The sequence below is a fragment of the Lactuca sativa genome, chromosome 5 (genome assembly GCF_002870075.4).
Source record: "Lactuca sativa cultivar Salinas chromosome 5, Lsat_Salinas_v11, whole genome shotgun sequence".
Taxonomy (NCBI): Eukaryota; Viridiplantae; Streptophyta; class Magnoliopsida; order Asterales; family Asteraceae; genus Lactuca; species Lactuca sativa.
Window position 1 is genome coordinate 255,266,566 of NC_056627.2, and position 72,089 is coordinate 255,338,654.

At 36.9% G+C, this 72,089-nt stretch overlaps 2 protein-coding genes across 2 annotated transcripts; one reads left to right on the top strand and one right to left on the bottom strand.

The window, feature by feature from the left end:
* Positions 1-18,474: 18,474 nt before the first annotated feature.
* Positions 18,475-20,085, top strand: LOC111913275 (uncharacterized). The gene is made up of 4 exons (XM_023908993.3): positions 18,475-18,632; positions 19,264-19,392; positions 19,512-19,678; positions 19,781-20,085. Exons 1-4 carry the CDS (start codon positions 18,611-18,613, stop codon positions 19,871-19,873), a joined length of 411 nt encoding a protein of 136 aa, XP_023764761.1. The 5' UTR covers positions 18,475-18,610; the 3' UTR covers positions 19,874-20,085.
* A 164-nt stretch (positions 20,086-20,249) lies between these two features.
* On the bottom strand, positions 20,250-26,462 carry LOC111913274 (gamma-glutamyl peptidase 5). The gene is made up of 4 exons (XM_023908992.3): positions 26,010-26,462; positions 21,101-21,256; positions 20,738-20,908; positions 20,250-20,610 (listed from the first exon to the last, which is right to left on the bottom strand). The coding sequence occupies exons 1-4, from the start codon at positions 26,307-26,309 to the stop codon at positions 20,512-20,514; spliced, it is 726 nt and encodes a 241-aa protein (XP_023764760.1). The 5' UTR covers positions 26,310-26,462; the 3' UTR covers positions 20,250-20,511.
* Between the last annotated feature and the right edge of the window lie 45,627 nt (positions 26,463-72,089).

The following is a 72,089-nucleotide window of genomic DNA, read 5'->3' on the forward strand; positions in this document are numbered from 1 at the left end:
TGACCTGATTATATAAAGAAACAATTAAGATACTTTGTATTAATAAGCGTTGCTTTTATACCTTGATTATATGAAGCAAATTTGAACATTTCATAATTATGAAATCTTTTGATTGCGGTGAGGAAAGGATGTGTTGGGTGCTCTAAAAAATTGTTCAAAAAATGGTGATGGTGGTTGTGGCATCAATGGATACTTCAACGACTGTAGGAGACGGGATTGAAGAGGGAAAGACGTATATCTGAGATAAATATGGACTTTCGGTCTTCGACTTCAAAGATGGAAGATAGAGGTTACAAAGTTGGATCTGGTGCTCACACGGTGGTTAGTCATGGTGATGGATGATGGTGATGACTCCGGTTGTATATGGTGTGATGAAGGAGACATAAGCTGAAGAGTTATGGTTTATGAGGTGTGTTTTTATGTTATCAATGAGGAGTCCATGAATCTTTTGCAAATCAACAATTCATATTAAACACTTGGCAATCCATGTAACTACCATGTAAGCAATCTGTGTCATTTTGTCTTTTAAGACAGTTATGTTGCACATTGTTGTATATTGTGCACATTAAATTGTATTTAAGAGCTTTTGCTTAAAAAGCATGTATTTTGTGCATGATAACTTGTATTTAAGAGTTTTCCCATAAATGCTTTATAAGTAGTAAAGATATTTTATTTTGGATCTGTTTTTACTTCAATTCAAAATATAATTAATTTCTAAAGATTTCTATATTTATACATTTCTTCTATAGGGTGTACTTATCTACCATGTATCTAAACTCTTGGCCTTTGTTCAAGTTTCTATTAATTGCATGAAATTCAAAATAGAATACCTCAAAGTTAGGATAAAGAGAATGGTAACACTCTTAACATCTTGTCACGTCAGATTTTGGAATGTCACTTCATTTTTGACCAATTAGTATATAATCTTAGCATTCGGTAAAGAGTGATAACACTCCTACCACTCCATTTTTTTTTCCTAATTTAATTAAATTATTTAATTTAATATAGAAACATTTTTGTGCATAAATATTACACATTTATTTTTTTAAACCACAAAAATTGATATAATATCAATTATAATTTTTAAAACACAAACATCTCATATTAAATTAAAAAAAAAAGTTACAATAAATTAAAACTTAAAATACCTAAAAACACGATTTAATAATTCAAACCACACCAAACACGACTTAACACCGACGGACACGAACCTAGAAACATGACTTATTACATAAAAAACACACTTCACGACTAAAATACATTTCATAAAAAAACACACTAAAGCAACGTGTCTTCCTCCGAATATCGGCCTTCTAATCACTACTAGAAAAACAGCCTTTTACGACACGCAATGCGTGTCGTAGAACACTCAGACGACGCGCAAATACGTGTCAAGGAAGACCCTGTCATAACGAGAGACGACACGCTTTTGCGCGTCGTCTATAGACGACGCGCATTTACGACGCACAGTTACAACACGCATTTACGACGCTCATTTACAACACACAATGCGTATCAAGGAAGGCCCTGTCATAAAGGAAGACGACACGCATTTGCATGTCGTAACCTTACGACGCACATTTAGGACACACATTGCGTATCATTATAGCCCCTGTCATAAATGAAGATGACACGCATTTGCGTGTCATAAACTTAGCAACCAAATAACGATACACATTTACGACGTGCACTTAAGATACACATTTACAGTGTGCATTTACGTATAATACATAAACAAATATAATACCAAACATTCAATTTCATCTAAACGTCAAATAATAAAAACATTGTACACCACAAGTCTAAAGACAATGTTACCTAACATTTCACTATTATATTGTTTGTGGATACAAAATATCACCGATAAATGAAGCCTATGACAAAAGTCGAGGTACCTAACATTTCACATGTATAGTTAAACAAGGTGCGTAACGACCACATCAAACAATAACTCTCTTGTTCTCCTGATGATGTCTTTTGATTACAAGCAGGAATAGTCTTTTCCTACGAACAAAACAACATTCTAATGTTTGTTACATTAGTGCAAGAAATAACAATGTACTTTCATATATTTGTTCGTATCATTAGTTCATTAATTACAATATTATAATTTTGTAGGTTTTTTAAAGTATGATCTCTTCATAAAAAAAACTATTGAAAGTAGGATGCTATAATAAACAAATAAATGAAAGTACCCTGCTATTTTTTGCATTTATCCCAGTTTACTCAATTACCTTCAATTATCTTGAGTTGCATCCTTTTTAACAATGTTCCATTTGGATTTTAAAGCTTGAATGCATAAAACATAAAGTGAATTTTAAGAAGTAACAACAGATATACATTTGTAAATTTGGTATTTGGATCTAGCAACAAAATGAATAATGTAGTTGGTGGTTACCTTTAGTTACTTGAGATTTGTGTAACGCGCCTACCTGTTTCACTTAATGCAACAGCAGTCATAACTTTCTTCCTGTATGAACCAACATCATTTCATGCCCATCTACATCTGCTCCTCTAAATCAACTTATCTTCACCATTGCTAACCCAAACAAACAAAGCCACAAACAACAATTAATTATAGAAACATAGATTCATAATTATAAAATAAATTAAAAAACTTTACTTGAAATCAGCACCATAAGAAGCACTAACAGCCATGACACGACTTGGATGGAAAATAATAGCAGAAACTACAAGATCACTTTAACCATCACATGTTCAAAAAATGTTATACTGGAAAAAAAAATCTATATACATATTAAATAAAAAGATTTTATAAACAACAAAAAAAGAACCTATGGGAACATATATAACAACAGACAAGGTAAAATCATTGTTGTGTGGCCCACATTCCCAAAACTTGTGTGTTACAAAACCTCCTATTCCTTGTTCATACATTCTGGTTTCAATAGTACCCATCACAGGGCCATGACACGAACAACAACAACTTCTAGACTATTAGCACCATGTCATTTGTTAGTATCTGCTATTTGTTCATGGTGTTTAGGCGAATGGTGGATGATTTTGTTTCCAGAATCCACTTTTCATAATTTTCAACCGAAGAAATTAGAATTTCATAAGAGAATATAAAAAGTAAAGTATATAAAAATAGAAATAGAAGACTATTGGTATCACCTCAGTTAGCATCTTTGCACAGAACTTTGGGTGGAGCATATCGAATGTGAAAACTCCCGGAACAAGTTCAGACATTATGTTTCTGATACTTTGATTTCTGCTGACATCATCATTAGCCATGAATGCGTTTATGAAAGAGGGCACAAAGAAGCTTGATGGATTCAGTTCATATAGTTCTCTATGAAGAGGCTGAAAACCAAGGAAAAGGAAATCAGTGATTGCTGATTATACAACATATAAAATATAAAATATATATCAAATATATTACCTGATAATTGTATATGATTCTTTCCCTGTATATGTTGTGCTTCTTAGCTTGTTGAAAGTGATGAAAAAAGATGGATTAGTTATTAAAATAGACTTTAACATATAAACTTCAAGTCATTTAAGACGATTAAGGAAGAATTTCTTACTGTATTTCATTCGTTATAATGGTCGATAATTAAAGAATTTTTCTATATAGGGAAGTATTATATTAATGATATGAATTCTAAATTATTGTAGGTTATTGAACTCATATGAAGAAAAAGGTGCTTAACAAATGTAATCCCTAGCCTTTTAACATAGACTTGAATACAATCACTCTATGCATAAACATTTTGTCAACTTTATGTGTAAAGCACTAATTATGTTTGCTTCCTAAACAGAAAAAACACAGGGAACATAGAAATCACGGGTACCATGAGTTCCTAATGCCCAAATGTTGACAATAAATTTGGTGCAACAGGTGACAGTGCAACCGCAATAATCCTCATTGCTTCTAATAATCACAAGGTTCTGTTCCACAAGAAAAAATAAGAATTCTAAATGTACAAATTCAACCCTTTTCATGAATTGTTTTTTGTCTTCAAAGCAATATTTTATCTTCGGTTGATGATATCTAACAATTGGAGTTAAAGTTGTAACATATTTTGCATTTAAATGGTTGGATATGAAGAGTTATAGAATGAAGTAACTTACAAAAAAATCATTTATTAGTAATAGCAAACTGTAACAAACTAATAATCACTTTAAATGAACATACATATAGTACTTAAGGAGTTAAGTCAATGGAGTACGAGCTCATGGGGTAATAACTTGAAAATTATATTCTGGAATCTTACCAGCTTCTCTACATTGTCCTTTAAGGCATTTCCTTCAGCTACAAACGTTATAAAGCTTCTGTATTGCTGGAATGATTTAGCAACACTGCCACCAAATAACTCTGTTTGACTTTTGAGTTTTGACGAGAATTTCAATTCAAAACCCCCCTTTGAAGGAATCTAGACCACTGCAACAGTTTGAATGTTTTGACAGAAGGGTCCTCTAGTAGCATAGAGGACCCTTCAGTGCTTTTGAAAAGCTAGTGTAGCGATGTGGAATCAGAGTTTGTTAATAACTGAGTTTTATAATGTCAATGAAGTTGGACCCGAGTGTATGCATTATTACTAATTTTATAACAACATAATGGTTTTTAAATTTCTTTCCCATACTATTTCAATTCATATATAGCTGCCAAAATCAAGAATAAAAAGTGAATACGAGAAGAGTACTATATATATATATATATATATATATATATATATATATATATATATATATATATATATATATATATATATATATATATATATATATATATATATATTGCTTATGAATTAATAATGGTTATTAATAACCACTCACAAATACTTTTTAATTCACAACAGATTGTTAGTCTTATAATTTTTAATGATTTCATTTTACAAAACTTAATTAGAAACCGGGTACCCGGTATCGGAACCGGTGCGGCGGTTCCGGTTCCAAAGTTTCAAGAACCGGCGGTTCCGGTTTCGGTTCCAGACAATTAGGCCGGGTACCCGCCTATGCTCATCCTACATCTTACAATCATATACGGAAATAAGAATTTGTTCGGCGACTCAATAGATATTTTATTACAAACAAGTAAAATATCATTAACCTTTAACTTCATATGTCTGGTTCCTTACAAGGCACAAAGCAGACATCAAGAAAAAAATGTTAACATCTTCCATCATTACTCTATCCACTTCACAGCTATGTCTAAACTGCAAAAATGATGAGAACTTACATTTTATCGAACATTTGGTAGGCATATGATCGAATCCACTTTGAATTTGTTTATTTGTAGCAATTTTAAACTGCAAAAACGATGAGAACTTACACTTTACCCCTTGATCCAAACAAACATGTTTTTTTTCATAGCACAGATCTTGTAGATATTTACCTGAACCAAAGAGATAAATATTGTTCCACAACCATTGGAGATTTTTATTTTATAAGACATGAACATATGCTATAATCTCAAACTCCACTTACAGTAATGACCAAACTGCCCTTGAGCCAACATCAATCACCTCTAACCCACATGCTGCCACGTCAGTAGCAACAAGAATTGGAGTCTTTCGACTCTTAAATGACCTCAATGCCAACTCCCTTTCCTATGAATAAAAAAACAAAAATTAGAAATTAACTTTTATTCATTTTTTTAACTTTAACTCTATTTTTTTTTTATCGGTTGTGTTTTGTCTCCATGAATTATAGTAGCGGGAAAACATTATATAAATTAAAAAACTATATATTAAAATGATTCAAATTAATAAAATAAAATTAAAAACCTGGATTTCTCTAGGAAAAGTGGCACTGAAAAGCATTGTTTGTCTTCCAGGAGGTGGAGGCATGTTTGTTTGTTCCACAATTTTTCTTATTTGAGGCTCAAATCCCATATCCAACATACGATCAGCTTCATCAAGAGCTAAATACCTTACCATTTGTAATGACACTTTTGCCCTTTCAAGTAAATCAACTAATCTTCCAGGTGTTGCCACAAGTAAATCAACTAGCTTCATCTTTCTTTCCCGTTCTTCTGTTTCTTTGCCTTGGTGCACAAGGTGCAGGGGAGTAAATCTACACATTTAAGATAATAAAAGTAGTGAAATTAGTATACTATAAATATGATCTTACCCATTACTATGAAAAATTATTTTATCTCTATCAATAAATATCAATATCAATACCTACATCTCACATGAATGGTGTAAAAGGAAGGGAAGAAGTAAGATGTAGGCAGCCCCTGGCCCCTGAGTGGATGATCTCTATAACCTATAGGATAATGATTTTGTCTTCTGTTAGATAATCAATAATAACTACAATCCCATATACATTAATACATGTATACTGAGTTTCTTGGACTTTGTTGCTCTTTCTATAAGAACTTTCATATCGGTACCATTAGTTTGAAACATAAACAAAAGTCTGCCTCAGTTTCACCTATTGTGTCTCTGTTAACTAAACTAATGCAACTGAAACACTTGTACACCTCAATGAGTGAAGATCACACATAGACATGACAACATCTACAAACACTCTATAAATATATGATCTCATGCATCACACTAAACTGGAAACAAGGTAAAATCAATTGAGTTCTTGTAGTCTAAAAATGATACTCAAACACCTTTGGAAAGATCTATATACAGTCATAGCAGGTACCTTGAGCTGTAAATTTCTCATCAACCAATGAGATGTCAACAAGCACCGATCCATTCTGTAGAAGGTTCCCAATTGATGAAGTTAGCATGAATGATTCTAAAGGCGATCGGTACCCAGGACTCCCACTCGGAGTAATCTTCAACAAACTGCCATTTTTATGGGAGCATTATTCATTTTTCATATACTTGTGTGTGTATGTGTTTCTGTGTAGATGAAATTGGAGAGAGAGAGAGAGAGGGAGGGAGAGAGAGAGGGGGGGAGAGAGAAGATTACCAGATGGGATGATTCTCAGCCTTAAAAAGGTTTCGTGCTCTGGTTCTTTTCTAAGAATATCAGCAGAATGAAAGAAAGTTAACTTCAGTAGATAACAGAATGAGTGTGGATGGGTCCGGTTTATCATCATCAAAAAGCTCTGATCTTTATGGTAGTATAGGACCTCCAGTCTCTTCTGAAAAAACCCTAAAAAGACAAATCACAATCGATCCAATAATCAGTGATTTTGACCAGGAGGGTTGTAATACTGATGATATAGAGGTGCAGAAAACAGCTTCAAAAGCGTCATCGTCTTCAGGGTGCAAAAACAGGAGAAGAAAAGTAGATAGACACCACCGATTGTGCTTGGACATATGATCATTTAGTAGGAGCATGGCTGATGGGGAAGGACCGGTGGTCAACAGCAAAAGTGAGGAACGAGATGTTTGATGAGACCGATAAGAAGGAGGTCAGGAGTAGCGGAGAAGCGGATTGGAGAGGAAAGAGATGGACCGAGATGGGAGAGTCGATTTAGAAGATGAATGATAGAAAAAAGGTAGAAGGCGGGTTTACAAAAATTTGGGGATTTCGTTTCCCGTCTAAACGCGCGTTTCATTAAAATTATAAAGCGATAGGTATATGTTTTTAATTTTTTTTTCTTTATACACTAATCTAAGGGCACGCAATAATGCGTGACATAAATTATTAAATTTTTTGAAGAGATGACACTATTTTAAGATCACTCTCTTTTGCGTAACATAAATCAATGTGTGTCGTGGTTTGCGCGTCGTTAAAGGTTGTTTTTCTAGTAGTGAATTCATATTCTAGTGGCATATTTGGATCAAGATTGTCTGCAACGTCCCAAAAATCCATACCAAAATTTTTTCTTTAAATCATTACCAAAGCCATATTCATAAAAACATATCATAAGTCATAACATAAATTCAGAGTATCATTTCCAAAACATATTTTCATTATCAGAGTAAAACATCCCAGGCTGACTAATCAATGGTGTGTGCCATGCGATCACCCCGAGCTCTTCCCTCCGCTACCGGAAGTACCTGAAACCAAAACTGAAAACCGTAAGCACGAAGCTTAGTGAGTTCCCCCAACCTACCACATACCCTGTATAAACACATACTGCACATACTGGGCCACGCCCGCTATTCCAGGCCTCGCCCGCTACAACGGCCCCTGCGCTCCAGGCCCCGCCTGGCTTCGAGCCTCGCTCGGATACAAATCTGTTTCTTTTAGGCCCCGCCTGTCTCTGGGCCCCATCCGCTAACCACATAATACAAAATAGCATATAACACATAATTGAACATACCCTACTGTATTCCTGTCCTAAGGCCTCGCATGTCTTGGGCCTCGCCCCTATCCTGTTACTAGCGAATCATGGAACCCCGTCCAAGCTCCTACTGTAAGTGAGATACGGACCCACGCCCACACTCACTCCATACCTATCTCGAGCCTTGCCCCTGCTCTGCTACTAATAAGATATGAAACACCGTCCATACTCTGCTATTGGTGAGATACGGGACCTCGCCCACACTCACCTCCCTACCAGGCACATACATGCATCACACAGACAACAAGTATACTCTATCATGCAAACCATTCCTTGGGTACCCGTCCGACATTAGACCTTGGTCCTGAATATCATACAAGCAAACAGTGCCTAGGGCTAACCCCCGGGTCTTCCTACTCATAACTACATGGGTCGGCATTGTGGCTGTAGACCCATTCACACAAAGGGAAACTCATCTGCACTGCTGAACTTTTGCTGATAACCCTCTGACTGTTGACCGACAATTCTCTGAACCGCTGCTCCACTAGCTCCCCGAGCTACCAATATCAATATACATAACACTTAGATCCAAACAGAACTCTAGAAGCCAACTAAGTCCACTTTTGTCAAAGTCAAAGTCTTGGTCAAAGTCAGACTTCTTGACTGACTCCATTCGCCGTCAACCTGTTGACTCGTCGAGTCCTTATACTCTAAAACTCTCACAATACACCTCAGCTCGCCGAGTCACCCCGCCGACTCGTCGAGTTCAACGATCTCTGAGTCCCATCCTGTCCAACTAACTGAGTCACTACTCAACTCACTGATCTAAGTCTTAACCAGAAAAGGTTGAGGTTCTGCGATCCAACTCGTCGAGTCCAAGAACAAACTCGCTGAGTCCACAACAATCTTCAACAGACTCGCCGAGTTGTTCTTCCAACTCGTCGAGTTCCTGCCTATCTTCATCCAACTCGTCGAGTCCACCCATGTGACTCACCGAGTAGCTTCAGTTCTTAATCCATACAGTGGCTTTTTGAGCCATGCAGGGGCTCCATCTTGTAGATCCACTCTTCCAAAGTCGATTCCTCACGTAAAGTTGCAAACTTTACGTGAAACCAAGGAGCTATAGGCTTAAAACACTCTAGGGCTAGGGTTTGGGGCAAACATGCTTTACCAACACACCAAAAACTGATACTTTATGGATCTTTGGGCCAAGACACACCTAGATCTGAAGTAGCAACCTCAGATCTGGACTTCTAACTCGAAAAGGCTCCTTATCATACCATAATGGCCCCAAAACATCATCCATGAGAAGATCTAGAAGCAACAAAGGCAAGGTGACCGATTTTTACCTTCAAACTGATGTTCACAACAAAAGGGTTGGATCCTCCAGCTCCTTAGTGGTCAAATCCTCCAAATCTTCCTCTTGAAAAAACCCCAAACTCACTTTCTTCCTTCTCTCACTCAACTTAGGGTTGGAATCGTGTATAACAACTTCTGGCCGACAAGGGGGACTAAGGAGAGGACATAAGGTCCTTTAAATAGGGTGCAAACCCTCAGATTAGGGCTTTCCTCGATCAGACTAGACTCGTCGAGTCCACTTGCCTACTTGTCGAGTCGGTCACTTATTCCATAACCCGGATCCCGCTCCGACTCGTCGAGTTCACCTATGGACTCGACGAGTTGACCCCTTGACTTAGGGTTTTTCCTTTCTTCTCTTGGTCTTTCTGATTCTGGGTGTTACAATTCTCCCCCAATTAAACTAAACTTCGTCCTCGAAGTTTCTCTACAACCAATCGCCCTGCAGTCTTCTTTCAACACCCTGCTTAAAATCTAATACCAGCTGCCTACCTCCGCTGACCTTTCGCCTGGTCATTCTGACGACCATTGATCCTTGCGGATAGTATTCTCGGGTTCACCCTAACCCTATCCATCTTGGGAACACAACTTACTCAACTGACAATCCTTCCGGTACTCCCTGAGTACTTATGTTGTACATCCTAGGGGGTTCACCCCACCCCCTTTTTCCTTGTGCGTTTTCTGGCCTTCCCAAGGCAACGTTCCATAACCAACTACCTCCCCTATCACTGTGAAGGACTTATCCTTCACCAAATCCATTACTCCCGCTACTTCCAATGCGGGTATTACTGCCAGTACTCACTGGATACTTCTTACTACTATAACTTAGTGCTCAGCACCCATCACAGCGAATGGTTCAGATAATCCTTCGAGTAAAAGATTCATCCCTACAACGGTTAGACGCAGAAAAGAGCTACGAAACAGGGTCAAGCCCTTCCCTTTGAGATTATCCATCTCTACTGTGAGATGCATAGCACTCCTCGGTCAACTAGCTGTTTTATACCATAATCTTCTTACCATTACTGCCACTGACTGAAAATTCTCTTGTCCCTTATCCGCCTTCTGGATGAACCGAGACCACCTTGGTCTCTACTAATCTATTAACATCTGGATTACCGGTCTCTAGTCCCATCACAATCTCTTAGTCGCTCCCAACGACTTCCGAAGAAACTTCGGCTACCTTATACTGCTCCATCTACTCTGCCACTCTGGCGCTACAAGTCCTAAGATTCTTGATCCCCTAACTTGACCCTAAGGTCCTTACCAGGTTGTAATGCCCGTGTTTCCGGGCTTGTCATTAAAAGCAATGTAATAGTCTATGTTAACCTTTGTAACCCATCTAGAAATAATAAAGATGTATTATTTGAGTATTATGTGTTTTGTGCTTAATTATGTGTCTTAATTTAATTAATAATAAAAATAAGCGTCAAAATGAAATATTAGATAAAGCCGATATTTATGGATAATGTTGTATTAGTTGAGACGAGGTAAAAAATGTAGAAATCCGAGTTATAACGAAGAAGTTATGATTTGTCGAAGTTTCGCGACAAAACCAGTGTGGCACAGCGTGACGTAAATAGTGAATTTACGAAGGAGTGATATTTGGCCTTAGTGATCAACACGAAAGACGAAGATAATGTTGAACCGAGAGTGTGCATAAAAAGAATGCCCAAATCTGACTTCGTATGAGGAAATTATGATTTTTCGAAGTTTCAGCTTAGCAGTAGACAACCCAAAAGTTCGAATTGAGATCGAGCGACTTTTAGCCGAAACTTTCTAAACGAAAATCGAAGATCTCGTCGCTGGTAGTGCAACGATAGAAAGAGGGACGAAAACGGACGTCAGATGAAGAAGTTATGAATTTCTAATGAAATTTTCTGTCCCGGCCTACTAAAAAAAAGTCAAAATTAGCCGACGGAGTCTAAACGAAAGTTGTAGAGCGTAGTCTCACTTTCGCGTGGATATAAAGAACGTCGAAACCAGAGTTCGTATGAAGAAGATATGAATTTTTGAAATTTATTAAATAATTAAAATATAAATTTAATTATTAAACCCGATATTATCCGAAGGGGAGTCACCGGACTTATCCGGGTTACGCCCAGCGTACAACGAAGCGTGACCAGCCTCGCACTTGAGTACTCCGAAGACGTAAGCAGTGACGTTTTTGGTCGCGTACGCACAACGTACTCCGAAGTTACGCCCAACGTAACCCCGAAGCTCAGCCCCTATAAATAGCATGCGAGGGCAGCCGATCTTTTTGCTCTTTTTCTCTTCTCTTTCTCCCATTTTGCATCGTTTTGCGTGCCAGAAATATCCCGAAGCCCCGGTATTAATCCCAAGCCCCGAAGCAAGTTTCGAAGCCCCGAAGTTCCCGAGAAGTGAGATTTCCGAGCCGAAACTCTGCCCGCGAGAAGCCAATTTTTGTGAAGATCTTCCAGATCTACCGAAGAATACTACTTCTACAAGTCGTAGTGCTGTCTGATCATCTTCTGATCAGGTGAGTGTGTAGTTACCTTCTTCTAACGCATAATTATGAAGTATTTTATACGAAATACGTGTTATGTGTATATTTTGTTGTTATATGTGTGAATGTATATTCATTTTCTTCTATCTCATAGATATGATTTATTCTCTATGAAATACGTGTTATGTGTATGTGTCTCATCTGTTGTTTGGAATATGTATTGAATGAGAATGCTATACAGGTTTTAAACTATGTATAAAAATATATATTTTTATCTACTAATATGTTGGGTAGAACATGGGTAGATAGTTGACGCGTGATAAACAGATGAGAGGCCTCGATGTTGTTGTTGTTGATCTAGTTATTCAGCGGAGTATGGATAACGACCACAGACTCTTTCTAGATAGTCATGTGGAACGCTAGTAGACTCATAACCTGTAGGTGTTGTGAACGATGTGTTCACCGGTGTACTCTATCCCCCTCATGGTTGCCTTTAGGACATCTATTGTTGAGGAAATCCCTTATCAGTAATGTCCGTCCCGATGAAAATCCTAGATTAGGTCCCTTGAGATAGATGTTGTTCTAGGGATGTAAAGTGAGGATAACGGGAATGGGTAATCGGGTTATTGTTGATTGGTGAAATTAAATATAATTATTTATTGTGGGTTGAAAACCCTATATGCTCACCAGACTCCCAAGCCTGACCTACTCAATTTTGTTGTATTACAGGTAGTGGCGCGAGAGCATAAGTTGGATGACTTATCGAGATCTTTTAATATTAGACCAGTTGTTATATGTAACTGTCATATGGTCTATCTTTTGATGTTTATGCTTTTGGTCTGTTTATCGGAACATGACATCCCGAATATTGTTATATAATGAAAATGCATCTCTTGATGAAATGCTTTGATAAACTTTATTTTATCATATTTTGTTTTGGGAACAAATTCCGCAGCTCTTTTAAATCAATGGATTTACTTTGAAATTATTTTAAAAGCATAAATTAAAACGGTCTTTTCTGGCCGTGAATTTAGGGATGTCACACAGGTCCCACCTGTGCTACTATAAACTCACGGGCCTCGCCCACGGGTCTCACCCGAACCATACTACCGAGCATTGTCCCCTTGACTTAGGGTTTTTCCTTTATTTTCTTGGTCTTTCTGATTCTTGGTGTTACATTGTCCATCGTCCAAAGATGATCGGTTAATTGTCGGCGAAGATCGGTATGGATTACCGCACTGTGAATTATCCTCGTTCTTTGTATCCATTCTTGACCACCATATTGTAGTGCTTGTGTCTCTGGGATGACTTCGTTCTCGTTGTACACACATATCGCGTTTCCTCCATGTTCTATTATCATATTATGCAATATGATACATGTATACATCACCTCTGTCATAATAGAAATATCATGAAACATAAATGTTTTTGCAGCTATCTGCCAACGCTTTTTAAGTGCTCCAAATGCTCGTTTGATATATTTTCTTGCTTTTTCTTGGACTCTCTTAAATCTGGACCTCTGAGGGTCATCCGGACATGACAAACTTTTAACGAAAACAGAAAGCTCTAGATAGATCCCATCCACAAGATATTACCCAAATTTGTATTGCGTTCATCGGAGTACAAGTGACGAATCTGGGGCAATACCGGCATACACATTGTTGAATATTGGTGAGTTATTAAGAATAATAATATCATTAAGCGAACTGGCACTACCGAAAAAGGCATGCTAGATCCGTAGATCCTTTGAGGCTGCAGCTTTAAGTACGACCATTGGATAATGATACTTGCCCTTTATGTATTGTCATTGATATACGTTAGGATGATGCAAATATCGTGGACCATACAAAGACATAACAACTATGCGAAATTCATGAAGACTTTCTCAGGCGATACGTGCGGACATCCTAAAACTCTCGTCTAGTGCATCGGGGGGTGGCATATGCTAACATACAAAATACAGCAGTACATTTTTTAATTGAATCGAAGCCTAACGTACCTCTTGCGTCCGGGCGTTGCCTCGTACACTCAGACATATGAATGTTATTCGGATCGGAACCGGATCGAACCGAACCGAACCCGAATAACCTGAAAACCGAATAAGGATAATTGCATGAACCGAAATCCGAACCGATTAACGAATACAGGCTCAACTCGGTTCAGGTATTAATCGGTTCGGTTCGGTTATTACCCGAAAACCAAAAACCTCAACTTATTATCTTGTTTCTAACTCTTATCAAAGTTTTTCTCTCAACACTTACACTACCACTCCTTCGGCTCAAACTCTCACCACCAGTCACCGTTCACCATCAACCATCGCCAACTGCCACTGACCACCGATGTAACATCCATAAAAATCATGCCAAATTTAAACTTTTTAAAACATTTCAAAACCAATGATTATTACAAAACTTATTTTCAAATTAGTATAATGTCAGAGTATCCCATAATCAAAACATGTAAACATGAGGAGATGTACGATCACGCATTCGCCTTCCTGCGATCATCAGAAGTACCTGAAACAATAATCGATAAATGTAAGCTCGAAGGCTTAGTGAGTTACCCCCAAAATACCAACGTCATACATATATAACCATATCATATAAACAAATACAACATGTATAATGAGCCATCAGTTTGACTGGACCGCCTTACAGGTCATCAGTCTATCTGGATCGCTCCCGAGCCTTCGGCACATCTGGACAACCTCTCAGGGCCTTCAGTCTATCCAGACCACTCGCCGGGTCTTCGGCCTAGCTAGTATGCCATAATCGGGTCTACAGTCTATCTAGTCTGCCCTGGTTATCTTGGCCTACAACACAAAGCATGACCTGCCTCATCTCAATCCCCCAAACCAACAAACATGTGCACATAAATATCATACGCTAGCTAGCATGTACAGATAGTCATACATATCTAACAGATCACTAACATGGCAACCATCCTATAATCAAGATACCGATCTAACCGATCACTAACATAATAACCATCCTTTAACCAGGATACCGATCTAACCGATCACTAACATAACACAATCCTATAACCAGGATACCGATCTAACATAACACTAACATAGCAACCATCATATAACCAATATATAAATCATAAAGCATATCATGCAATAAACTCGGATACAAATCCAAAAGGGCCGACATTGGTGCCTTAGACCCCGTTGATATAGTGAGGAGAACTCACCTCATAAGTAGCTCGAAGTGATAAAGTCAAACTCCACCAAATGCAGCTCCAAGTCCAACACCTACATCCACCAATGATTCACTTCCATAATTCCCAAATTACCAAAATACCCCCATAAGTCAAACTGGTCAACCATTGGTCAAAGTCAAAGTCAACAATCCATGTTGACCCGACTCGTCGAGTGCACCTAGCAACTTGTCGGGTTCCTTAAGAACTCAGAAATCACCAAAACCCTAATTGACTCGCCGAGTTTCCAACAAACTCGTCGATTCCTTGCATGTCCAGATGTCGGGGAAAACCCTAACTAACTCGTCGAGTCCTCTTACTAACTTGCCAAGTTCATGCATAATCAAATACAAATAATCTTCATCCGACTCGCCGAGTCGGCTATGCGAATCGTCGAGTTCATGCAATCCATTTCTTACCCCAAAGCTCCATATTGTAGATCCAGCTTCCTAAGGAATAGATTCCCACGTAAAGTTGTAATTTTTACGTGCATGGAAGGTCTTAAAGTCTTATAACACTAAAACCAAGTCTAGAATGAGGTTTAGGGCATGGTGAGGGTTCATACGAGATAAAGTTGGTAGATTTATGAGTATGAGACCTAAAGGAGTCTAGATCTTAAGTTGCAACTTCAGATCATGGCTAATACCCGCAATGGCTCACATATATGTTATAAATGGCCCTAAACCTAAGCATGAAAAGATCTAGCTGAAGATAAGTCAAGGTAAAGACTTGATATCTTCAGAATGATGCCAAGATGAAGTAGAGTTAGATCCACAAACTCCTCTTTTCCCCAAGCTCCTTATACCTCAAACCTTCTTCACAAAATGCACCAAAAACATGTTGGATTAGTGTCTAATCCCGTAACTATATTTGGTCTGTACTTGACCCGGTTGTGCATGGTCCTTTTGGGTTGCCTTCTCCAAAGCAACTTGACAAGGTAATTTAAGGAGAGAGAGAGAGAGAGAGAAAATTATGGTTTATTAATATATTATAAGAATAATATATTAAAGGAGAAATCATATTTATTTAATTGGTATTGGTCACAAATTAATTAGGAATTAATTTGGTGACTAAAAGAGATTAATGAAATAAAGAGGCATAAACTGTCAAATGTATGATAGTTGAGTTTTGGGCTGGAAAACCTAATGGACTAAGGGGGAACGAAATAATTATGGGTATCCATCATATTTTCGTCCAAAGGCCCTAATCTAGAAGGTTCTATGGGCTGCTTGATGATTAAGCTGTCCATTAGGGTTTAGACTGAAACCCTAGCAGCCTACAATATAAATAAGACCCCTAGGCTATGGAAATCGGCTACATTGGATTCCAAGAGAACCCTAGGGCCGATTTTAGCATCTCTCACCCTCTCTCATATTGCCTTCTTGCTTGTGGGGTTTGTGAACCATTAGAGGAGTTACAATTGTGACTCTAAGCTCAAGATCAAGAAGATTACAAGGATTTCAAGCTACTTGAAAGAGGTAAAACACTTAGATCTGTTTTCTTAATGTTAATTTCGAATTATATTTGATAGATCTAGGGTTGCAAGTCTTGGATTCAAAGCATGTACAATAGAGAAACCTAGATCCAAGCATTAGGGTTTGTATGAGAAGATAGGATTGGTCTTATGCATAAAACCCATCAAAACACTCTTTAATCCTCACAAACACTCAAGAACAGGATCTAGACTGATTAGGGGTTCTTCTAGCCGTCAAGAGGTGGTAAGGGACTGGAGGCAAGGACTTAAGGTCCTTTAAATATGGTGTAAACCCTAAAAATCATGGTTTCATCTTCCAACTCCTACTCGTCGAGTCCGGGTCCTCCGACTTGTCGAGTAGATCCAATAATCCACGCGGGCTAACTCGCCTCTACACGACGAGTTGGGGGCAACCAACTCATCGAGTGAGTCCATAAACATGTATAAAATGCTTTAAAACATATACCTGAGAGTCGGGGTGTTACAACCGGTCACAACCACCAGCTACCACCACCACACACGACAACCCCTAACAACAATTACCAGGCATTGACAAACCCCATTAAACACTAACAACCACCACTCGAAACCAAGATTATGGCGAGACCTGCAACTCAGAACCAAGATTCTGGTGCGACCTACAACTTAGAACCAAGATTTCGGCGAGACTTGCAACTCAGAACCAAGATTTAGCTTGAAATTTGGTTCTAGTGGGGATTTAGCATGAACTAATGTTGAAATGTATCAAGCCTTCTTTCTCTTAAATCTCACACTAACATGACCACCGACTACCAACATAGATGAAACCCAACTGCAACCAAAATCCACAAAGCCGACACCACCCAAATCAATTGAACATAGAGGAAACTAGATGCTCAAAAAATGAACCTCGTTAGGGGTCGACTTCTAGGCTTGGTGCAATCCCATTCAAACTGATGGTTAAGTTGCAACGACATTTAGGTCACAAAGGGGAAAGTCTGGGTCAGAATTCCATCAGCGATGGTGGAGAGGGAAACAGAAGGAGATGTAGGTCAACGGTGAATAAAAAGGAGGGATGAAATGCATTCGATGGTGAAGGAGTACGAATAAGATGTCGTCGACGTCATGGCTTCGAACAGAGGGATAGAACGAGTAAGAGATAGGAACGTGATGGAGCAGGTTTGAGCATTGGGGTGAACAAGTTAGTTTTCGACGAAGGTATGTGTGGAGAAAAATCGAAGAAGATGAAGCTGGTGGGGTTTTTAGTGGGTTCCGACGGTGGTCTAGTGGCTCCGACAACATTTGGTGAGCTGTAGTCCAGAGAGGTGAGTGGAGGTGATGGGTTGTGGGACCTTTTTTATTTTATTTTTCAATTATAAATTATAAAATTATTTAAATAATTTGATAAGTATATAAGGGTATTTTAGTCATTTCCAATTAGGCAGGGGCGTATAACGTAACAAAATAAAAAATTAGAGATGGTTCAAATGCAAAACGAAAGAAAGAGACCAAACAAGGAATTTTAATAAACCATAGAACAATTTTAGTAATTTGTTAAAAAAAATCATATAGCCTTTAACATTAAAAAAAAATCTTGACAAGGAAAAAGGGTTCTTTTACTTGAAAAACAAGTTAACATGAAATTCAAATTGACCCGACCCGACCCAGATAGTGAGGTTAGGGCGTTAGGCTTCTGATTGGTCGAGTAACCAACGATTTTTTTACACGGAGGAATAAGACGCTTCTAGAGAAACACACGATCGCGATTGCTCAGTCAACAATAACCTCTCAACACAACAAGGTACAACTTGGATTTCGTAACGTACAACCATGACAAGGTACACCTTTCCTTATAAAGAGGCCCCGATACGGCATCAGGGTTTTATTGTAAATCACCCGAAGCTTTTTGTCTCCAATCTATTAATTTTCTCTCTTTAGTTTTCGCCGCTTCTTTGTCTCTCTCGAAATCAACATGCCTCGCAGAAGCTCCGGTGGTAAGTTTCCTAACCATTTATCCACTGTTCCATCGTTCGTGTTCTATCCATCAATAATTTTCAATATGCGTGGGAAATATCTTGTCCATGTAACTACACCATTTCCGTTTTCTAGGGTTCCGTGCGTTTGTTTTTGAATGAAAGATTTGTTTGAGATTTGACTGTAGTGCCGTGCGTTTGTGTTTGTTTTCTGTTTACCTGCACCATAGAGATCTCTTGAAATCGAGGAATAGTAGGGTTGTAGATATTTAGATTTTGCTTTGTAAGAATTAGGGAAATCGTCATTTGTGGTCCGATGGTCGTATCGTTGTCATTTCAGCAATATACGTGTATTCCTTTCTCTGTGCATGCTATATGAGTTCCTAATCGATGTTTGCATCAATCTGTTCTGAAGAACCCTAGAATTGACATGTCTTTTTGGACAAGTAAACTTTACTGGCTTCGTGTTGCACATTCAGACAATCTAATTTGTAAGATTAACCAATAGCATGGCTTTGAATTTGCAAAACAAATCATATACTGCTTTTAGCATTTTTTTAATCATGTTAGACAAGATGCACTTCTCTTATGACTGTTATGTTTATATGTTTTGTGGTGTTCGCAATTCCATATGACAAATACCATGTTGCAGGAAGGTCAGCTCGTGCACCTGCTCGTGCTCCACCACCAGCACCAGTTAACCGATCACCCCCTCCTGCCCCTGTTCAGTCTAGCGGTGGTGGATCGATGCTTGGAGGCATTGGTTCAACCATAGCTCAAGGTACCTCAATATAAACCATATTCTATTCCTATAATACTATTATACTTAATACACCTTTTCTTTCTTTCTTTCTTAATTTTATGAATTTGAGTTATATTTTGACACTTTTGGTATGTTAGGCTTGGCTTTTGGTACTGGAAGTGCTGTTGCTCACAGAGCTGTGGATTCTATCATGGGTCCTCGCACAATTCAACATGAGACTGTTGGTGCTGCTGTTCCAGATGCCTCTGCTACAAACACCTCTGTCTCTGATGCTTGTGGAATGCACTCCAAGGCATTCACAGATGTATGTCTACTTTCTCATTTTTAATATGTTGAAAGGTTGTTAATGAATGTTTTGTTAAATGTGATTGATGTATATTTTTGTTTTGTTTGGATGCATATGCAGTGCATTAACAGCTCTGGTAGTGACATCAGCAAGTGCCAGTTTTACATGGATATGCTGGCGGAGTGCAGGAGGAGCTCAGGTCTTACAGCTTAAGTAGTAAGCTGTCTGTCTTGATTGAATTTGATCTGGTCATTTGGTGGCTATGGTTTTAATTTGATTGTTTGCTGGTTTTATGAGAAATATGAACTAAAGAACTCTTTGCTGGCCAATAAATGATGTGGATGTCTGGTGATATGATCATCATGTTTTTTGGATGTCTTTTTTCTATAAAACAAAACATATTAATTTATTTCATTTCATTGATATTTGATTGGGTTTCTTCGACTTACTGTAGATGTTTTGAAAAACTCTACTGGACATCTTTGAGAAAACCCCAATGGTTAATATTTGGGAATCATGATATCAAATGATAAGATCGTGATTATAACAATTTTCCTTTTAGTTATTCCAAAAGATAAGCAAAACCTACTGAATAAAGACAAATAACTTCATCATATAATAAACCACTTCACAACTTTTTTGTATGCCCAGTAGTTATATTACAATGAACACACAACAAACAACAATAATAGATGGGTAGGAGAGGTTGATATTGACAATCTGCCTTGAAAAACGACTGCATCGCATCTTACAAGTGAATATTATCGTTTTGATTACTGTTGATTAAAAGATATAACAATGCTTTTCTGGAATCAACCATTTATATAATAACTTATGTTCCTCCATCATAATTATAATCTACCCTTGAGAAAGCTGGTGCATAGCTCCTTCCAAGACTCCATATCTGGGTCCATCTCCAACTTAGACCTAATTTCCACAGCATAAGACTCCTGCACATATATTTATTTATATGTCAATTATCAACACAACAAAATCACCAAAAAGTCATACAAACTTCTTACCAACCTATTATATTAAAAAAAAAAGAAAAATCAACAAGATGTTTAAAAAAAGCACCTCAATAAGATTGCATTGAAGAAGGCGATCATCAATGAGTTGTTTAAGAATATCAGTGGAGTACTCCGGGTGACCTTGAACACCCATGATGTTGTCCCGGTACCTGAACATCTCAACTCGAGTCTTGTCTGACCATGCCAACACCTCCACCTCAGATGGGAGTTCATGAACCTGTTTATTATTATTATTATTTTTTATAAATGTTGTTTAATTCATATCATCATAGAAATCGATAGTAGTTATGGAGGCTTAAAAAGTTAAAATGATATATATATATATATATATATATATATATATATATATATATATATATATATATATATATATATATATATATATATATATATATATATATATATATACCTCATCACGATGGCATTCGATCACAGACAATGTTTTTGGCATTTCTAGATTAGAAAAGATTTTCATGGATGATGATGACAAGTTAATGCTTCGGACCCCAATGTCCCAACCTGATTCCGCACGCACAACTTTACCTCCCAAGGCACGTGCCAATATCTACACATAAGATAATACAATTTAACGTTTTACAAATTCAAAATGATTAAATTAAATTATTTATTTATGACGTAGAATTGTAAGTCTGTTGATCGTAACTTGGTTACGATTGTCAATATTCAATAATGATCATGTGAATGATTTAACTCATAGTCAAATTCTTGTAAGCTAATCATTTTTTTTTGAATATGAAAAAGTATGAACCGATTCAGCATGGAATGATGGAATTAATCATGCAATCGCACACCAAGAGGACAATAAAGTTGTCCCATTCCCATCTATGTCTAAGACTAGGGTGAGTGGGCCCGGTTTCAACCGTGGTTCCGCCACATCATCACCCAAAACACCACCCCTTACGGTTTCTACCACACTTTCTCCTCACCCAAATTGTGCCGCATTCCCTATTTTCTCTCTCATCTTTTATTTGCTCTCCTTCTCTCTCTCTCAACCAATCATCTTTTTTTTTCTCTCTCCTAACCATTTTCCCACTCCTTTGCTATGGTATCAAATTGATGAAATGAAAAAAAATATGAGTTGTCGTCTATGTGACATAAGAGGATCATAGACATAAGAGGGAGTGCGGTTTTAGTGACACCACTCCTTCCAGCTTAATGTCCCTACACAATGCAGACATATAAGGTTCCAGATTTTAATGTGCCAATTTTAGATAAAAGCGAAAAGATACCACTCTTACATTTTTTTGGTATAATTGTGCCTTCACTTATTATTTGGTGTGCTAACGAAGGGCCGTTACATCCTTTTGGTGAATTTTGTTTTTTAGATATTTTGTGTTTTGTATTTTTTTAACGGTTAATTAGAAGTCTCTCATGGTGTTTGCAATTATTGCAACCAAGCATATACTCAAGTGTTTACACGAATAATTGTTAGACTAAAGAGAGTGGAGATGTTAAGGAAAGTGCTAAATGTGCTACATCACTCCCTACCTTATACCAATGAGGGTGCTGAGAAAGAGATGCCATGAGTGTAGCGAGAAGAGAGGGGAGAGAGAAAATATGAAGGTGTGTTGTGATTGGTTGATTTATATTTCTTTATATATTTTAATTTTTTTTCTCCACAATTAAACCTATTAAATTGTCACACTTCCACTCCATATCTTTTTTGTGCTAGTCATGCTAAGCCTAGTTGTCATGAAAAAAATTTAAAAATCTTATGTGACAACATGTTAAAAGTGATATCACTCCCTTTAACCGTAATGTGCCCCACATGACAGTGGCATTGTTGTCTTTCTCTGGGGTGGGATTGGTTTTCAGTGAAAGAAGGATGGTAATGACACGAGTGAGTTTTCCTACATTGTGAGATAGTGACTACTTTTGTTTGGTTTAAGATTTTATGAATTTTAATGGGAACGAAGGTGCGTTGAGACTGGATGAGTTGATCGGGTTTTGATTTTTAGTGGGGCTGAAGATGGTTTGGGACAAGAAGAGACATGGTGAGTTTTTTTGATTTTTTAGTGGGGGCGAAGGTGGTTGGTATCGATTATCAAATCAGGGAACCAAGGGATTATGTTTTCTGTTTTTTAGTGCAACGAAAGTGGTCGGTACCATAGGAGTGATTAGAAAATATGGTCGACGAAATGTGAGTGGTGGGTACGTGGCTCCTTAATTATTTAAAGCTAATTTATTAATTAAAAAATCAATAAAAAATAAATAAATAAGTAAATGAGTATGATAGTAACTGGCCATTGGCCAAAGACCAATCGTGATGAACTTTCAAACTATAAGGATTACTTGTATTATTATTTTTAATCTTGAACTAAACGTGAATATGAATGTCAAACCATAGGACTAAAATTATACCTTACTCTTATCGGAAACAAGGTTGTCAAGATCGGGATCCTACATATGATTATTTTTGAGGTTGCAAGATTAAGATCGTAAGATCCCGCAAAATAAAATATAATTTTAAAGCATAAAAAATATCTCAAATATTCAGTTTTCTATTTAAAAGCTAAAAATAGTACAAAACATTAGTCACAACTCATAACAAAAATGATAAACGATAAATTGGTAAAAAGAAAAAGACATAAAGCTGTAAATTTATTTATTTATTTTTAATCAGATTGAATCCCGATTCTGTCTACCATCTTACAATCTTACCTGCGATCCTACCCAATATACGATCTTTATATGATCTAACTCGTTCTTCATACCTAGGATTGTATGATTCTATAATCAAAATCATGATTTTAACAATCTTGATTCAAAATCAATTAATTTAAAATTACAAATTTGTTTTTTTTTTGTTTTTTTTTAAATTATGATCACGAAGTTATGTTTTTCAAATAAAATATATGTAATTTTCAAGTACAAATTAAGTATAATAAGTTCAAGAAATACAAACTTAAGTACAACAATGAAACAATTACAAGTTCAATCCAAAATTACACAAACAAGTATAATAAGTTCAAGAAATATGGTACAAGTGTTTTACATAAGTTCAATCAAAATTTTGATTGTCATTTTATATAGGTATGGGACTATACTAGCAAGAAATACAAAATTAAGGACAACATTGAAATAATTACAAAATTTGGATTGAACTTGTGGTTTTTAGTAAAACATAGGGATCAAAATTTCAATGTGTTTAATCATTTTGAGAATTAAGGTTGAGAGTTTATTGAGAATTTTAGATAAATTATTAAAATATAGATTTTATTTGGTGTTTTGTGTTCTCATCGTATACGATACAAAAAATACATGATATCAATACAACTAATTGTTTTAAGATAAAGATAAATAAGAAATAAAGTCGGCTGCAGTGGTATTATGAGTGTCAAACTCCACCTCAGCAACTCAGCTACTCAGGAGTGGCGCCATTTTACACGAGAGAGAGAGAGAGAGAGAGAGAGAGAGAGAGAGAGAGAGAGAGAGAGAGAGAGAGAGAGAGAGAGAGAGAGAGAGAGATGCTGAGTTCGGCATGTTGAAGACCCTTGTCATGGAGGTTTGGCGTTGTACGTCACAACAAAAACATGTCACATCGTCTTTGTCGTGCCCACTCCGAAAAGCCTAATCATAAGTTGGGCCATAGGTTGACTCAGGAAACACATACCTCTTTCTTTTTCATATTTCCTTATAGATATATTTTATGAAAAAAGAATGTGTTTATGCAAACGAAGCAAAAAAGCAATCTCTATATATAGATAACCATGTATTAATAAAAAAAGTATATAGATTGATGTTTTTATACAAAGTACAACGAAGCAAAAAAAGCAAATAATAAAGATGGATAAAAAGCAAGTAACTTGGTCTATAATGGAATCTCTTGTCACAGAATCATCAACTTACTCTTTTGATCCGGTGATTAATTTTGTTCGCCTAACTTAAACATCATGTATCAACTACATTATAAACTAGGTGTAAAACCCGTGTATTATACGGGTTTATTAAAAACAAGTTTTGGTAACCACAAAGACCATGTTCATAAAAAAAAAATAAGTAACGATTGAGTTTGTAACCTTTTGGTAAACCGCATGAACTATTTATATAATTTGGTCTTAATTAATCTATACTAATAAAATTAATTAATATAAATTCACAAATAAAATGTACTATCTACATTAATATACATATATATTAATTAATATATCAATAGAAGGAGGAATTCAAAAATAGAAAATTATTATGTACATTAATGAATATATTTATAAAATTAATTGATATGAGATGACATTTAATAGGTGAGATTTGAATAAAAAAGAAAAAAACTATAAAAATGAGAAGTGAATATTAAATAATTTAAAAAAATCTAGAAAATAACAAGTGTCAAAATGAAAAAGAAAAATATATATAGCAAAATTATTCTTATTTATTAGAATAGATTAGCTGACAATTTTTATAAATCAAGTATACCATATTTATGGGACTTGGACATTATAGGCTACAACTTTTTATCAGTGTAGGACTCTTTAGTCTTTTTACCCTATTATATATATTGTGTATCCACTCATAAATCATATGCCATGGGACCATTCTCAAATCTCAACTACTTTACTAATTATTGGGATTAAATCAAAATAAAATTTGTAAAAAGTTTATTTATGAGTCTAAGTATGAACTTTGGAAAAAGATCATTAACAAAACAAACATTTAATTATTTATTTTTTGTCCGTTGCAATTTCACATTTTTTTGCAATTGCATGTTCAAACAACAAGCTTATTTACTATATTGTTATAGATTATAGATATATCACGAAAAATGTTTCTTCAGTTTTAATTAACTTTTTATTTAAATTATCAATAACAAAATATTGTTTGCTTTGTTAAATTATTCTTATGATTAATCTCTTGTCCGAAATTCATCAAGATTGAACAAAGGTAAGTTTGATGTTATTGTTGTATAAAAACATAGGTATGTTTACGATACATAATATGTATAGTGGTTTAATCTTTTCTTAAAATCAAAATTAAACTAAAAAAATATGTTCATTTAATTGTTTTTACCCGTTTCTTAATTGATCGATAACAAATTTTAATAAAACACGACTCTGAACAGATTTAACACATAACTTAAATATTTTTGGTTTCTAAATTAACACATAAATAACCTTTTGTTGTGTTTAATTATGTATTTTAATAATATGACACATGAACATGATATCTGATATCTTCATGTTTGAAAGTTGAAACGAGAGCTCAGAGTTTAATTAGCTGATAACTGAGGTAGACGAATAAGTTTTGCAGAAAGAATAATTTGATTCAATCAAAAGAATATATAATCGATGAAACTTAATTACCTGGTGACCGAAGCAAATGCCGAGAATTTTTTTGTTCATTAATTGTAATTTGTTGAGTAAAGTGAGAAGTTCGCAGATCCAAGCATCATCGCCATATGCGTCTTTACAGCTACCGGTAATCACGAAACCGTCATAAACTCCGATCTCCCCGTCGTCGGGAAAATCTCCGTCGGCAACACGGAACACGTCCCAAATTTCGCCTTCCTCCGCCAGCATTCTCAGGAAAACCCCAAAGTAACCTCCGTATTTCTTCTTCACGTAATCAGTGTCCTCTGCGCACTGGAGAACGCCGAATCTCATCGTCCTTTTCACTTTTCACTACTCCTCCGATGATCAAATTAACGCTGTTTTATGTCACTATACTGAATCCTTGCTCGCGTATCTCACTGGAATCGGATTGGATTCGACTTGAGAGAGAGATTGATTCTTGTCTAGCGTGAGAATGAATCTGAGATATTTCATTTTCATACACACTAGGTGCTTATATATAAAGGGTACAAGATACATATTACATACATGGGCATGCATCCATAACTAAATAATTTTATATTGGTCATCATAAAATCATTTTTTTTTCATGATAAATTTTTAAAATGTGATTATTTAGTTTCTAAATTTTTTTGCTTATAGTTTAATTATTTTTTATATCATGTTTAAATGATTTTATCTAATACTCTAATAGTACAAACCTATTTCTTTATTCTTTAGGTAAAATGCAGTTCTGTCTACGTGTTTTATTGATTCAAATGATATGGCCTTTGAAAAGTGTCTCGTAATTTTTTTTTTGTCTACAAAACTATTTTAATAATTACTTTTGTTATGTTTTTAGTCTCTTAGTCGTTTTAAATTAATGCCTCACATACTAAATTCATATAAATGAGAGTAAACTACACATTGGCCCCCTGTGGTTTGTCCAAGTTCACACACTTGTTCACTCTATTGGATTTTTGACGTAGATGCTCTATATGGTTTCCATTTGTTGCACCTAAAAACAATCTTTACCATTTTAATATGTTTTTATTTATTTATTTATTTGAATATTTTAATAATAAAAAATTAAAAAATATGTTGTTTGATAATATGAATACGTTTAATCTTATATAATTATTTTAATTATTAAGTATTTTCACTAATATGTTGTGTGGACGTGTGGATAATGCTATTCTATGAGAATTACAAAAAAAATATGTTTTTTGATAATATGAATACGTTCAATCTTATACAATTATTTTAATTATTAAGCATTTTCACTAATTAAATCGTCTATAAGGTTATTATACATTTTTTTTAATTATTCTCATTCTGTCAGAATGTTATCAGGATGTTTATTGAGTCGTATTCTGTAAGAATTAAAATTAATAAAAAACGATGAATGAGAACAAAAATGAATTAGAATTAGAGAGAATCTATTAAAATAACAATAGTTCTGTGAAATTGAATGTATTCACGTTACAAAACAACATATTCTCTTAGTAATTTTCATAAAATAGCATTATCCACAAGTCCACACAATAGTTGTCTATCCACATTATAAACTAGTTATATATATATATATATATATATATATATATATATATATATATATATATATATATATATATATATATATATATATATATATAAAATTGCAACATTGGTCTCTATGGTATTCAAAAAACTTTAGATAGGATCCAAAAAGTTTCTAACTTGCATGGAAGGTCCAAAATCAAAATATTTCCGTGATTTTGGTAAAAAAAACTTGAAAAAGGCGATTATGCCATTTTATTTTCTTTTTTGTATTTTTTTTATAATTATTCTAATACTATTTTAATTAAAAAATAAAGAAAAAAGAAAAAAATTATCCTCCATCCCACCGACCGTTTTCTCTCTCTCTCTCTCTCACATTCTCTCTCTTTCTTTCTTTGTGTGTGTGAAGTAAACTTCACCTATCTCCATTGTTGTCTTCTTCACCTTACCTTCAATTCTTTTTTGTCTTAATCAACCTATACACAGATATCACATTTAAAAGTCACACTTCTCATAAGCTCAAATAAAGATACATATCCCACTGTCTTACTTTCTTTCAAAAGATAGCTTCGACAAAAAATGTCATCCAATCTCGTCTTCTTCAGAGCTCCGTTCGTTTTCTTTAGAGCTCACAAGGATGATCTACATCAACACTATGTGACAACACATCTTTTCTGAATATGGTTTTGGCAACTCCAGTGAAGCTCCGTTCTTTGCCTTCAGAGCTACATAGATGAAAAAAAACTACATTGATTTCTAGATCTAGTTACGGATTTATGAACATCTTGTTTCCAAATCATTTTAGATGAAGGCACCGATTTGCAGATCTCTTTCAGAAACATCATCCTTAGTGACGATCCCTTTCCAAAACTTGTTTCTTTATTCTCTAAGTATCCCCATCAACTTACAATTAGCACCCTCTCACTCGAGCAGTGGCGATCTCAAGGTGATGATGAGAAAACTTTATGTGTTCAGATCTAGCCGCCAAAAAACCCTAAATCCTTAGATCTCAGTTCATCTTCTCCGGTGGCGGTAACAAAATCGATAGGTGGTGTGGAAAAAATCAGGGGATGGTGGTGTTTGTGTTCGTCATAATGACATTTGTGTGTGTGTGTGTGAGAGAGAGAGAGAGAACGGTGGGCGGGGGTGAGGATATATATATTTTTTTAAAATAAAATAGTATTAGAATAATTATAAAAATACAAAAAACAAAATAAAATGGCAGAATCGTCTTTTCAAGTTTTTTTGGACCAAAATCACGGAAATGTTTTGATTTTGGTCCTTCCATGCAAGTTGTAAACTTTTTGGACATTATCCAAAGTTTTTTGAATACCACATAGACTAATGTTGCAGTTTTGTCATATATATATATATATATATATATATATATATATATATATATATATATATATATATATATATATATATATATGCATACATAGTGACCCTAGAGCACGAAAAGCAGGGCGACCGCTCCAGGCCTCGCCGAAATTCGGGGCCCTAAGAGTTACGATACAGATATGTATATATAGTCTTGTGATGATATAAAATAAAATATGCATCATAGGAAAAAGAAGCATGTAGTTGAGTTGGTTAGGTCCTGAAATTAGCGACCCAGAGATTCTAGTTTCGATTCTTGCATTATGAATTTAACTTTTTATTTTTATTTTTATTATGGGTGTGCCATTTCAATAGATTGCACTTCATTTTTCAAGATGCAATCATAAATATTTCTCCTCGTTATACACGATTTAAATCAGTTTCAAGAGGTGAATTAGCCATAATAACATCTTGGTTGTTTCATAAATACTAAATAGGTAAGAAAAAATCGAAAATTTGCCATCTTGTTTCTCTATTTGTTTGTTCATAGAATCAACCATCATCGTGGCATTTTGTTTGTTTCGTAAATAGGTAAGAAAATACCAAAAAATTGTCATCTACTTCCTCTATTTTTTTCTATGAAGTGAATCAACCGTCTTAGCATCTTATTTATTTGTTGATAGTCTCTTATGCATCTTGACATTCGTGGGTGTTGGAATGTCATGTTAGATAGTGATCTCAACGAGATGAATGTGAAAAGCTCAAATGGCGTTTCCGGATCCATCATAACAAATTTCCTTAAGGGACCGCTTTCTTTTGTTTAGTGATTGGATCGGGAAATGAATGACAAAGATTTTTTTCGTGAAATATGATGTTCGCATGTGAATTTAATGTTTCACCCACATACACAAATATGTTAGATTGTATACCACTTGTTTTATTTTATGTTATTTTAACTCCGGTTCTAACCATTATGAGGGGGAAGCTTAGGAAAATAAATTATTTTTACTATGTTATTAACAAGATGCGGTTTAAACTCTATGGTTTTGCTTTTTATCCTTTCTCGTAATAGCATTAAAGTGCATGTTGTTGAACCTTAGGTCTAATATCATACCATGTAAAATGGTGATATTTTGACAGGAATATATTTTAGAAAATACAAGAATATGTTATAAAGTGATATAACATGTGGATTATACTACATACAATATGAAATTTTGAAGATCAGGCGTACTTGACTCATTTTTTTTTAACTTAACTCATGTTATGTCTTCAACTAAGGCTATGTTTGGCATACTAGCAGAAAAGCTAGTTGTTAACTGAAAATCTAGCTGATAGCTGAAAAGCTAGTTGTTGAATAAAAAGCTAGCTGATAGCTGAAAAACTAGTTGATAAAAAATAATATTTGGTAAAAATAATTGAAAAGCTAGCTGAAATATATAAAATTACATAAAAGGACATGTAAGAGTATGTGTTTCTATAATTAATTAAAAGGTGTATTTGAATTTCTTTTAAAAGCTCTTAAAAAGATAGTCTAAGTAGTTTTTCAAAAAGCTAGCTTATAAGCTACTTTTTGGCTTACCAAACACAACCACATAAAAAAACTCGAAAAATAATCTAGCTTATCAACTAGTTGTGGCGCACCAAACACAGCCTAAATATGTAAAAGAAAGAGTAAGCCAAAATTTGTTGTAGCTAACTCATGTTAGATCTTTGCACTTTTATATAATTTTTTAATTACTAAAATTGTTTGAGAAAGCTTTTTATTCCTTTTCCAAATCTTTTTATATGTAAAGGGCCTCATTTTTTATTTTTCCCCGAGCCTCAGATTTGACTTGGACCGTTTATATATATATATATATATATATATATATATATATATATATATATATATATATATATATATATATATATATATATATAGAGAGAGAGAGAGAGAGAGAGAGAGAGAGAGCTAGGTTCAAATGTTTTCAGCAACTATTGTGTACATGAATGCACCAATAGGAATTTAGGAAAAAATAAATCATTAATAATAACTATAAGGGTATAATAGTAATCTATACTATAATTAATTATGGTAAATTGATAAAATCAAATAATATCCCCCTTTAAATTAGGATATCAGTTTTAAAACCTCACCCCCACCAGATTAGGGTTTTACGCTCCCTCTTCATCTCATACAGTACCCACACACACAAATAGGAAAAACAGTCGAGCCTCACGAATCGATCTCTTTTGCTGAAACTCCTTCTTCACTTAAATCCAACGAGAATCTAAAATCGTCTTCATCGGAATCCCCAAATTCGTGAAATCGATCGGCTTGTTCTTCACGTATGACTTTGGCAATAGCCATGGATGTGTTCTTCGATCTATGAGAGATTCTGGAATGGTGTGCAGTGGGTGATTGCACCTCATGAACTCCCTGTACCAGTTGGTTATGCAATTTCTGTGTTCTTGATCAATCACACAGTTCTTGCTCTTTCTGAAGCAGGAATATTATACCAAGTTCTTCCATGGAATCTTAATTCTTGTCTTGTTGTGTTTTTAATCATTAAACTGATATTATATCAAAAAAATACATTTTTATTTGCTAATTTGCTAATATGCAGATGCAACTAAGTGAGAATTCACAGCCGATACGGATCGAGTACACACAAATTCAAGATTCTAGCACAACCATGTTCATCAAATCTGTTGTTATATCACATAATACGGAGTGAGTAAGATCAAATAATTTTATTTTCAAACCAATAAATTAATTAGATCAAATTCATATTATAAAATGTGAATACAAGAGGATCTATTTCTGCACGAAAAATGGGCTGCTATTGGAGCTTACTTAGGTTGATCATCCAAGGGTATCTTTTTAAAAAAAAATATATGAAAAGGGTATTTATGTCTTTTCATAAACATGGGTAAAGGGTATTTATGTCTTTTCACAATGGGTAGATGGATAAACCATGGGAATCCTCCTGGTGTAGATGTTGCAGCCATAGTAAATGCTCCTAAAATTAGGGCATAGAATGTATAAATGCATAGAATGTATATTCTAGCATAATGTAGTTGATGTATAAACATTCTAAATCATAGAATGTATAAATGCATTCTGTCAGAATACTTTTTGTTAACAACATATATATTTTCTTAACTGGTAGTACTAATGAGTAACGCATCTTATTCTTTTAGAATAGCATGGAGAAAGAATTCAAAATTGATCATACTAGATGAAGATTTGGAATCGAGTTCAACAACGTTATATTAACGGTAAATACGATACTTTTGAATGTATTCTATGTATTCGGTTAAAATGTATTCTGCCAGAATAAAATCTATTTATTCTGCCAGAATGTATAAAGTGATGGTTAATTGCAAGTAACATGTTTTTAACCATTATTAGTTTTTGTTGTATTTATGATAGGATGGCTAGAAGAATGCGTTGAAGACCTAATAGGAATAACTTGAAGAAAGAATAAAGTTTGATCATACTCACAATTTTAAGAATATTGTTATTTTTTAAGAATTTTATTCATTTTTGTTGATATTCTTTTAGAATATGTATAATTATATTAAAATGTATAAGGCTTTTAGTCTTTAAGAATATGTATGAATTTGTATTTAATTTCAGATGTATAAGAATATATTAGAATGTCGTTATTTTTCAACATCGGATTCAAGAATTTTGTTATTCTTCAATAATATTCTAATAGAATAAAATTCTGAAAAACATCATTCTAAAAAAATATTCTGACAGAATAAAATCGATTATGTTTATTAATTACGTTAGAATTAAAATTGAATTAATTAAAAAAATTTAGATTTTTAAAATTTGGAGAATTAATTATCCCTAAAAATCCGAAATTTTCCTTTTTTAAATGTAGTTAATTGTCCAAAATACCATTTTGCTAAAATTTGTGTGATTATATGGTACATGCAATCCTATTGTAATATCATACACTCTCAAATCATGTCCACTGATTAATTCCATCCGTTGGTCCAGATCTGTGCATTCTGGCACATAATAGTTAGGAAAAACAAAATAACCTAAGCCTATATATATATATATATATATATATATATATATATATATATATATATATATATATATATATATATGTAGAGAGAGAGAGAGAGAGCGAGAGAGAAAACAATCATCAAAATTTGATTGCCTATGATTTATGAGGCTAGATGTATGTAATATTATATCTTCTAGTTTTATCAACTATTTAACTAATTATTAGGCTTGTTCACTATTTGGATAAAACCGAAATTGTCCAATTACACAATTTGGATCCAGATATTCAGATTTTTGGATTGTTTTTCAACAAAATCGAATTATTATTTTGGATTTCGGATTGATTTTGGTTTATAAAATAAGAACCAAATAGTCCAAAAAAAACCGAATAACAATTTATTATATATTATTTTTAATATATCTATAAATATTTATTAATTTTGTAGTATATTTTTTCAAATAGATTTAAAAAGTTTCACCTAATAAAAAACATATATATGCATTTTCTCTCAAAAAGAGTTTATCTATTAAACTATAATATATATTTTTAGTAGTTTATATATTTTAAATCAAAACTACATAATTTGTTTTTGCTTCTTATGTGAAATTGAGTAATATTACAATTATATGTTGTTTTAAAATGTTTTGGATTTTGAAAACCGAATTATAAAAACTGATCCAACTGAGTTGTAATTGGATCGGTCGGATTGGATTTTGAATTTAGTTTGGACTATTTGGATCAATGTTTGGAAAATCGAAATCAACTTCGATTCACTTGATTGGATCGGATCGAACCGATCAATCCAAATGAACACCCCTACTAACTATTACGTCTAAGGCGACGAACCTACTCACAAATAGTATAACACGAACAGTCGAGTATCGAACTCAGGTAACGGATTTAGTATACGAACATAACTACTAAAAGATTAATCTAAAAGTTGGCAATAATTAAAAATCGGTTTTATCTGGTTTTTCAAGTTTAGAAAAACTAAAGCACTCAACTAATACGGTTTTAATCAATATATTAAAAACAGTTTCGTTTAGTTTCGAATCCACCATTTTCCTATGGTTAGTTACTATTTATGGATTAATAAAATTGGTTACCAATTATTATGTAATTAGCTATTTTGGTCCAATAAACTAATATTTTCACCAGTTCATGTACTATTATGTATAGTCATACACAAGCAAACATAGAACTAGTTATTAACTGTAATTGATTTACGTAAGATTTATCTAGGCGATTAAGCAAACACAATTATGGTCACAATTATGTTCTCCAGCACAACTAAGTTTGTTACTTTTATTACTTGATCTATATGTGGTCACTCCTTGCTCTAGCAATTTAATAGTCACTAAGTTGCTAGATAAACAAGTTCATGTAATTTAATGGTCACTAAGCTACACTAAACTTAAATTTAAGCAACAAAGTCACAAACTTTAACATGCTAGGATGATAACCAAACACAAGCACAAACCCAACTTTATAAAGTCCATAAAATAATAAAATAAACCATAGATTCAAGGTTTCATCTACTTAAACGAAACGAATTTAGCTACTCATAACTGAAATTAAACACACATATTCGATAGAAATCGACATGATTCAAGTATGCAAACCGAATGTGATGATTAGATCTTAAAATTCTTAATCTTCCAACTATCCTTCCTCCAAAAGAATGATTTTTTGTAACATCTAAAAATATGGTCCCAAAAATTTCGCTTTTATAATAGTTAAAACAGTATTTTTCAAATATCATCCATACATCTCAAGAAAACCAATGTATCAAATGTTATCAAAATCAGAGTAAATATCAAATGCGGAATCCCAATGGTATGTGTGATGTAGTCAACTCGGGCTCCCCTTGGAATCGGAAGTACCTGAAACACAAACTGAAATCCGTAAGCAAAAAGTTTAGTGAGTTCTCAAGATACCGCATACCAAACATATCACATAATGGGCCCCACCTACACTTGCATAACGGGCCTCGCCCAATGAGATATGGTCCCCGCCCACACTCAAAATACGGGCCCTGCCCAATAAGAATACATATACAAGCACATACCAGTATCACACAAACAACAAGAATATCAACATAATCAATAAGGGTCGGGCGTGGTGCCTTAGACCCGTTAAACCTGGTGAGGAAAACTCACCTCGAAAAGCTGAATGAAACAAATGATCCCTGACTGTTGGTCCTATAGTTCCCCGAGCTATCAATTACCAAATAAAAGCTAATTAACATTTGGGATCTACATCATAACCAAGAATCCATACTTGGTGTAAAAAGACCATTTTACCCCTAACCTAGCTTGGTCTAAGAATGAAGTCCACAACCACAATCTAATGGCCCAAAGCTAAATAATCCAACAAGTCCCAAAATATGGCCCAATTCCCAATCAGGCCCCATCTTTCCACATAGGCCCTAGCCCAAGGCCAAATAACGTATTTGGCCCAAAAACTACCGAAAATAGATGGCCCAACTAAAACCTAACCTTCCAAGCCCAAATCGAAAGTCCATAATCGAAATGCCATCAGACTGAGTACGGTGGGCGTACTCAACTGGTACGCTAAGCGTACTGAATCGAAGGCATGTACGTTGCACGTACAGGCTTATACGCCCAACGTACTCAACCAATTCAGCCAACTTCGAGATTAATCTCATAATCCATTAAGACTTTGCTCTAGAATGCAGATCTGGCCCCTTTAACCTAAACTTTACGTCCATGCATGACCATAAGAAACTCTAGAGCTCAAAAAGGACATAATGAATGCATGAAGCCCTTAAACTCCATAAAGTTTGCACCTTTATGCCAAAGGAGTCCAGGAAGATTTTAGATCCGAAGGAATAAGCATTTGGGACGTCCTAATCCCAACATCTCTCTTTCTCTTTCTCTCTCTCTCTCTCTCTCTCTCTATATATATATATATATATATATATATATATATATATATATATATATTGTAAAAAACACTTTAAGTGGCCGCCTAAGTGCCAGACAGCTTCTTATTGTCTATGATTATTACTAGTCGCTCGATTTAATCGAAGTCGGTCGTGGGCGGTCCTAGGCAGGCTTGGATGGTCTAGAGTCTTAGCTAGTTAAAAAGTCAAACAATCAAAATTTTCAAAAAAATTCATCAATTAGTCAAATTTGTGATAATCGACGACTAATTTATGATGGTTGATGACTTAAATTGTGTAAAAGATCTTCAATTAGTCTAAAAATTATGATATATGATGATTTAAATATTTACACGATTGAATATGTCAAGGTTTTATATTTATTACTTATTTTGTTAGTGTAACATCCCAAAAACCAGGAGAAGATTTTTCATTTTTAATTAAGATTTACAATCATAAGTTTGATTCCAAAATCCATTACATAATCATCATATCAAATCATCATAGTGACAATATCAATAAGTGCGGAAAATAGTGGGGAGTGAATGTTGAACCATCAAGTCGGGCCCTTCCCCTTAGTACCGAAAGTTCCTAAATCCACAATACAAACTGTAAGCAAAAACTTAGTGAGTTTTCCCAAAGTACCACGTACCAAACATACAATTGGGCCTAGCCCTGGGATATATTTTAACACAATAAGCAAGTATGGTCCCCGCCCTGGCGAATATTTCAACCCGATCATGCAAACACTATATATATATATATATATATATATATATATATATATATATATATATATATATATATCACACAACAACTAGCATTCTGCATAACCGAATAATGGGCAACATTGGTGCCTTCGACCCATGGATATAGGGAGGAGACTCACTTCGGTCTACTGGTAAATACTAACTGCTCGGCTACTTGTAACGCTTGATTTTATGGTATGAAAATATTTCCAAGTTGTTATGCTTCTGTTTTGGGACACGGCGTGTCGATATGTCTTTGGCCGCAGAGTTTGATGAGCCCACATGACGTGTTGAGGTGCCTCAACACGGCGTGTTGGGAAATAGAAAGGAAACCCTAATTTTTAGGGTGTTACACCTTATTTAAAGACCTTAAGTCCCCTTGATCGGCCTCCTTACCAACCTCATTTGCTATATAAAACCGTAAATCGAGTATTGAGCTTTCTTGGTGATGTTGTTGAAGTTTTAAGTGGATTCTTGTGGATTTTGGTGCTCATTTGAAGGAGCTTTGAAGTTTGAAGGTGCCTAGCTTGGAATGAAGGTCATAGATCCAGAATCTCACCACTTGTGGTAGTCTCCTTGTGGTATCAAGTTCATACCTTGCTTTGTTGTTAATTAGATCATCTCTTATGGGGTTTTGTTATGATTTTTGGCTCATTGTTGGTTTGTCTAAGGAGTTAAGTTATTTCATGGGTCGTCCTGTTAGCTCTGAGTATTTTGTGGCCTCCTTTGGCTTACAGGTGCAAGCTTTATCAGATTCTAGGTCTTATGCATGCATTAAGTCCTTTATTAAGCCCTTCTTGAATTGTAGAGCTTCTCTTTGGTATGCATGAATGTATAGTTGACAAGTTTACGTGGTCTTCTAGATCTAGGGTATCAGAACTGCATTTTGGGGCTATGACTTTGAAGATTAAGTGCTTAATGGTTAAGCCCTCACTCTAGTAAGACTAGGGTTTGGGTTTTGGACCCATTTTGGTGGTTCCTAGGGTAAATTTGGAAACTTTACCATTTTATATATCATTTTGGTTGATATATGAGCTTTGGAGCTCTTATATTCGATGAAGGTAGCTTAATGTATTCAACTGTGTAACGCCCGCAGATCCAGGCTAGTCAATTTAGAGGCAATGAGCATCAAAAATAAGTTTTTTATGGAAGATTATTTAGAAGGAATAATCTTAACTAAGTTTTAGTATATGTTACAAGGGTTCTGTACATATAAAGAACGCCGAAATCCGAGTTATAACGAAGAAGTTATGGTCCGACGAAGTTTTACGGCAAAACCGACACGACACCGGGAGATGTAAATAGTGAATTTATGATAGAGGACTTTTTAGCCTTAGTGATCTAAACAAAAGTTTTACTATACGTTAAACCGAGAACATACAAAAAAAGAACGCACAAATCTGACTTCGTATGAGGAAGTTATGAATTTTCTAAGATTTGGCACAGCAGTACACGACCCGAAACTCGAATTTTAGTTCGAGTGGTTTTTGGCCTATGCGACCTAAATGAGAGTTGAATATTTCATTAATAGGAACTCAACAATAAAAAGACAGACGGAAACGGAGTCCGTATGAAGGAGTTACGAATTCTTCGCGGTCATTTAACAGTCTAATCTCCTCCTACTGTTAAATTTAAGATCGGTCGAGAATTAGCTGATGGAGTCAAAATGAAAGTTGTAGATCTTATTTTTACCTACATGTGGATATAAATAATTCCAGAAATGAAGTTCATATGCGAAAGTTATGGATTTTTGAAAATTGGCTGATTTCCACCCTGTGTGCGATGCCACGTGTCAGCACCAGGCTCAGACTTGGAGCCCAAGTTGGCTCACGACGTGAGCATCATAAAACTCACGACGTGAGTGACCCTCTAGACCCTATAAATAAGAGGTGAAGCCCTCTTCATTCCTCACACCTCCCATCACTCCCCCTCTCTCTAGAACCGAAACCCCCCGAAAAGCCTAGGGAACCTCCCTAGCACGAGGCGGAAGCCCCGGAGTACCCGATGACTCCGAGAAAAAGAGCCTTTCGGCTTGGGAATGCTGCTCCATCGAAGCCCAGTTTTGATAAAAATCCGATGTAAGTGAGCTACACCTAACCTATCATTAGTATAGTTTATGTTTCAATATAGTAATGTTATTAGGACCTTATAAAAAATCCACTGGTTTGGAGGGCCGCTTGGGTTGCTAGATTTCAGAAGTGCTATATGCCAAAATGATCATGCCCTCCGGTGTTCCATGTCTGGCCTCTGTCTATACATAGTGGGTGAAGAGTATTGTTTAATGCTTATATAATAGTAATAATAGTTAGACTATTAATTAGTCTCGCCAAACATTAGACTAAACTCTAGTGGTAATGACACTAGGTTTTGTCTGAGGGAAATTGTTTTAACAATGACAAAGTGTTGTCCAAGTGTCGAGTCACCACCTTGAGTGCATGGTCCCTTTCATCTTACACATAGATATGAAGTATTTAATATAAATTACGTGCTGTGAGTGAATAGTTACTTTCATCTTACACATAGATATGAAGTATTTTATATAAATTACGTGCTATGTGTGTATACTGTCTGAATACTTGTTGTCTATGCTGGCTGAAACGTTTTATACATGTTTTAAATGATCTAAACTGTATATGTATTTTATATCTACAAAATGTGTTGGGGTAAAACATGGGTAGATTAGAGGTGAGATAAATGATGAGCGATGAAATATGAGATAAATGATGAGCGATGAAAGATGAGATGAATGATGAGCTAGGATATATGAGTGATAAAATATGGTGCGAAGCGATGACCTAAGTAATGAGCCAAAGCGATAACCTAAGCGATGAGCCAAAGTAATGAGCCAAAACGATGATCTAAAGTGATGAGCCAAAACGATGAGCGAAACGATGGCCCAAGCGATGGCCCCGTCATCTAGCAGAGTATGGATGACAACCACAGACTATTCTAGACAATCTAGTGGAGCACTAGCAGGCTCGCAACCTGTAGGTGTTGTGAACGATGTGTTCACCCGGTGTACTCTAAAAACCTATTGACATGTATTGCGAGTGGACTCTTGAAAACAATATAAACGAGATAAACCCTGGGGACTATGCAAACTTAGTGCCGATTCCTTAGGATACTCCTTGGGAATGAACGAATGAGGAATATCTGAATCTTAGGGCAGATCCTTAAGAGTAAAGAAGATAATGGGGATGGGTAATTGGGTTGATTGCTTGATGTTTAACATAATAATTATATTATTGTGGGTTGAAAACCCTATGTACTCACCAGGTTTCCCAACCTGACCCACTCAGTTTATTTATATCATAGGTGTTGATATGAAGTCACATTACACTAAGAGATTAAGGAGATATAAATCACTAGTGATATTGAATGTAAGTTCTGTTTATGCTTATGTTTCTGTATTGACGATGACAACCCAAATGTTTTAAAATGAATAAAAATACTTTTCTTTGGAAATGATTTGATAACGTATTGATCATGTTTTACTGGGAACAAATTCCGCAACATTTTTATTAAAAGAGGTACTTTAATTTTTATAAAGCATAAACAAAATCGGTATTTTCTGTCCGTGAAAATGGGGATGTCACAGTTGGTATCAGAGCGTTAGTTTAAGCGAACTAGGAATAAGGATTGATTTCTAGACTTAAACTTAGAATGCTAAGCGATGATCGTGAGGAGTGTGTATAATATATTTTAGGAAGTGCACCTGAATAGACACGGGCACTAGCTCATTTAGGGAAGATGTATAAATTGCTTTTATGTGCTAAATAATTTGTGATGCTTTATGATGCTATTGTTTGAATGGATCTATGGTTTGTTGCCAACCAGATCTAGAAACTTTATGTGCTCAGATTTCTAAATGTTTAATTACGATATTAGAAATGTCATGTAATTTTTCGAAGTAATAAGGAGGAACACCATGGTGAAGAATCGTAGTGAATTGAGTAAATGGAGGAAATGAGAAGGCTTACGATACTGAGTGGTACCTATCGGAAGATATCGTAAGAGTGATATCTTGCCTTTAGAATGCATCTAAATAGGTAATACCTCCAGTACAGGAGAAGTACACTTTTGACTGGCGGAAAGAAAGAATTTTGGTATAATCCATGAAGTTATCCCATTGTCTGACATTTCCATCACCGACCGTGTTAACGAATTAATAATTGAAGATACGCATGGAAGAATTCCTAGTAAATTCTATGGAAAATTATATGATTGTTTGGACACATTTGTATGTGTTAAAATTGTTTTTGTTATATTGACTTGGAGAACTGCGAGAAAATACTTGGGAAGAGTATGAGTAGGTGTGAATGGTAGTAGAGGCCTATACTACCGGAAGCACAAGACTCACACTTGGATCGGGGAAAGTCACAAGGTTACCATGAAGCTAGTAGTTGATTCCGTTTTGTTCATGTATGTCATTACCATTGTTTCAGTAATGACTAAGAAGATGATTGTTATTTTGACCCTAGTGGTCATATCAAATTGATTCCGACTACGATGAGTATGTTACGTGTTTCAGAAAACCAAGTTCGATGTAGCATCTGACTTAAGCCGGAAGATTGGAAAAACAAGATAATCAAAGCGATCAGTAGAGGTATCGTGATAGTTGCTTGTAGCTAAAAATGCTACCTTTTAAGATGTGATTATATCACATTAGAACATGAAGGAAGGTATAATATGTTCTGGAAGACTCTAAGAGACCTAAGTCTAAGCGTTGCAACATACGATGATAGGTCATTAGAATATGACACATCGTTCCATTGTAGTAATAAAAGAACTTATCTTAAGTTCATATCCAGTGAGGATCGAGATTGTGACTTGAAGGTCATAATTTGGAGTCTAACGTGAGATAGGGAGCAAGTGCAAGATCGAGCACCGCCTACAGTCAAGGAGTCCAAGAGTTAGATACTCATTTGAAGGAACAAAGAAGTTATGATTATTACCTAGGATGAAGAGATAACGTATGGAGTCATTATACTGCCCTGTTTCGTTGATGATTTCGGGACATAATCATCCTAAGGGGGAGATAATTGTAACGCCCGCAGAGCCGGGATAGCCAATTTAGAGACAATGAGCATCAAAAATGAGTTTTTGATGGAAGATTATTTAGAAGAAATAATCTTAACCAAGTGTTAGTATATGTTACAAGGTTTCCTTACATATAAAGAATGCCAAAATCCGAGTTATAACGAAGAAGTTATGGCCCGACGAAGTTTTACGGCAAAACCAACACAACACTTGGAGACGTAAATAGTGAATTTACGATAGAGGACTTTTTAACCTTAGTGATCTAAACAAAAGTTGTAGTATACGTTAAACCGAGAACATATAAAAAAAGAACGCCCAAATCTGACTTCGTATGAGGAAGTTATGAATTTTCTAAGATTTAGCATAGCAGTGCACGACCCGAAACTCGAATTTTAGTTCGAGTGGTTTTTGGCCTACGCAACCTAAATGAGAGTTGAATATCTCATTAATAGGAACTTAAAGATAAAAACACAGACGAAAACAGAGTCCGTATGAAGGTGTTATGAATTCTTCGCGGTCCTTTAACAGTCTAAACTCCTCCGACTGTTCAATTTAAGATCGGTCGAGAATTAGCCAATGGAGTCAAAATGAAAGTTGTAGATCTTATTTTAACTTCGCGTGGATATAAAGAACGTCGAAAACGGAGCTCATATGCGAAAGTTATGAATTTTTTAAAATCGGCTGATTTCCACCATGTGAGCAATGCCACTTGTCAGCACCAGGCTCAGACTTGGAGCCCAAGTTGGCTCACGACGCGAGCATCATAAAAATCACAATGTGAGTGACCCTCTAGCCCCCTATAAATAATAGGTGAAGCCCTCTTCATTCCTTACACCTCCCATCACTTCCCTCTCTCTCTAGAACCTCTCTCTAATCCCCAAAACCCCCCGAAAAGCCTAGGGAACCTCCTTAGCACGAGGCGAAAGACCCAGAGTGCCCGACAATGCCGAGAAAAAGAGCCTTTCGGCTTGGGATCGTTGCTCCAGTGGAGCCCGGTTTGAGAAAAACCTGTTGTAAGTGAGCTACGCCTAACATATCTTTAGTATAGCTTGTGTTTCAATATAGTAATGTTATTATGACCTTATAATAAATATTTGGGCTATTATTATGAGTTATATAAGTGCCGTTATAATATCTTTTTAACCACTCGCGGTACGGGGAATCTGGTTTGGAGGGCCGCTTGGGTTGCTAGATTTCAGAAGTGCTATATGCCAAAATGATCCTGCCCTCAGGTGTTCCATGTATGGCTCTGTCTGTACATAGTGGGTGAAGAGTATTGTTTAACGTTGATATAATATTAATAATAGCTAGACTATTAATTAGTCTCGTCAAACATTGGACTAAACTCTAGTGGTAAAGATACTAGGTTTTGTCCGAGGGAAATTGTTTTAACAGTAACGAAGTGCTGTCCGAGTGCCGAGTCGCCACCTTATCAACTGAGTGCATGGTCCCTTTCATCTTACACATAGATATGAAGTATTTAATATAAATTACATGCCGTGAGTGCATGGTTACTTTCATCTTACACATAGATATGAAGTATTTTATATAAATTACATGCTATGTGTGTATACTGTCTTAATACTTGTTGTCTATGCTAGATGAAATGTTTTATACATGTTTTAAATGATCTAAACTGTATATGTATTTTATATCTACAAAATGTGTTAGGGTAAAACATGGGTAGATTAGAGGTGAGATAAATGATCAGCGATGAAATATGAGATAAATGATGAGCGATGAAAGATGAGATGAATGATGAGCGAGGATATATGAGTGATAAAATATGGTATGAAGCGATGACCTTAGTAATGAGCCAAAGCGATGACCTAATCGATGAGCCAAAGAGATGAGCCAAAACGATGAGCCAAACGATGAGCCAAGCGATGGCCCCGTCATTTAGCAGAGTATGGATGACAACCATGGACTATTCTAGATAGTCTAGTGGAACACTAGTAGGCTCACAATCTGTAGGTGTTGTGAACGATTTGTTCACCCGGTGTACTCTTAAAACCCATTGACAGGTATTGCGAGTGGACTCTCAAAAAAGGATACTGTCAATAAAGGAGATAAACCCTGGCAACTATGCAGATTTAGTGTCGACTCCTTAGGATACTCCTTAGGAATGAACGAACGAGGAATAGCTGAATCTTAGGGCAGATCCTTAAGAGTAAAGAAGATAATGGGGATGAGTAATTGGGTTGATTGCTTGATGTTTAACATGATAATTATATTATTGTGGGTTGAAAACCCTATGTACTCACCAGGTTTCCCAACCTAACCCACTCAGTTTATTAATATCACAGGTGTTGATATGAAGTCACATTACACTGAGAGATTATGGAGATTTAAATCACTAGTGATAATGAATGTAAGTTCTGTTTATGCTTATGTTTCTATATTGACGATGACATCCTAAATGTTTTAAAATGAATAAAAATACTTTTCTTTGGAAATGATTTGATAACGTATTTATCATGTTTTACTGGGAACAAATTCCGCAACATTTTTATTAAAAGAGGTACTCTGATTTTTATAAAGCATAAAAAAAATCGGTATTTTCTGGCCGTAAAAATGGGGATGTCACAGTTGGTATCAGAGCATTAGTTTAAGCGAACTAGGAGAGATGTTGTTGTATGCCTATTGTATGAGCTTATAGATTTGCATGCTAGTACTAATCAGTTAGTAATAGGAAGGCATGATTAGAGTATGCTTGGTTCTGATTACTTGATGCTTGAATGTTGCTTGCTTTGTGCTTTTAGGAGTTATAACTAGCTTTATCTAACTAGTAATCCAATATGCTAAGTTACATATTATAGGAACTAAATAATTTTACAGGGTTACGTTTTAACTCTATTGTGCAGCTTGTTTGATTCCAACCGTTGTAGTGTGAGACCTCTTATTCGAAGAATTATCTAGTTTTTGTCATATGTAATTGTATTCGTGAGACAGTTATAGGAAGTTTGTGGGATTTTCTTCTGCACCTGATGGCGGAGAGTGGTGTGGAGTATCCCTAGAAAAGCCTAGGATGAGATTTAGTGTTGGGAGCCTTATTTGTGAGGGAATTGTTGGATATAAAGTAACTTGCCTAAGTCAAGGCACTTCTTGAGGAAAGTACGGATATATGTGGAAGGTAGTATGGGCCCGTACTACTGGAAGCAGAGGATCCGTACTAAATTCAATGAGGGTTTCAATGAAGCCGGGGAGCTTATAGAGTTATAATTTCCTCGGTGTGTATATTGATGCGTATTCTGATGGTTTATATCGTCTATTTCAGTATGGTGGTATTTCGAGGTAGAACAGTGGGCAGTTCCGGTGTTGGGGAGGGCTCGGGCTTAGGTTTTGGATTCGGGCAGCTCGATGACCAGACGAGGGAGTTCATCTCGTCTGAGATTACGTGTAGTATCCTTGAGCAGACTCTTGTGATCTTTGGCATGGTCAAGGAGGGCATTCTGGAGATTCTTGATGAACGGTTGAGCGCCTTTCATGCTAAGATTATGGATTTGGTCGGGACATGCTCTCTGACTTTCAGGGAGTTTCATCCATATGGAGCGCCAGATTATCATGGGGTGAGGGACCCCATTGTGAGCAGCAGGTGGTTGGCAAATGTTGCTAACGCCTTCCGCACCAGCCGTTGTCCCGAGGGGGACAAATTCAGACTAGCTTCCTGCCTATTGAAGGATAGGGCACGTGATTGGTGGGAGGGGGTAGGGCGTGCTATCGGAGATGATGTTGCTATTGGTTCGATGACCTGGAGTGATTTCTCGACCAGGTTCCAAGCTGAGTTTGCATCTGTGATTGAGGTGCAGCAACTGAGGCGAGAGTTCCAGGATCTCCGTCAGACTACTGAGACGCCTGCTGATATCACTGCTATGTTCAGGAAGAGGGCACTTCTGGTTCCAAAATATGTGTCAGACAAGGAGATGAAAAAGGCCCGGTACCATGAGATATTGAGGAGTGACACTTGGTAGTTTGTTAGCCGATCCAAATGCAAGACACTGGAAGACATGATAGTAAGGGCTATGGAGAGGGAGATTGATTTGGAAATGGAGAAGAAGAGGAAGCTAGATTATGTGTCCAGTGTTGAGGTTTTGGGCAAGAGGCCCAAGGTAGTTGACACGGGGGGGATGGGCCAACAGGGTTGAGGCCGTTGTTGCAAGTGCGGCAGGCCGCACGAGGGGACGTGAAAGGTGGCTGGTTCTGGCTGCTTCAAGTGCGGCCAAACTGGTCATATCAGTAGGGATTGTATTGCTACCACCACCATCACCCCGATATCTCTGATTTTCTTCCAGTATAATTAGAGGAACCACAAGAAGGCCCAATGTTCATGTTTGGCTGCAGCAGGACTGGTTTCAGCACACACTCCTATAACATTGAGGATTACTGACGACCGTCAAGGCCGGGCGGATGCACCTGTAGCAAAGAGCAAGGCTTTCCAGCTGACGGCAAAGGAGGAGCGTGCATCTCCCAATGTGGTGATGGGTATGTATCTTCTCCTTATCTCTTTATTTATATTGAATTGCTGCTTATGTTTATGTGTTTTATTTTAGGATCTTTTCTGGTGAACGGTATATCTGCTTTAGTATTGTTTGATTCGGGGGATACCCGATCATTTGTATCTCTTGCGCTTAGCAAGAGATTTGTTAGAGCTCCGAGGAAGCTGGATTGTCCTCTACGTGTTGAGATTGTTGATGATAGGTCTATTCAGGTTGCGAGGGTTCATCGAGGTTGTAGTCTTCAGTTATTCAGCTAGCAATATCTGGTTGTTCTGGTTCCCATTCCTCTGCGTGGGAACAAGGTTATCGTGGGCGTAGATTGGTTGAGCCCTAATGGGGTAGTAATCGACTTTGATCAATAGTTAGTTCGGGTTCAGACCCCAAGTGGGGGAGAGTTGGTGATTGAGGGTGAGAGACTGCAGCGTGGGCTAATTATGTGTTCTACAGCGAGGGCCAGATGGTATCTTCATCAGGGTTGTTCTGGTTTTGTTACCTATGTTATGGATACTCGGGATAAGGGTAAGGCGACCGTGGATGATGTGTCGATCGCGGGATTATCCGGATGTGTTCCTGGAGGATTTGCCTGGGGTATCTCTGGAGAGACAGGTGGAGTTCAAGATTGATTTTGTTCCAAGTAAGACTCTGATAGCCAAAGCACCATATCGGTTGGCTCCTCCTGAGATGCAAGAGTTGTCTACGCAACTATAGGAGCTGTTAGACTAGGGATTTATTAGGCCGAGCAGTTCGCCTTGAGGAGCCCCGATTCTGTTTGTGAAGAAGAAGGACGGGCCGCATTGGATGCGTATCAACTATTGGGAGTTGAATAAGGTAACAGTGAAGAACCGTTATCCCTTCCCGGGGATTAATGATCTTTTCGACCAACTCCAATGTGCATCTTGGTTCTCCAAGATTGATTTGAGATCGGGTTATCATAAGATGCGGGTCCGAGATGAGGATGTGCAGAAGACGGCTTTCCAGACTCGATATGGTCATTATGAGTTTGTGGTGATGCCTTTTAGGCTCACCAATGCTCCAGCCGTGTTCATGGATCTCATGAACCGCGTGTGCAGACCGATGTTGGATTGGTCTGTGATAGTATTCATTGATGATATCTTGGTTTATTCCAAGACTCATGAGTAGCATGAGGAGCACTTGAGGGAGATGTCAGAGACCTTGAGGTGGGAGAGACTTTTTGCAAAGTTCTCCAAGTGCAAGTTCTGGTTACGCGAAGTGTAGTTTCTGGGCACCTTGTCAACCAGAAGGGTATGTTGGTCGATCCGGCCAAAGTCGAGGTAGTGATGCAGTGGGAGGTTCCGAGGTCTCCAACTGAGATTCAGAGCTTTTTAGCTAGTTATTATCGGAGGTTCATTCAGGCTTTCTCCATGATCATTGTTCCCTTGACCCGACTGACGAAGAAGTCGGTGAATTTTTGCTAGGGGCCTAAGTAGCATGCAACTTTTCAGACTCTTAAGCAACGGTTGTGTGAGGCACCGATTCTGACCCTGCTGGGGGTGTTGATGATTTTGTGGTTTATTGTGATGCTTAGATCACAAGTTTGGGGGCAGTGTTGATGCAGCGGGGTCGCGTGATTGCTTACGCTTCGAGGCAGCTGAAGCCTCATGAGGCGAATTTTCCAACACATGTTTGGAGCTAGGGGTTGTCGTTTTTGCCCTCAAGATTTGGCGACATTATCTCTATGGGGTCCGATGTACCATCTACACACATTACAAGAGCTTGAGGCACTTGATGGACCTGCTGAATCTGAATATGAGGCAGCGTCGATGGTTAGATGTGGTGAAGGATTATGATTGTGAGATCTTGTACCACCCGAGGAAGGCCAATGTGGTGGTTGGTGCTCTCACCCACAAGGCAATCGCGGCTTCGATCAAAGATATATTTTTGAGGATGATAGTGATTACTCTATTGTTGGAGCAAATCCACGAGGCTCGGATCGATGTTATGAAGGAAAAGATCGGAAGAGTGAGCGCATTGTGGGTCAGGTGGCTTCCTTTGATTTTGATAGCTGCAGATTGTTAACCCTGAATCGGAGGGTTTGGGTTCCATATTGGGACGATGTGCGCCAAGTGCTGATGGAGGCGGCCTACAAGTCGAGGTTCTCCATCCGTCCCGAGGCGACGAAGATGTATAAGGATATTTGTCCTAATTATGGGTAGCCATGAATGGAGCGGGATGTATCTGTTGGAATAGTGTCTAAGGCTGTAACTATATCCGGTTGTGCATGGTCCTTTTGGGTTGCCTTCACCATAGCAACTTGATAGGATGATTTAATAAGAGAGAGTAAATATTATTAATATATTATGGGAATAATATAATGAAAAATATATTTGTTATTTGATTAATATAAGTCATAGAATTAATTAGAATTAATTTGGTGACTTAAAGAGATTAATTAAATAAAGGGGTATAAACTGTCAATTGTTTGATAGTTAAGCTTTAGACTGTAAATCCATTAGGATATGGTTGTGACGCCAGTTTTCAAACCGACAGGGACAACTACCGTTCGCAGTCGGGCTGGGTCTTTACCCTAAATGGAGGAGCAGTGACATGGAAAAGTTCCAAGCAGGAAACCGTAGCTGATTCAACGTGCGAATCAGAGTACATTGCAGCGAGCGAAGCGTCGAAGGAGGCAATATGGCTAAAGAACTTCATCGGTGATCTTGGAGTCGTACCTGCCATAAAGGAGCCAATGGAGATTTTCTGTGATAACGAAGGTGCGGTTGCTTTAACCAAGGAACCGAGGGATCATGGTAGATCAAGACATATCGACAGAAAGTATCACTTCATTAGACATCGTGTAGAAGAAGGACAACTCGTAGTTAAGAGGATATCATCAGAAGATAACCCAGCAGATCCGCTTACGAAGGGACTGAGTAGGGTTAAGCACTTGCAGCATGCTAGGAGTATTGGGCTGAAGGATGATATTAGCATAAATTAGATAGTATTAGAAACGTGTAATAGATAAATATAATTGACATTTTGATGATTAAATAAAGGAGTTTTATTTATGAGTAACGTTACTATCTTATGTTAATTGTTTAGCTATTGTTTCACTTTGCATGTTTTGACTTCCAGAATAATTGAGGTTATTAGGAATAATTGAATTATTCAAATGGTCCGCAATCGTTCATATGTTGGAAGTAGATATGAAAGAAGATTGTCATGAATTGGTGTGTAGAATGTCTAAATGGTGTTAGACATAGCAAAGGATTGCTGCAACGTTCATGAGTGCTTATGAACTAGTTTTGAGCATTGGAATAAACCCGCGCTTGCTGGAATCACCTTATGGAATAAGATATAAAAGGGTGATCGCAAGACGATAATATCATATAGTCTTAAAACCTAGATATATGGTTTATTATTTGTTAATTGATTGTACATTGATAATACGAAAACGCATCAGTAACTTGATGTTATAAAACGTATTGTTGTGTATAGTTGGTAAATGAATAAGTAAATGCATATAAGTCGAAGTTTATCTGTAACTTTTATCTAAGAAGGTAAAAGCGATATCTCGGCCGCTCGATGATTTGATTTGACTTATGTGCCGGGCCCGGTCAGAACTGAATTGATGTGTTCGATTAAGTTCTATGTCAAATAAATCAGAGATCGAGAAACCTAAATGCTTGACTAACCATTCCATAGGATTGTCAGCATGATATCTAACAGAGGACTGTACGTTCCCTTATCTAAAGGACAAGATTGATTAGATCAGAGTTGACAGCGTCTTTGAGAGCTACGATTGCAAACCGAATTGTACTTGTATAGTTACTAGACTTATCCAAGTGGGAGACTGTTGGAATAGTGTCTAAGGCTGTAACTATATCCGGTTGTGCATGGTCCTTTTGGGTTGCCTTCACCATAGCAACTTGATTGGATGATTTAATAAGAGAGAGTAAATATTATTAATATATTATGGGAATAATATAATGAATAATATATTTGTTATTTGATTAATATAAGTCATAGAATTAATTAGAATTAATTTGGTGACTTAAAGAGATTAATTAAATAAAGGGGTATAAACTGTCAATTGTTTGATAGTTAAGCTTTAGACTGTAAATCCATTAGGATATGGTTTGGACGGATTCTAAGAGCTTTAGGAAAGCTAAAATCGTCCATATGCTTATCTAGGAATGGATTTGGATAGCCTTAAGAGAAGATTATCCAATTAGGGTTTAGGTTGTAACCCTTAAGGAGTCTACAAGTATAAATAGACCCCATGGCATAGGGAATTCGACACCTCTGATTAAGTAAGAGAACTCTGGTCGAAATTCCTCCCTTCTCCTCTCTCCCAAATCATCCTCCTTGCTTTGGTGTTTGTAAGCCATTAGAGGAGTGACATTTGTGACTCTAGAAGCTCCAAGACCTCAAGATCAACAAGGAACTCAAAGGTATGATTCTAGATCTGTTTCAATGTTGTTATTTAGCCTAATTAGTCATTAGAAGTCTTGGATTCAAAGCATGTTTATTAGAAAGCCTAGATCCAAGCATTAGGGTTTTGCATGCGCACATAGGAAAGTTCTTATGGCTAAAACCCATCAGTGGTATCAGAGCCTAGCTTGGTTTTCTGTAAATTGTTGCTTGATTAACTGAAACAAACCTGCAAAATTCGATTTTTTGGTTTCTGAGTCATGGACTCGGCGAGTCTCAAAGTGGACTCGGCGAGTAGGCCTAACTCGGCGAGTCCCTTTGTGCATTCGGCGAGTCCAGGCGTCAGGAATGGCCAGATTCGGGATTTCTTTGTGTTTATCTTATCTTAACTTACCATAAACTAATTAGATCAATATTAATTCGTTTTTCTGATAAATATAACTATTATCTTGATCTAGTTAAAGGTAATTATCAACTAATTAAATATTTAATTTCCTTATATGATAATTAATTGATTATTTTGATTATTTTGGTAATTATCTCAAAAAGAAATCTTGAATAAATCAAATATAGATAATTAGGATATTAATTGTTAATTGGAATTATTTGTTATTTGATCCTCCATGTTTTAAATGTTTAAAACCTACCCTTTTTGTTTTGAAATTTACTTTTGTGATTAAAAGTTTTAATTTAGACAACTTAAATTTCAAAAACCCTAGATTTTAAAAGTTTTAAAATACAACCCTATACTAATATGATATTACTAGAATAATATATATATATGTATAACTAAATGCTAGTCTTACCGTTAGTAGGCCTCATTCACGAAGCCGATCTATAAGGTGGGTATAAGGTTGCGGCCTATAAAATGGCGCTTAATAGGTGTACACTCACACCTACCGCTTGCTTGATTGGTGGAGGGTCGTTAGCCGAACGGGTAGGATAGGGCAACCTCATCCTCTCATTAAAAGTATAATAAGAAATATAAAGTAACTACACATTTTCTTAAAAAATTTCCCAATCCTAGTTACTTTAGGAAAAGTGAATTGATGCAATCCCATGAAATTACACTTTGCACCTTGCTAAGATGTTAGTGGAGCGCGTGTGGTTTACCGGCACACTAATTGGTTCTAAGCGAAGGTGGCAGAGGGTGATTCGTTGTTTATCATAGTTCGATGGAGCGTGTGTGGTTTACCGGCACATCGAATAGGTGATTGTTACAATGAAGGTGCCATGTGAATTTGCATGGTAATTCACACCCGCTTTGTGATCCTCGGCATCCCAGTCACAAACAAGAGGGGCATATCGAGATTTAAACATGCCATTGAATAGTTTCAATGAATCTCATCCGAACCTAGGAATTCTCAAAAACACTTAGGACTAATAGTTTAAGTTTCGTAATGGAGAATTAGTGAATCGTCATTCACTTACCTTTAATTTATTTGCATGTTAGATTACGGCATCCCTTTTCTAGTATGTAAATGTTATTGTTGGATCCTAGCCCTAATTTTCTTATTGGGTGATAATTAGGGATTCTTATTCTAATCTATCTTTGTCCTTTTTCTAATTGTAGATGTCGAACGCAAACAACGCTGCTGCTAGTTCTTTCACATTGATGAGCCTATGCCAAAAGGTCACCTTCGATGGAACGAACTTTAGCGAATGGATAAGATACATTCGCACCATTGCTCGCTATGAGGACAAAGAGTATGTCCTCGATGAGAAGCTCGAGAAAATCAACACCGAAATCGCTACTCCAGCCGAAATCACCGCCTTTGAAACTCATGAGCGAGATGCAACGAAGGTACATTGCATCATGATCGCCACCATGAACTCCGAATTCCAAAAGTCCTACGAGGACATGTACCCGACGAGATGCACCAAGACTTATTGGAAAGGTACCACCAAAACGCGAGACAAGAGAGGTACGAGATTTTCACTAACATGATTTCCGCGAAGATGGGTCATGGAGAATCTCTTACCGTGCACTTGCAAAAGATGCAAAGGTATGTCGACCGCCTTCGCAAGTTAAATGTTGACTTCGGTGAGGATTTGGCGATCGACATGGTGCTTCACTCTTTTCCTCCGATGTACAATCAATTTAGGATGACCTACCACATGAACAAAGAAGAGGTCACCCTAAGCAAGCTCCAAGGTCTCTTGAGGGTTGCTGAGAGCAACTTCAAAGACAAGTCTGTTGCACCTACTCCCAATCCGCTCGCTGCTCCTGTCTTGGCTATTGGACAAGGGAAGGGAAAGAAGAGGAAAGCTTCATCGAAGAACTATCGCAAGGTGAAAGCCCGAGATGGTGCCTCTTCTAGTGGGACCAAAGTTGATCCCGCCAAGCCCTGCTCTAACCCGAAGGAGGCAGAGTGCCACCACTGCCAGAAGATAGGACATTGGAAGAGAAGCTGCCCGGATTACCTGCAAGCAATCAAAGAAGGAAAGATCAAGCCATCTTTCGCAGGTATATATACAATCAAATCTAACGACTCTAATCATGCTATTTCTTGGGTTCTTGATACCGGTTGTGGTTATCACATTTGTTCTAATGTGCAGGGACTAAGAAGAAGTAGGGATGTGGAGCAAGGAAGGATCAATCTAATCATGGGGAACAGAAGATCGTCACCTGTGACCAAGATTGGAGTGTATTCCTTAGTGCTTAGGAATAATTTAGTTTTAGATTTGAACAATTGTTGCTATTCGCCAGAAATGGCAAGAAACATCATTTCATTTCATGGTTTATATAGACAAGGATTTAGATTTTCTTTTAATAATGAGAATGGTTCTATTTTGGCTTACCTAAATGGTGTCTTTTACTTTGAAGCTATACCATGTAATGGAATATATGAAACTGTTATGATTGTTGATGACTTTGGAAATGATGTTTTGAATATTGATTCTTCCACTAGTATGGATAAAGCATCCTTGTGGCATTGTCGTCTTGGACATGTCAACAAGAAACGCATAGCCCAACTCCAAAAGGATGGAGTGTTGGAGTCATTCGACCTTAGGGAAGATGACACATGCGAGTCTTGTTTGCTTGGAAAGATGACTAAGTCGCCCTTCACGAGTACTTGTGAAAGGGGCGAGGGTCTATTGGACCTAATACATACCGATGTATGTGGACCGTTTAGATCAACCACGAAGGATGGGAACCGCTTCTATGTAACTTTTACCGATGACTATAGTAGATATGGGTATATCTACTTAATCAAGCAAAAGTCAGACACCTTTGAAAAGTTCAAAGAGTTCAAGAATGAAGTGGAGAATCAATTGGGCAGGAAAATCAAGATGCTTCGATCCGATCGAGGAGGAGAGTACCTAAGTCTTGAATTCCATGATTATCTCAAGGAGTGTGGAATAGTTTCGCAATTGACGCCTCCTAGGACACCGCAGTTGAATGGTGTGGCAGAAAGGCGTAATCGAACCTTATTGGATATGGTTCGCTCTATGATGAGTCGTGCTTCACTACCAATTTCTTTCTGGGGGTATGCCTTAGAGACTGCCGCCCATATCCTTAACCGAGTCCCTACTAAGAAGGTTGCCAAAACACCTCACGAGATGTGGACAGGGAAAGCTCCCTCGTTGGCACATATCAAGGTTTGGGGTTGCGAGGCTTTCGTAAGACGAGATACTCACGACAAGCTTGAACCTCGAAGTGAGCGATGTATTTTCATCGGCTACCCGCAGACATCCTTTGGATATCTCTTCTATAGACCGAAGGACAATGTTGTCTTCGTTGCGAGGAGAGGAGTTTTCCGAGAGCGAGAGCTCATAAGCCAAGGAGACAGTGGGAGGCAAATCGAACTTGAAGAGATTCAAGAGTCAATGGATGAAGGAACCTCTACCGCTGGCACTCAACCCGAGGAGGAAACTCCGGTTGAACCAATTGACGAATCCTTACCTCTTAGACGTTCCGATAGAGTTAGAGTTCATCCCCAGTTTTATGGCTTTCATATTACTACCGAAGGGGACACGTATATTAGTGATGGTACACTAGTAAATCTTGATGAACCTAATAGCTACAAGGAAGCCATGGCAGGCCCGGAGTCTGTAAAGTGGAAAGAGGCAATGGATAGCGAGATCCAATCCATGTATGATAACCAAGTTTGGAATTTGGTTGATTACGTGCCCGGACGTAAGACCGTTGGGTGCAAATGGATCTTCAAGAAGAAGACCGACGTGGATGGGAACGTACACACATATAAAGCGCGATTGGTCACGAAGGGCTTTACTCAAACTCCCGGAGTTGACTATGATGAGACCTTCTCACCAGTTGCGAAGATTAAATCTATTAGAGTGATGTTAGCAATTGCCGCATTTCATGATTATGAGATTTGGCAAATGGATGTCAAGACCGCTTTCCTTAACGGAAAGTTGGCTGAGGATGTTTACATGGCTCAGCCAGAGGGGTTTGTGGATCCGAAGCATCCGGATAGAGTGTGTAAGCTTGAGAAGTCCATTTATGGACTTAAGCAAGCATCTCGCAGATGGAATCTTTGTTTCGATGAGAAAGTCAAAGAGTTTGGATTTGTACGAAGCGAAGACGAATCTTGTGTATATGTCAAAGCCAGTGGGAGTATAGTAAGCTTCCTCGTTCTATATGTCGATGACATATTACTCATAGGAAACGACATCCCGACTCTGCAGGAGGTAAAGTCCTGGCTCGGGAAGTGTTTCGCTATGAAGGACCTCGGAGAGGCTTCTTACATTTTGGGAATAAGGATAGTAAGAGAAAGAAGTAAGAGACTAATTGGACTTAGTCAGAATACTTACTTAGAGAAGGTACTAAAACGTTTTAGTATGGAAAACTCAAAGAAGGGAGAACTACCGATACAAAGTAATGCCAAGTTGAGTAAGACTCAAAGTCCGAGTACCGAAGCTGAGATAGCAGAAATGAGCCGAGTACCATACGCTTCCGCAGTTGGCTCAATCATGTACGCTATGACTTGTACTCGACCTGATGTAGCCTTCGCTTTGAGCATGGTTAGCAGATATCAAGGGAATCCTGGCAAAGCACATTGGATTGCGGTGAAGAATATCCTTAAGTACCTTCGGAGGACGAAGGAATGGTTCTTAGTCCTCGGAGGAAGTGATGACTTGAAGGTGCGAGGGTATTGTGACGCCAGTTTTCAAACCGACAGGGACAACTACCGTTCGCAGTCGGGCTGGGTCTTTACCCTAAATGGAGGAGCAGTGACATGGAAAAGTTCCAAGCAGGAAACCGTAGCTGATTCAACGTGCGAATCAGAGTACATTGCAGCGAGCGAAGCGTCGAAGGAGGCAATATGGCTAAAGAACTTCATCGGTGATCTTGGAGTCGTACCTGCCATAAAGGAGCCAATGGAGATTTTCTGTGATAACGAAGGTGCGGTTGCTTTAACCAAGGAACCGAGGGATCATGGTAGATCAAGACATATCGACAGAAAGTATCACTTCATTAGACATCGTGTAGAAGAAGGACAACTCGTAGTTAAGAGGATATCATCAGAAGATAACCCAGCAGATCCGCTTACGAAGGGACTGAGTAGGGTTAAGCACTTGCAGCATGCTAGGAGTATTGGGCTGAAGGATGATATTAGCATAAATTAGATAGTATTAGAAACGTGTAATAGATAAATATAATTGACATTTTGATGATTAAATAAAGGAGTTTTATTTATGAGTAACGTTACTATCTTATGTTAATTGTTTAGCTATTGTTTCACTTTGCATGTTTTGACTTCCAGAATAATTGAGGTTATTAGGAATAATTGAATTATTCAAATGGTCCGCAATCGTTCATATGTTGGAAGTAGATATGAAAGAAGATTGTCATGAATTGGTGTGTAGAATGTCTAAATGGTGTTATACATAGCAAAGGATTGCTGCAACGTTCATGAGTGCTTATGAACTAGTTTTGAGCATTGGAATAAACCCGCGCTTGCTGGAATCACCTTATGGAATAAGATATAAAAGGGTGATCGCAAGACGATAATATCATATAGTCTTAAAACCTAGATATATGGTTTATTATTTGTTAATTGATTGTACATTGATAATACGAAAACGCATCAGTAACTTGATGTTATAAAACGTATTGTTGTGTATAGTTGGTAAATGAATAAGTAAATGCATATAAGTCGAAGTTTATCTGTAACTTTTATCTAAGAAGGTAAAAGCGATATCTCGGCCGCTCGATGATTTGATTTGACTTATGTGCCGGGCCCGGTCAGAACTGAATTGATGTGTTCGATTAAGTTCTATGTCAAATAAATCAGAGATCGAGAAACCTAAATGCTTGACTAACCATTCCATAGGATTGTCAGCATGATATCTAACAGAGGACTGTACGTTCCCTTATCTAAAGGACAAGATTGATTAGATCAGAGTTGACAGCGTCTTTGAGAGCTACGATTGCAAACCGAATTGTACTTGTATAGTTACTAGACTTATCCAAGTGGGAGACTGTTGGAATAGTGTCTAAGGCTGTAACTATATCCGGTTGTGCATGGTCCTTTTGGGTTGCCTTCACCATAGCAACTTGATTGGATGATTTAATAAGAGAGAGTAAATATTATTAATATATTATGGGAATAATATAATGAATAATATATTTGTTATTTGATTAATATAAGTCATAGAATTAATTAGAATTAATTTGGTGACTTAAAGAGATTAATTAAATAAAGGGGTATAAACTGTCAATTGTTTGATAGTTAAGCTTTAGACTGTAAATCCATTAGGATATGGTTTGGACGGATTCTAAGAGCTTTAGGAAAGCTAAAATCGTCCATATGCTTATCTAGGAATGGATTTGGATAGCCTTAAGAGAAGATTATCCAATTAGGGTTTAGGTTGTAACCCTTAAGGAGTCTACAAGTATAAATAGACCCCATGGCATAGGGAATTCGACACCTCTGATTAAGTAAGAGAACTCTGGTCGAAATTCCTCCCTTCTCCTCTCTCCCAAATCATCCTCCTTGCTTTGGTGTTTGTAAGCCATTAGAGGAGTGACATTTGTGACTCTAGAAGCTCCAAGACCTCAAGATCAACAAGGAACTCAAAGGTATGATTCTAGATCTGTTTCAATGTTGTTCTTTAGCCTAATTAGTCATTAGAAGTCTTGGATTCAAAGCATGTTTATTAGAAAGCCTAGATCCAAGCATTAGGGTTTTGCATGCGCACATAGGAAAGTTCTTATGGCTAAAACCCATCAGTATCATGGTACATGGAGAGGTGCTTGACTTGTAGGAAAGTCAATGCTAAGCACCAGCAACTTCACGGAAAGATCCAGTCGTTGGAGATTCTCGTATGTAAATGGGAAGACATCATTATGGATTTAATCACGAAGCTTCCTAGAACTGCACACAGAGTGGATTCTATATGGTTCATCGTTTATCGTTTGACCAAGAGCGCGCATTTCATTCCGATCCAGGAGAGTATTTATGCAGAGAAGTTGGACGGGATTTATGTCCGGGAGGTGGTGATACATCATGGGGTGTCGGTATCAGTGGTTTCAGACAGGGATGTTCGTTTTACTTCTAGGTTTTGGAAGCGTTTTCATGAGGATATGAGCACTCGTCTACATTTCTGCACAACTATTCATCCGCAGACAGATGGTCAGAGTGAGCGGACTATGCAGACTCTTGAGGATATGATGTGTGCGTGCATGTTGGATTTTGGTGGGAGTTGGGAAACGTATCTTCCGTTAGCGGAATTTTCGTATAACAACAGTTACCACACCAGCATTGGTCGACCTCCTTTTGAGTTGCTCTACCGGAGGAAATGTAGGACCCCGATTTGTTGGGGAGAGGTCGGCCAGCGAGTTATAGGGAGTATCGAGGTGGTACTCAAGACCACTGAGCTGATTCGGTGGGTTCGGAGCAAGCTCTAGACAACTCAGAGTCGGCAAAAGAGCTATGCCAACAGACACCGTTTAGACTTGGAGTTTCAAGTAGGAGATATGGTTCTCTTGAAGGTGTCAGCTTGGAAAGGTGTCATCCTATTTAGGAAGCGGGGCAAGCTAGGTCCCAGGTAGATTTATCCTTTCAAGGTTTTGGCTCGGGTGGGCCGGGTGACATATCGTCTTGATCTCCCAGTCGAGCTCAGTTCAGATTCATAGCATATTTCATGTCCCTCAGCTACAAAAGTGTTTAGTAGATGATTCCGCAGTCATACATTTGGAGGCTATTCAGGTGGATGACCGTCTGAATTATGTTGAGAGGTCGGTGGCAATTTAAGATTGAAAGACGAAAACCATGAGGAACAAGGTTGTGGAGCCAGTGAAGGTGCAATGTCTGCATTGCAAGGGGTCAGAGTGGACTTGGGAGCCGGAGGATGAGATGAGGGAGCACTACCCAGAGTTGCTTGAGTTGGCGACTTTGAGGACGAAGTCTGATTTAAGTGGGGGAGAATTGTAACGCTTGATTTTCTGGTATGAATTTATTTCCAAGTTGGTTTGTTTCTCTTTTGGACACGGCGTGTTGGAGCCTCAACACGGTGTGTCGAGATGTCTTTGGCCACGGAGTTTAATGAGCCCACACGACGTGCTGAGGTGCCTCAACATGGCGTGTTGGAAGCTGGGAAGGAAACCCTAATTTTTAGGGTGTTGCACCCTATTTAAAGACCTTAAGTCCCCTTGACCAACCTCCTTACCAGCCTCCTTTGTTATCTAAAACCCAAAATCGAGTATTGAGCCTTCTTGGTGGTGTTCTTGAAGTTTTGAGTGGATTCTTATGGATTTTGGTGAGAGCTTTGGAGTTTGAAGGTGCCTAGCTTGGAAGGAAGCATGTAGATCCAGAATCTCACCACTTATGGCAGTCTCCTTGAGGTATCAAGTTCATACCTTGCTTTGTTGTTGATTAGATCTTCTCTTGTGGGGTGAGTTTTGGCTCATTGTTGCGTTGTATAAGGAGTTCAGTTATTTCATGGGTTGTCATATTAGATCTGAGCATTTTGTGGCCTCCTTTGGCTTAAAGGTGCAAGCTTTATAAGATTCTAGGTCTTATGCATGCATTAAGTCCTTTATTAAACTCTTCTTGAGCTTTAGAGGTTCTCTCTGGCATGCATGAACATAAAGTTGGCAACTTTACGTGGTATTCTACCTCTAGGGTGTCAGATCTACAATTTGGGGCTATGACTTAGAAGATTAAGTGCTTAATGGTTAAGCCCTCAATCTATTAAGCCTAGGGTTTGGGTTTTTGACCCATTTTTGTAACGCTTGGTTTCTGGAAGAAGATACTTGAAGAAGGAGCAAGGACGTGTAGGAGGAGAGTAGATCCAGATGTTGGGCTTCATTTTTGGTTTATCTGAGGTATAAGCTCCTACCTTGCCTATAGTATGCTTAGATTTAGTTCTAGGATATTTTCTCCATGTTTTGGTCCAAGAATGTTGGTTTTTGGGTTATGGACGTCTCAACTTGACAAACCCTTTAGATCTAGGGTCTTTAAGGGACTTCATGGCATAAAGGTGCCAACTTTATGGCCATGGAAGTCCAATGCAACTTGTAGACCATCTTTTTGGTCTTTTTTAGCCAAATAGACCATGCATGCAAGTAAAGATAGGAACTTTACATGGCCAAACTGTCCCTAGATTCTAGATCTATGACCCCTTGGCTTATCTTGAAGTTTGATGGCTTTTGAGTCAGGGTCAGGGCTCATTTCTTCTAGGATGGGTCTTAATGGGTGAAGTCGGAAACTTTACCCTCCTAGATGTGTATTCGGCCCAGATCTGGAATATGGGACTTAGATTCGAAGAATAAGGGCTTAATACATTAAGAAAGCTTGACAAAATGAAGAACTCAACGAGTTCATATAGGAACTCGACGAGTTGGGTCGAAATGTCCCGATTCTGTAAAAGGAAGAACTCGACGAGTTCAAGGATGGACTTGACGGGTTAATTGGAGAAGTCTTGATTCTCTTTATAGGGAGGAACTCAACGAGTTGGATCGCGATTCCAGGGTTTATGATTTATGGAACTCGGCGAGCTGAAGGGCCAACTCGGCGACTTGAGTCAACTCGGAATGTTAACTTTGACCAGAATGTTGACTTTGACTTTGACCAAAGTTGACCCTTAAGTGGTTATGAGTATGAAAGGGGAATTAAAGGAAATATTTTATGTATAGGAGTTTGAGTGGGGTTGATATTAGAGCCGCAGACCGTTCAACAACTTATATAGCATTTGAGGTGACTTACCTTCCAATAGAAGTGGGTCGAAGGCAGCAATATCGGCCCATTAGTAGCTGATTATAGTAGGGATGATTGTCTCGTGATAATTGTCTGGTATGTCACTATCTGTTATGCTTTATGTGCTAGTATGCTATGATATTATGTGATAGTGGTAGGAGGGGTGGGAGAGACCCCGTTACCAGTCAAAAGGACCGAAAGGGTAGGCAAGCACCCAGATATGCTAGGCAGTATGTGACTTATGTGTTTATGTAATAGGATGATATGTGGTAGTAATAGGGGGTGAAACAGTCCCCGTTACCGGTCGAAAGGACCAAAAGGGGTAGGCCAGCACCCAAATATACTAGACAATTACCGGTTGAAAGAGATCGAAGGGTATGCCAGCACCCTGATATGTTAGGCGGTGAGTGGGTGAAAGAGACCGAAATGGTAGGCCAACACCCGGATATGCTAGGCAGTATGATATTGTATGGTATGTGGTATGATGGAGGAATTCGCTAAGCTTTGTGCTTACGATTTTCAGTTTTGGTTTTAGGTACTCCTTCTTCGAAGGGAAAGGAGCAAGCATGATTGCATCGCATCACACTAGGATATCCGCACACGAGATCTTTGGGAGCTATACTCTGATGTTGTTTTATCATGACACATTTTGATTATTGATACATTGGTTTTAATATGAGTTGATACTATGGTTGTTTTAAAATAAATGGTTTTACAATTATTAAATCAAAAATGAAATTTTTGGTCTTAAATTTTGGGATGTTACAGTTTTAGTGGTTACTAGGGGTAAAGTTGGAAACTTTACCCTTCTAGATATCATTTTGGTTGAGATCTGAGCTTTGGAGCTCTTATATTCGATGAAGGCAGCTTAATGTATTCAATTGTTGGCTTTCAAGCGAACACGACGTGTTTATTGGTAAACACGGTGTGTTGGTTTGGTTTTTCCGACTTTGTATCAGATGGAGAAACACGGCGTGTTGAAAGACAACACGACGTGTTTGGTCAACACAGACTATTGACCTTTATCTTTGACCAAGTTTGATCTATAAGGGGTATTAAGGTGTTTTGTGTTGTGTCTAAGGAATTGTTTCTTTTTAAGGGTTGGGTAGAGCTGATATTCGGAGCCGCGACCTATTCAGCTATCATCCAACATTCAAGGTGAGTTTTCTATATCGGGTTAGCCGCTCTAAGGCACCAAGGCCGACCCTTGTTGATTATGTGATATACTTGTTGTCTGTGTGATACTTTTATGTGCTTGTATAGGAATTTCTATTGGACGGGGCTCGTATAGCGAGTGTGGGCGTGACCCGTATTGCAAGTGTTGGCAGGGCCCGTATCTCATTGGGCGGGGGATGTTATGTGAGTGTGGGCGGGGACTGTATCTCTTCGGGCGGGGCCCGTTATGTTATATGTTTGGTATGTGGTATCTTGGGGAACTCAGTAAGCTTTATGCTTACGGTTTTCAGCTTATGTTTCAGGTATTTCCGGTTGCAAGGGAAAGAGCTCGGGTTGAATGCATCGCACACACCTTATTTATTTTGTATATGGGACATACTCTGATTTTGGATGATGATTGATATATTTATTCTATTGGGATGTATGAATAATGTTTTGAAATACTATTTGTTCTTAATCAAAATTGAAAATTTTGGGACCATATTTTTGGATGTTACACTACTTATCCGGAAAATCCCACACTAAACATATACTAATTACCCTGATTAGGAATGGGTTAACAATCATGACTATGTTCCTTAATTCCAATCCAACTCCTAAGGTCAGGGCCCCCTTCACCTTACCCATAATGGACTTAGTAAAACCTGACCCAAAACACAATAATGGGCCCTAAGGCCCAAAAGGCCTAACTCATAACACTAAACGCCCAGAACAAAAATCCGAGGCCCACCTACCCTAAACATGCCAAATACCAAGAAGTACGTGTGACAATATCTCAGTACGCTCAACATACTGAGTTGTTAAGCACTATCAACCATTAAGTGCTTAATCAATGCAGTCACTTACGCCAACTTCCAGATCTCGGTCACTTAAGGGGTCCTAGGGCATAAAGTTGGCAACTTTATTCCTTTGCATGTCTTATGGGAGTCTAACATCCAATTTTGTCCATCAAGACTCACTTTAAGGACCTATATCCGTGCATGGTATTAAAACAACCACCAAGATAGCATTTTTATGCCTCTAAAAACCAAAGGGACTAAGAACTAGCATTAAAAGCTTCTGGAGTTGCCCAACTCACAAAAGAGAATCCATGGACCCAAAAGAACTCATAAACAAACCCTAATTCTAACTATCAAATGAAACAATAAGGTATGAGCTTTTTACCTTCAAAATCTTCCTAAGATGTTGTAGATTCAGGATCTTGAAGCTCAATCACGTCCAATGCTTGCACACCAAATTCTTATTCTTGAAAACACACCAAAAAGGCCACCAAAGTTACTTTCAAGATCAAAGATCACTCTCAACAGCAAATTAGGATTTTAGGGACGATAATAAGCAATGGAGACTGATAAGGATGAGGGTCTAAGAGTCACAAGTGAGCTTAAATAGGGCTCATACCCTAAAATTAGGGTTTTAGCATTGGCCACATACGCTTCTCGTACGCCTCGTATACCCCGCGTACATGGCTTAGGTTCCCGCTTCCACATGCCCATGTACATTAAGCGTACATAAACGTATGCCCAACGTACATGTAACACTTTAATCCTGGTAAGTTTCTTTATTTTCCCTTGTTCTTATTAATTTTGCTTTTTAGTCCCTAAGTTGTACGCGGAGCGTACCACATGGTACGCTTAGCGTATAAGTTGTAAAGCGAGTACGCGAGGCGGACTACATGGTACACTTAGCGTTATCATGCGAGAAGGGATCGGGACTCCGGACACGTACGATGGGCGTACGTGCATGTACACGGGGCGTATGGGGTCATTTAGAAAACCCTAATTCGCGGGGTTGGACACTATTTAAATATCATTATGGACCTTGAAACCCTTATTTCTCACCCTCCTCTGACCTCCTATCCCTATACTCGAAACCCTAAGCCTCCCTCTTGCATTTTGAGCTTATAATGTCCATTGTGGTGTGTTTTGACCCATTTTCAAGAAGTAGAAGATTGGAGCAAGGTGGTAGATCAAATAAGAGCTTGTGGATCTAGATTGTCTTCTTCATTTCTAGCTTGTTTGAGGTATAAAGTTTTAATCTTTCTCTTTAGAAGCTTAGATCTCCCTTGTTTCTATTTTGAACCCTTCTTGGTCCTATAGATGTGATCTAGTGGCTGATACCACTCTAGAAGCTTAGAGTTGTCACTCTTGGTGTTTCAATGGTCCTATATTCATAATGTTGACACCTTTAGGGCTTCGAATCCTCTATGCATGAGTTTAAGTTCATTTAATGGAAGTAGAATGCTAAATTTCAAAGTTGGGACCTTTTAGGGCATGCAAAGTCACAAATTCAGTGACTTTATGGTTCTAGATACTATTAAGGACTCAGATATGTGGTTTGGAACCTTGGACTTAAGCAATAAGATCTTAATGGATAAGTACGTTGGGCATACAAGTTTGTACGAGCAACGTACAATCCAAACAATGAGTACGCTTAGCGTACAACTGAGTACGCCCTGCATACTCAGTCAGAAGGATTTTGCAAGTTGGGCCGAGGGTTTGGGCGTCTTGTTGGGCTTGGGTTTATGAGTTCTTGTTGGGCCTTCTTAGAGCAAGTGTCTTATACTAGGAAAAAGTTATTTGGGCTATAGTCTTGGATCACACTAGGTCAGGGGTAAAATGGCCATTTTATCCCAAGTATGGATTATTGGGTATAGATTGGAACCCAAGTGTTAATTGGGTGTTATTTTTATGTTGATAGCTTAGGGAGTCGTCAGGGAAGCAACTAGGTATCTTCGGTGAGTTTCCTCAACATCGATAGCGGGTCGAAGGCACCAATGCCGACCCGGGATTTGATATGTTAGAATACTCTTTGTTAGTGACCTTAGTATGTGTATATGTTGTATGATTATTGGGCGGGGCCCGATGCTTATCCTGTATGCTATTTGTTGTTATGTTTTATGATTTGTATGTGGGCAGAGCCCGTTATCTGAGTTAAGGTGGGGCCCGTTATACTCATTAGGCGGGGCCTGTTATCTGAGTTAGGGTGGGGCCCGTTATACTCATTGGACTGCGAGTTAGGGCGGGGCCAGTTACACTCTTTGCACGGGGCCCGTTATATGTTATGTATGTATGGTATGCGTTATTTTGGAAACTCAGTAATATTTGTGCTTACGGTTTTCAGTTTATGTTTCGGGTACTTTCAGTTTCAAAGGGAAGAGCTAGGGTTGACTGCATCACACACACCATATGGATTCCGCACTTGAGATTTCACTCTGATTTTTATAATGTTTGATACACTGATTTTACTTTCGGGATGTATGGATAATGTTTGGAATACTATTTTACTTAAATTAAAAATGAAATTTTTGGATCATATTTTTGGGACGTTTCAGTATGTGGGGACTCCTTTCAAAATTTAATTTTTGCTTCAAGGGTTAAAAGGGAAAATACCTGGGTCCAAGTGTTACAGTTAGGATATATGCAACATTTAATATATATATATATATATATATATATATATATATATATATATATATATATATTACAATTAAGGGTCTTCGCATAAACTGTAACAACCCAAAAATCAGAGTTCATTCACAAAGATCATATATCGCGGAAAACATGGGTATATGCAATGCGATCGTCTCGAGCCCCTTTCATTTGAAAACTATGTGATGAAAAAGGATTTGATTGCGCAGGTATAAGGTTCAAAAGCACAAACCTTGAATTAACGCTTAAGTTCAATGTTTGCTACTAAATGAAGGTTCCAGTCAAGTTTGGTAAACCAGTCAAGTCTGAAGTAAGAGATTCAACAAAGTGTTGCCATAAATGAAGAATGAAGATAATGATCAGAGTAAGGACAATAAATGAACAAGAAGAATGATTTTAAGAATTGATTTAGAAGAGAGGTGTAAGAGAAATAACTTCAAGCAATACTATCATCGGAGGAACAATCTGTCTGGTATTCTTTGAAGGGTTGGTCATAAGAACATCCTATGTGCTCATACAAACCCTAATGCTTGGATCTAGGTTTCTCTATTGTACATGCTAGTTATCCAAGACTATAAAACCTAATTCTAGCATACAAGTAATCCTATTAACATAAGAATGGGTTTAAGATATTACCTTGATTGTTATGTAGCAATAACATTCCCAAATCCTTCTTGTATTGACTTTAGAAAGCTTAGAGTCACAAATGTCACTCCTCTAATGGTTCACAAACACCAAGAGCAAGAGGATGAAGAGGAGAGAGGAAGGAGGCTGCCCAAAACGTGTACTAACCCTAGAAGAGAAGTTCCCCACGTTTTTGAGCCTTAAGGGTTCTATATATAGTGAGGCTATTAGGGTTATCTAACAAGGAAACCCTAATATGGATGCTTAAGCCCTAAGCAACCCATGGACTCCTTTAATTAAGGCCTTGGACGATTTCTTATGGGTTCCCCATAGAATTCGTCCAACCTTATAATATAAGGCAATCCATAGCCCAATTACATTATCTTATAATTACAATTCCAGTCCCTTAAGTTTAATTAATCTCTTTTAGTCACAAAATTAATTACCAATTAATTATTGACTAATATTAATTAAACAATATGATTTCTACTTTAATATATTATTCCCATAATATATTAATAAATCATATTCAATCCTTTCTCTCCATAATTCATCCTATCAAGTTGCTTTGGTGAAGGCAACCCAAAAGGACCATGCACCATCGGGTCAAGTACATACCAAAATAGTTATGGACTTAGACACTAATCCAACAGTCTCCCAATTGGATAAGTCTAATAACTATTCTGCATATGACTTCAGATCCTGATCTGCAATCGTAGCTTTCCAAAGCCGCTGTCAACACTGATCCTATCAGATACGCTTGTCCTTTAGATAAGGGATCATATATTCCTCCATTCTAGATATCGTATGAGACATGATTTCTAATCATTCTCTTTGTACTATTTCTCGACTTCTGATTTATGACGACTGACTAATTGAACAAATCAAATTAGCCCTAGCCCGGCCGAGCATTTACGTTTGTCATCACTAAATCATCGAGGGGCCCAAAGATATCACTTTTATCCTACTTTGAATAAAAGGAACGGATAAACTTTGATTCAATGCTCGCTTGCACTCACTCACCGAATCACACACAACAATATGTTTTATGACACCAAGTTACTGGTGCGTTTACATATTATCAATGTGCAACCGACTCGCAAGATACAACTCACACATCTCGGTTTTAAGAATATAAGATGTTATCGTCTCACCAATCACTCGTGATACAATTCATGGAGTGATCCAAGTGAGGGTGGGTTTAATCCAATGCTCAAATTCATATTCATAAGCACTCATGAACGTTGCAACAAACATTTGCTTATGTCCAATACTCTTTAGACAATCCACACACCAATTCACGACAATCTTCATTCATACCTACTTCCAACATATGAACGACTTTGGCCCGTTTGAATAATTCAACTGTTCTTAACCAATTAAATTATTCAGGAAGTCAAAACATGCAAAGTGAAACACAAGAATAATACTAAGCCCATATGGCCTCAAACCTTTGAGCATAAATAAAACACCTTTTATTTATCACCATATCGATTACTCATTATTTGTCGTTTCGGGTAATCAACTTCTTACTTGAATTATTACACTTGTCCCATGCTTTTAGCATGCACACAATGTTTACCTATGGTTCTTACTTTGTGAAATAGATCACATTGAACACATTTCCAATCATACTCATTTCACAACTCCAAATCCTTTTTCATAAGTGAAAGAATATCAAATTCTTGCCACTTATAGAATATGCTAGATTCTAACATTTTATGCAATGATCCTTTCATAATGTCATAGCACAAAAGTCACAAAGACTATTGCCAATTATATTACAAAGTCCTCTATCGGAGATTGTTACAATACAATTCCTTAGATATGATGTCTCTCACTCAAAGAACATTCCTTTGAACATCCTTTTGCATAAATGTTTCTAATCTAGTCATAGGTTTTCAATATTCAATTCCCAATATGGACACGTTTCCATATTTTCCATATGACAACTCATTCTTAATAGAATCTTATCTATTCATAATAATGTCGATATGGTCCATCCAAGATGGAAACATTTCCATCTTTTCCAATACTATACTTCCAACTACTCACAAGCGACCAATCCTCGACGAACTTTGGATTGTCCTTTGATAGTTGTTTATTTTAGTCAAAACTGATTCTTGTCTCTTTTCCTTCTAAATGCGCTAGACATTTGGAAAAATTTTAGAATGGTCAAATATTATAGCATTTGCAATCGATCCTATACCCGAAGCGTATGGGACACGATGCATAATGTCTTACATACAGATTTGATACTTTATCAATCTTTTGGCATAATGTTTTATTTGCTATGTTCTCAAAATTCGAATTGTGAAGAGGAATGTCGTAATCATAATCGAAAATTGAGAACACACTATATTTCCTTGACTAAATTATTAACATCCCACAATCTAAACCTTTAGATTTGAAATGAAGCATAATATTCTCTCCCTTAATTATAGCAAAACAACTTTTCAACTCTTACAACTTTGCAAAGTATAACTATTGTTTTCTATAATTAATATTTCTAACTCGCAATACTTTCCATAATAATCATGCAATCATAACTTTTATGCTCCCACTATCATGATGATTATTATAAACATAACACTTATGCTCCCAGTAGCTTTGACATGTATTCAAAACTCAACTTAACTTCCAGAAAAACAATACTTATTGAATTTCTTAAGTTCTAGTGCTTTGATAATCTTTTATCAAGGCTTCTTAAACTTATACACCTTTGCCATAAATAGCTTATATGTGTGTCTAAACAATACAGACTAATTGCCAAATCTCACAATTCGAATCATGGAAAGGGATACCGTAACCATAATCGAATTCGAGAATACAATTTTCACAATCACTATCCTTTTAAAATCTCTCTTAGTGAAAGCATTTCCTCACAGTCATTTTCATGAAGGAGGGAATCTTATGACACTTAGATTTTAATGGTGTATGCGTTTCTATCCATGTGAATTTGTCAAAACCAAAGTTCACGACAAATTCAAACTCATATGGACCGAACTTTCTTAATCTTGATTTCTTGCCTTATGGTAGCACAGCTGCCCACCATGTCTTCCAAGTAGTTAAGCAACTCACCTTTTCCTATCAATGTACCTTTCATTGATCAAGGTCCTTGCCTTTTTATGCATTCAAATGAGAACACATAGAACTCACATGCATAATTAACTTAATTGGAACGGCACAAAAACAAAATAATGTCAACACGATAGGTTGTAAACCTCAACTCGTGTGCTAGTGATGATCGATAAGGTCTATTTTGATTTGTTCTTGAAACCTTTCAAGACCATTAAAACTCCCACTGACTACTTGACATATAAGATTCTCTTGTCAATAAACATTTCTTGACAAACAAATATTCAAGAGTTAGTGTAGTTTTTATCAAAACACTTCATAAATTTGTCCTAGTTAGTCTTTGTCTTATCCAAGACATCACAACTTTCCATTTTTGATGAATGTTATAAACCTTCCTAATACTTATCACTCAATATCACAATCTTAACTCTAAGACTTGTTTTGGAACGAAGTATGATTGACTTCTTGATTTGACCATTTCTTCAATCCTTGATTCCTCTTCTTAGACATACAATTGTACTAAGACTCACTTAGAGGATCAATTGAGATATAGTTCTTAATCATTAAGACCTATCATAAAACATAAAAGCTACTCTCCTTTCTTCTTAGAATGGAGAAACTTTTATCTTTCTGCCTACTTGATTCTTCTTATTCGTTTTGCTATTGATTTAAACCTTTTTAATCAATTCACAATTACACTTCATCTTATAAGTGTAATCATATTTACTAAACCTTTAGTAAACCATGACGAATTTCTTTGTTACTCTTATGGTGGACTTTGATCAACACACAAATTTGTGTACTTGATCTTCTAGTCCTTCACTTGACACTTTGTCAATGAATTAGTCTAATTTCCAAATATGAAATTTCTCATTCATCGTGAAACCAAGTCGCGTGATTCCAAGTTTCTGTCCAATTGAAACTTGGGCGATGAGAAACTCTCCCTATTTGGTAAATTTGTCGACCTTTCCATAATTATCATAAATAAGAATCATATCCACTCGTTGTAGAAATATGCAAACATCAATTTTCATAATGATTTCATTGCAAGGAAATAAACAAATAAATAAATAAGTCAAACCAAAATTTATTTTATTTATAAAAGCAGCGGAAAACATTTGTCCTTACAATGCAAAAATCCATTGAAAATTATGTATTCAAAAGAAAATTCCTAACAACTCTATCATAACTATCTAAGCTCAAAATCTAATCTTCAAGTCCATGCGATCGAGATCCATTCCTTTGTGATTAGACTCATCTTGCTCTTTCATCAAGCTTCCTTTTTTTTCAACGATCCTGCAAAACATTCAAATGCAATCTTTGTTGGATTAGTGTCTAAGTCCATAACTATTTTGGTATGTACTTGACCCGATGGTGCATGGTCCTTTTGGGTTGCCTTCACCAAAGCAACTTGATTGGAGAAATAAATAGAAAGAGAGGATAATATGATTTATTAATATGTTATAAGGATAATATATTGAAGGAGAAATCATATTTGTTTAATTAATATTGGTCAATAATTAATTGAGAATTAATTTTGTGATCAAATGTAATTAATTAAACTAGAGGGGCTGAATTGTAATTATGTGATAGTTACAAAATAAGGTAAGGATTATCTTATAAGTATGGTGAACGAATTTAAGGTTGGAAAGTCTTAGAATTCGAGTATGATAAGGATTCAAGGATTATCTTATTGGTTGCTTAATGGATAATCAACTAGATAAGGATAATGACTGAAACCCTATCTCTACACCTATATAAACACCCCTAGGGTTATGAATTCGTGTATCCCTTCCCAAGAGGTGCCAAATACGAATTCTAACCTCTCTCCTCTCTCTATATACCTTCTCCACTTGCTTATGGTGTTTGTGAGCCATTAGAGGAGTGACACTTGTGACTCTTTGCTTTCCAAGGTCAATTCAAGGAGGAATTGGATTGTTATTGCTATATAACAATCAAGGTATGTTCTTAAACCTATTTACATGTGAATTCTGATTTCCATATGCTAGAATTAGGGTTCAAAGTCTTGGATTCAAAGTATGTACAATAGAGAAACCTAGATCCGAGCTTTAGGGTTTGTATGAGCACATAGGATGTCTTATGACCAAAACCCATCAGTGGTATCAGAGCCTTGATTGGTTTCAATTGTATTGATGCTTGACATAACTGAAAAATTCGATTTTTGATGTTTTGGAGGCTGGACTCGCCGAGTCCATGGCTGAACTCGCCGAGTCCATGCAGACTCGACGAGTCCATGCCTGACTCGACGAGTCAACTCGTCAGATAATGCTTATCTCGGGATTTCTTGCTGTTTTTGCATTGGGATAATTACCTTATCATGTTAGATTAATATTAATCCGATTATATGATATATTTGACTATATTTTTAATCTAATTGAAGATATTTGTCAATTAATAGGATGATTGTTTCCTTACAAGATAATTGATTAATTATTTTGAGTAAATTGATAAATTATTTTGCAAGAAATCATCAAATATGGATAATTATGTGATTAAATGTTAATTTGAATTATTTATTATTTGATCCTTGTTGTTGTGAAAAGTTTCATATATGGCCCTTTAGGTTTTATAGTTTAAATTTGAACCCCAAAAGCTTTGTTGTTTTGAAATTTAAATAGTTGAAACCCTAATGTTTTGAAAAAGGTTTCAAAACTTGCCCTCAAGTTTTGGAATTTAAATTTTGATTAAATAGTTTAATTTTGATGCATATTTAAATTCTAATCCCTAATGTGTTGAAATGTTTCAAAACTTGCCCTCAAGTTTTGGAATTTTGAAGTTGATTAAAAGTTTAATTAGGAATGTTAAATTCTAAAACTAGTATAGTTTTGAAAAAGTTCAAATCACACCCTTATGGTTTTATTAACTAATTAAGGTGTTTAATTAAAGAGGTTTAATAAATCCATAAAAGTTTAGGTTTACAATTTAAGTGAATTAAAAGTATAATTGTTAAATTGAACCACATAGTATTTTAAAAGTTATAAAATACACCCTATACTATATATTACATTAAAAGTCTAACATTATATATGTATAACTAAAAGTCAGTCTTACCGTTAGTAGGCCTCATTCACGAAGCTGGTCTATAAGGGGTGTTTAAGGAAATTGCCTATAAAATGGCGATTGAATGGGTATCCACTCTTACCCACCGCACTCTTGACTAGTG

Coding starts and splice junctions, on each gene's coding strand:
- LOC111913275 (XM_023908993.3), top strand. CDS start 18,611: ATGCCTCGCAGAAGCTCCGGTG. Junction 18,633..19,263: donor GCCTCGCAGAAGCTCCGGTG/GTAAGTTTCCTA, acceptor ACCATGTTGCAG/GAAGGTCAGCTCGTGCACCT. Junction 19,393..19,511: donor TGGTTCAACCATAGCTCAAG/GTACCTCAATAT, acceptor TTGGTATGTTAG/GCTTGGCTTTTGGTACTGGA.
- LOC111913274 (XM_023908992.3), bottom strand. CDS start 26,309: ATGAGATTCGGCGTTCTCCAGTGCGCAGAGGACACTGATTACGTGAAG. Junction 21,257..26,009: donor GCATTTGCTTCGGTCACCAG/GTAATTAAGTTT, acceptor TCTTATGTGTAG/ATATTGGCACGTGCCTTGGG. Junction 20,909..21,100: donor TCGAATGCCATCGTGATGAG/GTATATATATAT, acceptor AATAATAAACAG/GTTCATGAACTCCCATCTGA.